Source organism: Lotus japonicus, chromosome 6 (genome assembly GCF_012489685.1).
Source record: "Lotus japonicus ecotype B-129 chromosome 6, LjGifu_v1.2".
Lineage (NCBI taxonomy): Eukaryota > Viridiplantae > Streptophyta > Magnoliopsida > Fabales > Fabaceae > Lotus > Lotus japonicus.
Genome location: NC_080046.1, coordinates 15,023,658 through 15,095,746, shown reverse-complemented (window position 1 = coordinate 15,095,746; position 72,089 = coordinate 15,023,658). Strand labels below are relative to the sequence as shown.

The following is a 72,089-nucleotide window of genomic DNA, read 5'->3' as shown; positions in this document are numbered from 1 at the left end:
AGATTTTTTTTTATATGCAAATGTTAGTTGTTAATAATGTTAGTAAATTAGTCCTCCTTATGGTTCAAACCCTGGATCCTTCAACATTCATCTCACCCAACCCTTATGTCCCTAACTCTTACCACTAAATTTGTATGAGATAACTTCAAATTAGTTCATCAACAAATTTTAGGTCACTCCCTCCATCCTATAAGCCATGTTTATACCTATATAGCACAACACCAAAATGTGCTATTTAGCGGCGGTTGAAGTTGTCAATAGCGGCGGTTTGAACCGCTGCAAAAAAACTTCCCGTCAGTTGTCTAACCGCCACTGTTTCTTGCGCCGCGAGTCATCCTAACGTCGGTTTAAAGCAACCGCCGCAATATCCTAGCGGTGGTTTGGACCGCCGCGAAGTGACAATTAAAACTCAACGTCGGTTGCAACCGCCGCGAACGCCCTGAAGAAATTCACTGCACTTCTAGCGGTGGTTTAAACCGCCGCAATTGGTTCGTATGATTTGTGCTTCAATTTAGCCTGCCCTGATGCTCTCTATTAGAGAAAGATGTTTGCAAGACAAGCTAAGGAAGAACACTCCTAGATGAAAATATAAAGAAGAGTATCAGTACTACAACAAAAGATGCAATTATGTTGGAAGTTTAAACACCATGAAGATGACAATTCCAATCAAGCTACTCTAAAGCGACTATCCAATTCCAAGATCAGTGGCAAACATAATACAAAGTAACACGATGGAATTACTAACCTTGGATGAGCCAAAGAAATCAGGTTTTTCCCACAAATAAAAGTAAGCCAAAAGGAGACCAAAATTCATACTTGTAACAACAAAAGAGTGAAGGAAATAGACCTGAACAGTTTGATCACATAACAATCACAGTGAATGTACCATGATGAATACACAACACTATAAACCTCTTAAGAAATAATGATAAGTAAAAAAATACTAACTATAACAGAGAAGAAAAGTTATAAGGACAATTGAAGTACCTTGCAAATAAGTTCTCCTTGAAAACCCCCAGCAATCAACAATCTATCCCGCGCAGCCAATGTACTAATCTGTGTCTGAGTGAATCCTTCCAAAAGGCTTCCAGGATGTTTCTATTAGCAACAGGCATTCAAAAGCTTAGATGCTTTTTCAAAGTGTTCCTTTTGACAACAAAGCAGTAACAAAAAAGATTACCTCACATGGAGCTACATGCCCTGAAACATTCAAGATTTCCGATCTCTTGGAATTTAAAGAAGACCAGTGGATAATTGAGTAATTTGAAACAAGAAATGCATCATGCTTTGACGTTGACCAAACCAAGTTCCTCAACTGCATATGACAGATTAGAGGCTGACATTATTGTTAGGTATTGATAATCACATATTTTGAATTTCCAGAAGGACATAGTAAGTCAACTTATTTCTATACGATGTATGTGCAGGAAAATACAATTTTAGAGACAATATAACACATTCTGAGATGAGATAAATATTATCTCTCTGAAATCTTGCAGTATTGTTGATTTCACAGATCTAGTACTTAGCCAGAAATCATAATACCCTCCTCCTTTATCTGTTGGTTTGCATTCCTGTAGACAATGAATATAGTGGAAGGTCAAATCATCCCCTTGAAATCATTACCCAAATGCTACAAGACTCAAAGTCAAACATATTCCAAGTAGCAAAAATTGATTGTCACTAAAGCATCATATCCCCTTTGTATTACATTTATTTATTAATTTTACTAATGCAAACAATATTTAAAACTTATAATTGTCATTAATAGAAACAAGGAAGTGAATCTATATTACGTAGTTGATTGTGTTAGATAATATTGCCTTATTTAATTATTTATGTTTTATAGGTAGTATAGTCTTTTACTCTTGACCTATTTATACGACTTTGCTTTGTCTCCTATTGTAATACTCTTAGACAATTGTTTGCCTCCAATGAGACCCTAGCACATCTTTCTATTATGCTCTATCTTCATCTTTTCTATTTCTCTTAACATGATATCAAGAGCTTGGTTGGTAGATCCAAGTACTATGCTATTGCACCTTTGATTTTGCATATGCTCCAAGAAGAGTTTGTTTTTGGTTGATTCCTTTGCTGCTCCACCACGTCACTTTTTGGTTGATTCCTTTGGTGTTGTACATTTGACTTTGTGAAGCATTGTTGCACCTTTGATGGCCACCACATGATTTGAATTGGCTTTTGTTGAAGAATTTGATTTGGTTGAAGACACACTCACACTTCTCTCTTTACTTGTATTTGTTCATCTCTTTTGCAATGGCTGGTGAGAAAGATGATTCCCTTCAAGCTATTAGTGTGAAATTGAATGGTAAAAATTATCCATATTGGAGCTATGTACTGAAGAATTTTTTGAAAGGCAAAAGAATGTGGGATTATGTTTCTGGAACTTCTCAAACACCAAAAGACAAGAAAGATGGAAAACATGAAACAGAGCTCGAATCTTGGGAAGCAAATTATTCAAAGATTATTACTTGGATTAATAATTATGTTATGCAGTCTATTCGCTTTTAGTTAGCAAAATTTGAAACAGCGAAGGAGGTTTGGGATCATTTGAAAAAGTTGTATGCGCAGTCCAATTTTGCCAAGCAATATCAGCTGGAAATTGACATTCGAGCTCTTCAACAAGATAACATGAGCATTCAAGAGATCTATTCTGCTATGTCCGACCTCTGGGATCAGTTGGCCCTCACTAAATTTGCAGAACTGAGTGCTTTTGCACCGTACACTAAACGTATAGAGGAACAATGTCTAGTTCAATTTTTAATGGCTCTTCGAAATGATTTTAAGGGGATACGTGGGTCGATTCTGCATCGTAATCCTCTTCCATCTGTTGATTCAGTTGTTAGTGAATTGATAGCTGAAGAAGTGTCCAAATCTGATAAAGGAAAGGTTGACAGAGGAATTCTCCAAAGTCCAAATTCTTTTGTTCTTGCTCCCGCTCCTTTTAAAGGAAAATCTCATGGAAAAGTTGGTCTTGATGAATGTAGCTTTTGTAAGAAAAAGGGGCATTGGAAAGCCCAATGCCCAAAATTGGGGAACAAGGCACAACAAACACAGCAATCCTCTCAATGGAAGCCTCCGAGTTAGTTCAACCAAAGCAACTTTAAGAACTTCAGGCCTCCGGCACCTAAATACTAATGTAGTTACGCATGTGTTTGATGAGAGCAAATCTGTTTCTGGTCCTTCCTTAGATGATCTTGCTGCACAATTCAACAAATTTCTTGTTGCACAATCGTCAGCCATGCATGTACCGTCTTCCACACACTCATATTCGATGTCTGTTATGTCTGCTGCACAATCTTCTGCCGAGTCCAACATAGGTTTGTCCTCCACCAGTCCCTCAGGTATTTTTCCATCGTTGTGGATCCTTGACTCTGGAGCATGTCATCACATGTCAACTGATCTCAAATCATTTGTGTCCATACACCCTGTTTCAATTGTACCTATTGTAACCGCTGATGGCACACCTTTATCTGTAGCAGGAATTGGTTCTGTTTCCACATCTCATTTATCTATTCTAGATGTCTATTACATTCCTAAATTATGTGTAGGTCTTATTTCTATAAGTCAGTTCTGTGATTCTGGTTGCTTACATTCCTTTTCTTCCACCTATTGTTATGTGCAGGATTTGCGGTCTCAGAGGCTGATTGGGACAGGCCGTAGATATGGGGGACTTTATGTTTTGGAAGAGCTACGAAGTCCAGATGTTGCAGCTACTAGTGCAGACTTGTCGTCCTTTCGTTTGACTCCGTCCTCTTCTAAGTTTTATTTATGGCATTCTCGTCTTGGTCATGTTTCTTTCTCTCGTTTGAAATACTTAGTTTCTACAGGAGCTTTAGGAAAGTTGCAAGCTAATAATATTTCTGCTAAGTTTTCTGCTTTGCCCTTTAGTAAAAGTGTCTCAATTTCTGTTGCACTTTTTGACTTAATTCATTCTGATGTATGGGGTCCATCCCCAATTGCTACTAAAGGTGGTTCTAGATATTATGTATCTTTCATTGATGATTGCACTCGTTACTGTTGGGTTTATCTTATGAAATATCGTTCTGATTTTATAACTGTCTATCATATGTTTCGTGGTATGGTTAAAACTCAACATAATGCTGTTATTAAGTGCTTTCGATGTGATTTAGGCGGTGAGTATACTTCTAACAAGTTTACTGAACTCCTTGCATCTGATGGTACTTCTCATCAAACTTCTTGTACTGATACTCCTGAACAGAATGGAGTTGCTGAAAGAAAACATCGTCATATTGTTGAAACTGCTCGTTCTCTTCTCCTGTCTGCTTCTGTTCCTAGTGAGTTTTGGGGGGAAGCTGTCCTTACTTCTGTTCATGTCATTAACAGAATCCCTACCTCTCTCACTTCAGGTTTGTCCCATTTTGAAAAATTATATGGTTATGCTCCTGATTATTCTACATTGCGAGTCTTTGGTTCTACTTGCTTTGTTCTTCGTCCGCATGTAGAACGCAGTAAGTTGTCATCTCGTTCATCAATTTGTGTCTTTCTTGGTTATGGTGATGGTCAAAAAGGTTATCGTTGTTATGAACCTACAAGTAAAAAATTGTATGTCTCTCGCCATGTCGTGTTTCTTGAACATATTCCTTTTTACACTGTTCCTTCTAGTACACATGATCTTACCAAATCTGATCTCATTCGCATTGATCCCTTTTCTACAGATTCGGCCATCACAGATGCTCACCTTGTTCCCCAAAGTCAAACTAACTCTCATGTTGAGCTTTGCAGGGTCGACACTAGTAGTCCTGCTACTCCTGAAGCTTCATCTGCCCCCATGCCTCCCCAAGCAGCTTCTGAGATTGTAGATCCCCAACCTCATCGTCCTCAACGTGACCGTAAGTCCACTCAAAAGCTTGATTTTGTTCAATCTCTCTATTCCACTTCATTTGCTTCATTTTTAACCTCCATTCATAGCTTGTCTGAGCCCTTCTCCTATAAAGAGGCAATTCTTGATCCTTGTTGGCAACAAGTTATGGAAGAAGAACTCTCTGCTCTACATAAGACAAATACTTGGGAACTTGTCTCTCTTCCACCAGGAAAAACTGCAATTGGTTCTCGTTGGGTTTATAAGATCAAAACCAAGTCTGATGGGTCAATTGAGAGATACAAAGCTCGTTTAGTTGCTAAGGGGTTTTCTCAGCAGTATGGTATGGATTATGAAGAAACCTTTGCTCCTGTTGCTAAAATGACCACTATTCGGACCCTCATTGCAGTTGCGTCTGTTTGTCAGTGGCATATTTCCCAACTAGATGTTAAAAATGCCTTCTTGAATGGTGATCTACAGGAAGAGGTTTATATGGTTCCTCCACCAGGTGTTTCTCATAATCCAAGTGAAGTTTGCAAATTGAAGAAGGCTCTCTACGGGCTTAAACAAGCCCCTCGTGCTTGGTTTGAGAAGTTTTCCATTGTGATTGAATCCCTTGGTTTCACCTCCAACCCCCATGACTCTGCATTGTTTGTCAAATGCTCTCCTCATAGTTGTATTTTGCTCTCTTTATGTTGATGATAGATGATATGATTATTACTGGGGATGATGTTGTTGGGATTACGAATTTGAAACTTCAATTGGCTAAACAATTTGGGATGAAGGATTTGGGTACTCTTCATTACTTTCTGGGAATTGAAAATGACTATTCCCCTCGAGGTTATCTCCTCTCTCAATCCAAGTACATTTCCACCATTCTTGCACAAGCTCGTCTCTCTGATACTCGAACAATTGACACTCCTCTTGAACTGAATACTCGATATAACTCCTCTAATGGTGTCCCTTTGGAAGATCCTACTTTGTATCGCACTCTTGTTGGCAGCTTGGTGTATCTTACCATTACTAGACCCGACATTGCCTATGCAGTGCATGTTGTTAGTCAGTTTGTTTCCTCCCCTACTACAGTTCATTGGGCAGCTGTTCTTCGCATTCTTCGTTATCTTCAGGGTACTCAGTTTCAAAGCCTCTTATTCCTTTCCTCTTCCTCATTGGAGTTGCGTGCTTACTTTGATGCTGATTGGGCTGGTTCACCCTCTGATAGGAAATCTACCACTGGTTTTTGCATTTTCCTTGGAGATTCTCTTATTTCTTGGAAAAGTAAGAAGCAAGCTGTTGTCTCTCGATCTTCTATTGAAGTTGAATATCGTGCCATGACATCCACTACTGCATAAATTGTTTGGTTGCGATGGCTACTTGAATCCATGGGTGTTTCTCTCAATGCACCTACTCCTATGTATTGTGATAATATGAGTGCCATCCAGATCACTCGCAACTCAGTCTTTCATGAACGCACCAAACACATTGAGATTGATTGTCATTTCACTAGTCATCATTTTCAGCAGGGGACTATCACATTGCCCTTTGTGTCCTCCTCCATGCAGCTTTCTGACCTGTTTACTAAGTCTCATTCTGCTAGGCGTTTTTGTTTCTTGATTGGCAAACTCTCGATGCTTCCTGTTCCTGTTGATGCATCGTGAGTTTGAGGGGGGATGTTAGATAATATTGCCTTATTTAATTATTTATGTTTTATGGGTAGTATAGTCTTTTACTCTTGACCTATTTATACTTTGCTTTGTTTCTTATTGTAATACTCTTAGACAATTGTTTGCCTCCAATGAAACGGGCACATCTTTCTGTTATGCTCTATCTTCATCTTTTCTATTTCTCTTAACAGATTGAACACCATTTAAAGAGGAATATAAATTACATTTTAAAGATCTATGTATGTATGAGTCTTCTGAAAATTTGAAACACTAGATATAGATTGAAGCAGTGTATGTATGCATGTTTGTAATAGAGTAAATTCCTCCAAGTAAGATTTATTTCACAAAGTAAGCTAAAATATCATTCACAGTTACAGCAACAACCACATGGTTGAGTTGGAACAATTACTACTAACCCAGACCTTCAAATACTAAAACCCCAAAAGAAAATAATAAGAAATTATAGGTGCAAAAAGGATGAAAATTCAGCATTAGGCCAATGCTACAAACATAAAAGCACACACATCTAAAATTGGCAGAGAAACATAGATATAGAATACAATAGAACAAGTCAAAAGAGGGATATCCCCAATTATAAGAATTAAATATAGATATAGAATGTCCCAGATTGCAAACTTCTTTTCTTTACCTTTTAGTTTTCAAATCAATAGTCCTAACCTATCTATAGCATGCTCAATTGCTTATCCACTTTAAGATTATAGGATTGTAATACAAAATTGTAAATCTTTTACTATCTATGTTGGGCTTTCTATGACAGATTGTGACCAAAACTTTGAATCTACCACTAAACTCAATTGTTCAGATGACCAGCATAAATAATATATTAATAATCAATATACATTGTGATAACTCTGCATTGACAAGTTGCCAATGTTTTCATCTTTAGCAGTTATAACATACCTTTTCAGTGAGCTTTAGAATCATTGTTTCAACAACAGTTGCATCTGCAGTGTCCATGTTTATAGAAGAAAAATCCTCATTGTTATCCTATTGTGATGAAGATGCTACCATCGTAAAAAAGTATAATCTGTAATGTTAACAATGCAAGGAGCACATCAATCCAGTAGAAACAATTACCTGCCAATTCTTACACATTACAATTATCCTATTAATATTGCAGCACACTCATCTTCAATCTTGCAGCACACTCACATTCCACCGCAATTGAGCTAGATTTTTCGAGGAAGCACTTGAACCTTCTGTGGCAGTGTTGCCGAAGAAACCTCAATTGTTGGTGTAGAATCGCTGGGCCTTGTATCAGTGTTCTTCTGCCATGAAAATATTAATATTCCATTATTTCTAAATGATATATAGTAGCCATGAAAATAAAAGAAGAGATTAATGGATATGCACTGTCAGTGTAAAGAAGTTTTACACTGACGTCCAATCACATTATGCCACATAAGACTAAGTAGTTACAAATCTTTTTAATTTTAATTTGTAAATTAATAAATTGCTGATGTGGCGGAAATAAATTGGGTGCATGTGTAAAACAAGTTTACACTGTCAGTGCATTTATTATTTTCTCATAAAAGAAAATTTGGAAAGCAGGGAAAATTATTCCATGGTTGAATTATAAATATAAGAGTTAACATGGAAAAAATGTTTAATACTTTATACACGTTGTAGCGTAACTCATATTTTGGGATAAAAAACACGAGATGAAAGGAGTATACATACAGTATAGCATGTTTGAAGTTCGTTTTTTTTTTTTTTCAAGAATCAATTCTAACATGTTTATAGAAGCTTCACCTTAAAATTATTTGGTGAATTCTGTGGTACCCAAACGTTTTTTTTAGGTGTGGTACCTCATGTGATATTTTAAATTATAATTTTATAAATGATTTATTATTGTAATTTTTAAAAATTAAAATTCATTGACTAAATCAATTAATAATATATTGTAATTAAATTTGTTTATGTTATTCGATGTACGATTTTAAAATTAGGGTTTTAAGCTCAACTTGGGAGATCATCTAAGTTTCTTTCTTGATATGATCTTTTTTTTTTCCTGAACCACCCATATTAAACCTCCAAATCTTCCTCTAAGTTCAAAAAATTATATGTTTTCTAATGATCTATATCATTTTAGGTACCACATCTTAATCTGATTTAAGTTACAATAGCAACCACATTATTTTTACTTTTGCCATAGAATAACATGATCAGTCCTGTATATTGGTCCAATATTAACTTGAGATATTTTCTAGTTAAATAACCCTATACAAGTTTGGGTTAATCACCTGCGGTCCAAAATAAATCAATTACAATTAATTAACGTGACATCGGATAATATTTGATAAAATATTTTACAATAATTTTGAAATGGAATGAGTTTTAGCTACATCTAGAACTTCAACCCCTCGGAAGATGAGACCATACATAGAAGCTGAGACTGTAAAATGTCGGACGATAAAATATGAGTGAAAGAACAGACATTTCACCACGTTAGAAGCAAAAACATGCATGAGGCCTCCAACGCGGACATTAAATGAGCATCGTGATTATCAAGATTCATTTTCGAGATGCATGTTCTTTTCTAAATGATATACCTATGTTGAATGGTTTCTTATAGTTTAAGCAGCTTCTTATTTAAAGTTTATCCTCAACGTTGGTAACCTAACAAACAATCAAATAGTAAGCCCATTCCATTTGTTAAGTGGTTCATTGGTTTTTTATCTATTTAACTTCAACTTTGATACATTCACATAAATTTCCCCTTAATTATTTTTTTCTTCTTCTCACTACATCATCAATCATAACTCTCATTTTTCACTCATTTCTTCCTTTCATACTTTAAATATGGGTGGAAATTGGGTATTAAGATAATAACATAAGTGATTTCGGTTAATAGCATGTGAATTTAGAAAAAGTGTTATAATTTATTACTTTTATAATTATAACTTTGGTTAATTGTTAGATTAGTCTATAATTTTATATGCGCGAGTTTGAAATTAGTCTATTAGCGAAAACTTGACGTTTAGTGATAGTCATTTTTATAATTAATATTATTGCTTATTTTATACCGCCACTAAATGACAACTTTCCGCCGAACAACTAAAGTCAAACTTACTTACAAAGTTTGAGACTTCTTAAACTTTGATCAATTTTTGGACTTCTAAATGGTGAAATCATATATTTTGCTTAAAAAATAATAGAAAGGAAATTGTGCATATAATCCTACTAGACTAGGGCCAGTGCTATGCATGAAGTTTTGTTTTGATTTTGAAAAGCAAAAGAAATACTTGCATATATGATATCACGAGGGGTGCTATAATCCAATTATAAGTAAGTAAAAAAGTGTTAGATTCATCTAGTAACATTTTGTGGGTTGCAATTACTTTTATTTTGTTTGTGAAAAATTAGTTAATTCATAATTTTGATAGGGTGCATTGGCTTCCTTTATTAATTAAGTAATCTCTTTTGTTTGGGGCGCCTGAGTATATGTAATCTAATTGGTGTGGATTAAAGTGTGGGCCGCAACCCTTGTCCATGATAGGTAGGGATTAAGGTTATAAGAAGTTTGGCTAGATTCCCCCTTAATCACACCATCAGGATATTGTCTGCTTCACAACTTGCATCATTGAGAGTTGTGAAATGAAGTGTAAAATATACAGAGGAAGATCTAGTCATTAAACAATGTAGGTGAACTTTATCAAGGATAGCAAAATTCTTCTTCTCCAAAATCATGTCTTCAACAAGTAAGTGTTGTTATTCAAATTTCATATAATTACATTATGAAATTTTCCGCTTACATAAGCCACAAGGTATCAAAGCCTTAATTAGAACCCGATTCTTGACTGATTTTGTGATTTTCAATCGATGAACTTTTTGTGAAATTAGAATCCCAAACATGCGTTTTTCATTCCCAAATTTTCTTTCTTAAACATATGTTTATATTTTATCATGTACTGTAAATTCTTTGTTCTCTAACAAGTCTGTATATATTTATATTGGATTTAAACGTTGCAATGGGTCTAGGAGAGTGGTTAGTAGGTGTTGGAAGAGAAGCTCAATCCAAAAACTTTAAGGAAATTGGAATTAGGCCCAGTTTGGAAGAGCTTATTTGAGCTTATCTGACAGCATAAGCTCTTATGCCAGTGTTTGGGAGAGCTTATGCAAACAGCTTATGGTCTGCCATAAGCTATTTTCAGCTTATTTTCATAAGCTACTCAGGATAGCTTATGAAAAACAGCTTATGCTTATACACAGCTTATTTTTAATTTATTTTAATAAATTTTTAAAAATAGCTTATGAATAAGCGCTTATGTCATAAGCGCTTATGACCATAAGCTCTTAATTAAGCTGTTTATCCAAACGGGGCCTTACTACTCTCCAACTTATAAAGCATTCAATTTGTCATCAACTTAGCAATGCGAGACTTTTTTATTAAATTTCCATCACTCCCCCTCAAGTCTAACTTGGGTATTGAGTGAAGTAGAACGAAGTGGCTCCGTCCTCTCAATTCTCAGAACACTTTGGGGAGGTTCAGCTTTGGAGCATATTTCAGAGGTATGGAAGAGTATTGGAAGTGTTTATTCCTGCCAGAAGGAACAAGCAAGGGCATCGTTTTGGGTTTGTGAGGTTCCTAAATGTTCAGGAGCCGTAGAGATTAGAGCGTCAACTGGACAATATTATCATCGAGTGTACGAAATGCATGTCAATGCGCCTCGCTTTGGAAGGGAGAAGGGAAAACGAGAGCTGACAACACATAATGTACCGAGAAGAAGCCTCAATGAAGGTGTACCTGATGGTGGAAGGGCTACAGTAGTGAAAAAGGATTTCAAGACTAGAGAGAAAGGGGCTTCATATGCTCAGGTGGTACGTAAAGGGATGCAGAAATTTGGTACGTGGGTTCCGAAGATAAGCTTGAACCCAGTTTTGGAAAAAGGTCCTAAGGAGGGAAAGGAGGATGAATGGTACGGTGAAAAGTTGGTCATTGAGACTGAGAATAAGGAGTGGCTGGCCAAGTGTTGTGTTGGGAGATTACATGATGTAAGGAAGTTGGCTACTCTTCATGAAACATTCCAATTAGAAGCTTTCTTTACCATAAAAATTAGGCACATGGGGGATAATGCGGTGCTGCTGTCAGATGTTGAAGGGGACGATGAGGCGGAGCTACTAAAGGGATTTGAAGAATGGCTAAGCCAAATTTTTGAGTCAGTGGAGAGGTGGTCGCCGACGGACACACCAGGTCATAGGTTGGTTTGGGTGCGGTGCTACGGAGTTCCTCTTGATGTTTGGCGAGAAGACGGTTTCAAATCACGGGTGGGGCCGTTGGGCTCGCTGGTGGCTTTGGACGAGCGTACAAGGCTTTTCACCAAGCTGGATTATGCGAGAATGATGGTAAGAACGTCTAGCTTCGAGCCTATTGCATGTGCGAGGAAGATTGAAATCAATGGTAAGGTGACTGTGGTGAGGGTAAATGAAGAAATGGGTGGAGAATGGATTTACTCTTGTAAGTGCAGCATGAATGACAAGGTGTGCTCATACTCATATGATCCTTCTGAGTCTGAGGAAGATGGTTTTTTCTTTGATGAAGAAGGGGGGATGGATGATGAGGAGGTGAGTGGCGATCATGTGGAGTCCGGCAAGGCACCGCCGTTGGGAGGAGTAGACGAAGCGGTAGTAGACAGAAATGAGTGGTTGGAAGGCTCGAGGTGTAATTATGGTGAAGGGGAACAAAAAAGAATGGGATTTAATGTGGAGGTGGGGCCAGGTAATTATGAGTTGGCGGCAGTAGAGAAGCCAAGAGAAGAAAGGGAAATTTGGCAGAGTGGCCAACATCTAAGTGTGTTGGAGCTTTTAGGCTTTAATGGGCTTGAGGATAATGGGCTCAATGAATATGTGAAGCAAGCTGGGCCTGTAAGATCAAGTTTTGATCGAGTAGTACAACTCTATGTTTTGATGATTACAAGTTAACATTTGAGTATGAACAATTATGATACTCTAACGTGTTTTTCTGAGTGTGCTATTTACAGGCTCTGACCTCAACTCAATCTCACACAAATCAGAAGCACTGTGCATAAAGAGTGACCCAAGCAACGCTTTCGCAACATCTATGTTCACTATGAACAGTAGACATGCTTCAGAAGATCTGAAGTTATACAAGCTCTGATGTGGACTCAGTCACTAGAAGTTCTGAAGATCCAGAAGTTCTGACAACCAAGAAACACTGAAGTTTCAGATGTTCTGATGGTGTAGAAGACTCTGAAGATCCAGAAGCTGATTAGTGGAAACTCTGATGTCCAGAAGCAAGAAACTCTGAAGACCATGTACCTCCCTCTGAGTTCAGAATCAGAAGATACAACGGTCAGAGGATCTGTGCTTTCCCTCTGACTCTGATCAACCGGCTTCACAAGTTCCAACATGAAGCATTCCCCTGATCAGAAGTCTCCTATGTTTAAAGGTCAAGTCACTATCCAAGTACAAAAGCATATGTACTTTCCTGATGACCTACCTAACGTTCTCAGCCACAGCAGAAGCTGGAATTTCCAGAATTGCCCTCCAACGGTAGCATTTTCATGCAGCGTTCAAACCCTAATCCTTGGAGTATAAATAGAGGCTGAAGTTTGAAAGATGCGGTTGGAAGAATTACACATGCGCAAGCTATATTCAAAAACCTTCAAGCATTCTTTCATCTGAATTCATTGTGTTTACTATTAGCTTTTCAGAAGCAAATCTCTTGTAAACATTCTTTGTTAAACAGTTTGTTTAGTTACCTTTAGGAGATCATGGTTGATCGGATCCTAGAGAAGACTAAGAGAGTGAATCTTAGTGTGAGCTAAGTCAGTGTAATTGTTAGTCACTTGTAGGTTTCAAGTGCAGTTGTAACACTTTACCTGATTAGTGGATTGCCTTCATTCTAAGAAGGAAGAAATCACCTTGACGGGTGGACTGGATTAGCTTGAGGGATTTATCAAGTGAACCAGGATAAAAATCCTTGTGTGCTTTTCTATCTCTTATCTTTAGCACTTAAGTCTCGAAAGATTTGTTAAAATCTTTAAGGTGGAAGTTTTTATTTGAAAACGTTATTCAAACCCCCACTTCTACCGTTTTTCATACCTTCAATTGGTATCAGAGCACAAGTTCTGATTACCACACCTAACAGTGTTCAGTGATCCGGGCCGGTGTGAAAAACAATGGCTACCACCAGTGAAACTCAAAGAGATGGTTACAATGCAAAGTCTCCCATGTTCGACGGTCAAAGATTCGAATATTGAAAAGATAGACTTGAAAGTTTCTTTCTGGGTTTTGATGCAGATCTCTGGGATATTATTGTGGATGGCTATGAGCGTCCAACTGATGAAGAAGGCAAGAAGATCCCAAGGTCAGAGATGACTGCAGATCAAAAGAAGCTTTACTCACAACATCACAAAGCTAGAGCAATTCTTCTAAGTGTTATTTCCTATGAAGAGTATCAGAAGATTACAGATCGTGAGTATGCAAAAGGCATTTTCGAATCCCTGAAGATGTCTCATAAAGGAAACAAGAAAGTCAAAGAATCAAAGGCATTGTCCTTGATCCAAAAGTATGAATCCTTCGTCATGGAGCCAAACGAGTCCATTGAAGAAATGTTCTCCAGATTTCAGTTGCTTGTAGCTGGAATACGACCTCTCAACAAGAGCTACACAACAAAAGATCATGTCATAAGGGTCATCAGATGTCTTCCTGAAAGCTGGATGCCCTTGGTGACTTCAATAGAGCTCACAAGAGATGTTGAGCGTATAAGTTTAGAAGAACTCATCAGCATACTGAAGTGCCATGAGCTGAAGCGCTCAGAGATGCAAGATCTGAGGAAGAAGTCAATAGCCTTAAAATCCAAATCTGAGAAGGCTAAAGCAGAGAAGTCAAAATCTCTTCAAGCTGAAGAAGAAGAATCTGAAGAAGCATCAGAAGATTCTGATGAAGATGAGCTGACTCTGATCTCTAAAAGACTCAACCGAATCTGGAAGCACAGGCAGAGCAAGTACAAAGGCTCTGGAAAGGCCAAAGGAAAGTCTGAATCCTCAGGTCAGAAGAAATCCTCACTAAAGGAAGTCACATGCTTTGAGTGCAAAGAATCTGGGTACTACAAAAGTGACTGTCCAAAACTGAAGAAGGACAAGAAGCCAAAGAAGCACTTCAAGACCAAGAAAAGTCTGATGGTGACTTTTGATGAATCAGAGTCAGAGGATGTTGACTCTGATGGTGAAGTCCAAGGACTCATGGCTATTGTCAAAGACAAAGGAGCAGAGTCAAAGGAAGCTGTTGACTCTGACTCAGAATCAGAAGGAGATCCTAATTCAGACGATGAAAATGAGGTATTCGCTTCTTTCTCTACCTCTGAACTGAAACATGCTTTGTCTGATATTATGGATAAGTATAACTCTTTGTTGTCTAAGCATAACAAGCTGAAAAAGAACTTATTTGTTGTTTCTAAAACTCCTTCTGAACATGAGAAAATCATTTCTGATTTGAAAAATGATAACCATGCTTTAGTTAATTCTAACTCTGTGCTTAAGAATCAAATTGCTAAGTTAGAAGAAGTTATTGCCGGCGATGCCTCTGATAGTAAGCATGAATCTAAGTATGAAAAATCTTTTCAAAGATTCCTGGCTAAAAGCGTAGATAGAAGCTTGATGGCTTCATTGATCTATGGCGTGAGCAGAAATGGAATGCGTGGCATTGGGTATTCTAAACCAATTAGAAATGAGCCCTCTGTGCCTAAAGCTAAATCTTTGTATGAATGCTTTGTTCCCTTTGGTACCATATTGCCTGATCCTTTACCTGCTGAAGTTGCTAAACCTCCTCTTAAAAAGGGATCTTTCTCTATGTCTAAATATCATGCAAGAATTCCTTTACATTATCATGTTGAGAAACCCAAGGTGATCAGAACCTCTGGGGTAACTAACAAGAGAGGACCCAGAAAGTGCGTCACATGACGGGAGAAAGGCGTATGTTCCAGAGCTAAAACTTAAGCCTGGAGGTGAAGTTGGCTTTGGTGGCAACGAAAAGGGTAAAATTGTTGGTACTGGTACTATTTGTGTAGATAGTAGTCCATGCATTTATAATGTTTTATTGGTAGACGGCTTAACTCATAACTTATTGTCTATAAGTCAATTAGCTGACAAGGGTTATGATGTTATCTTTAATCAAAAGTCCTGCCGGGCTGTAAGTCAGATCGATGGCTCTGTTCTGTTTAACAGCAAGAGGAAGAACAACATATATAAGATCAGATTATCTGAGTTGGAGGCTCGGAATGTGAAGTGCCTTCTGTCTGTTAATGAAGAGCAATGGGTATGGCATAGACGGTTAGGGCATGCCAGTATGAGAAAGATTTCTCAGCTGAGCAAGCTAAACCTTGTCAGGGGCTTGCCCACTCTGAAGTTCGCTTCAGACGCTCTTTGTGAAGCATGTCATGAGGCAAATTCACAAAAGTCCCTTTCAAGGAAAAGAATGTTGTCTCAATCTCAAGGCCGTTGGAACTTCTGCATATCGACCTTTTTGGACCAGTGAAAACTGAGTCTATAGGTGGCAAGAGATATGGGATGGTCATCGTTGACGACTATAGCCGCTGGACATGGGTAAAGTTTCTAACCCGCAAGGATGAGTCTCATGCTGTGTTCTCTACCTTCATAGCCCAAGTGCAAAACGAGAAGGCTTGTAGGATTGTGCGTGTCAGAAGTGACCATGGTGGAGAGTTTGAGAATGACAAGTTTGAGAGTCTGTTTGATTCCTATGGAATTGCACATGATTTCTCTTGTCCCAGAACTCCTCAACAGAATGGTGTTGTTGAGAGGAAGAACAGAACTCTTCAGGAGATGGCTAGAACCATGCTCCAAGAAACTGGCATGGCTAAGCACTTTTGAGCAGAGGCAGTAAACACAGCGTGTTACATTCAGAACAGAATCTCTGTGAGACCAATTCTGAATAAGACTCCCTATGAATTGTGGAAGAACATAAAACCCAACATTTCCTACTTTCATCCTTTTGGTTGTGTTTGTTATGTTCTTAATACTAAGGATAGATTGCATAAATTTGATGCTAAGTCTTCTAAATGTCTATTACTTGGTTATTCTGAGAGATCTAAAGGCTTTAGATTTTATAATACTGATGCTAAGACTATTGAAGAATCTATTCATGTTAGATTTGACGATAAGCTTGACTCTGACCAGTCAAAGCTAGTTGAGAAATTTGCAGATTTAAGTATAAATGTTTCTGACAAAGGCAAAGCTCCAGAGGAAGCTGAGCCAGAGGAAGATGAACCAGAAGAAGAAGCTGGTCCCTCTGATTCACAAACTCTGAAGAAGAGCAGAATCACTGCAGCTCATCCTAAGGAATTGATTCTGGGCAACAAAGACGAACCAGTCAGAACCAGATCAGCCTTCAGACCCTCTGAAGAGACCTTGCTTAGTCTGAAAGGATTGGTGTCCCTAATTGAACCCAAGTCAATTGATGAAGCTCTTCAGGACAAGGACTGGATTCTGGCGATGGAAGAAGAATTGAATCAATTTTCCAAGAACGATGTTTGGAGCTTAGTGAAGAAGCCTGAGAGTATCCATGTAATTGGAACAAAATGGGTGTTCAGAAGCAAGTTGAATGAGAAAGGAGAAGTAGTCAGAAACAATGCAAGGCTAGTTGCTCAAGGCTACAGCCAGCAGGAAGGAATAGACTACACAGAAACATTTACTCCTGTAGCAAGACTAGAAGCAATCAGACTGTTGATCTCTTTCTCAGTGAATCACAACATAATCCTACATCAGATGGATGTTAAGAGTGCCTTCATAAATGGATACATATCAGAGGAAGTCTACGTTCATCAACCCCCAGGTTTTGAGGATGAAAAGAACCCAGACCATGTGTTCAATTTGAAGAAATCACTCTATGGTCTGAAGCAAGCTCCTAGAGCATGGTATGAGAGACTCAGCTCATTCCTTCTGGAGAATAAGTTTGTAAGTGGTAAAGTAGATACAACTCTCTTTTGCAAAACTTACAAAGATGATATCTTAATTGTGCAAATTTATGTTGATGATATTATATTTGGTTCTGCTAATCAATCTCTATGCAAAGAATTTTCTGAGATGATGCAGGCTGAATTTGAGATGAGTATGATGAGAGAACTCAAGTACTTTCTGGGAATACAAGTTGATCAAACACCAGAAGGAACATATATCCATCAGAGCAAGTACACTAAAGAACTTCTGAAGAAGTTCAATATGCTGGATTCTACAGTGGCCAAGACTCCAATGCATCCTACATGCATTCTGGAGAAAGAAGATGAAAGTGGTAAAGTTTGTCAGAAGCTCTATCGTGGTATGATAGGTTCACTTCTATACTTAACCGCATCTAGGCCAGATATACTGTTTAGTGTTCACTTATGTGCTCGTTTCCAATCAGATCCAAGGGAAACCCACTTAACTGCTGTTAAGAGGATCCTAAGGTATCTGAAAGGTACCACTAACCTTGGCTTGATGTACAAGAAAACATCAGAGTATAAGCTTTCAGGTTATTGTGATGCTGATTATGCTGGAGATAGAACAGAGAGAAAAAGCACTTCTGGAAATTGTCAATTTCTGGGAAGCAACTTAGTCTCATGGGCAAGCAAGAGGCAATCAACCATTGCACTATCTACTGCAGAGGCTGAATATAACTCAGCAGCAATTTGCAGCACTCAGATGCTCTGGATGAAACATCAGCTGGAGGATTATCAAATCCTTGAGAGCAACATCCCAATTTATTGTGATAACACTGTTGCAATCTCACTGAGTAAGAATCCTATCTTACACTCAAGGGCAAAACACATTGAGGTAAAGTATCATTTTATTAGAGATTATGTTCAGAAGGGCGTACTTCTTCTGAAGTTTGTTGATACTGACCATCAATGGGCAGATATCTTTACAAAGCCCTTAGCAGAGGATAGATTTAATTCCATTCTGAAAAATCTGAATATGGACTTTTGTCCAGCATGAAGATGGATCAGAACCTCTGACTATGATGTTTCTTTATCAGAAGATGTCTAGTTCAGAAGGTAACTCCATCAGAGGATAAGTACCCATTGGTGCTCACTCTGAAGCTGAGACAGTAAACGTGTGTCAGTAACTATGATACCTCGTTCCTTGTGCCCGTGCTGACAGTCTGTCGTAATGAGTGTTGATGTGCTTCTCTCCATCGTGTGATATGTGTATTAACTGTTGCTATGATGTCTTTAATTTTTAACCGTTGATTTTACTTTGTTTTTTAATCAACAACGGTTATTTTCAAAAACCCACTATACACACACGTTCTCTATCACTTACTGCTTTACTCTCTCTCTCTCTCTTCGGTTTGGAAAACCCTTAATCCCCACGATTTCTCTCTCTCTTTATTCATCCTCTCTCTTCTACCCAAACCTTCAACCGCTTCAGAGATGGTGAAATATAACAGAGGTGAAACTGCGGACGGAAGAAGATTTCCACTCATGGTAGTAGGTCAAATTACTGGTCAATCGGGCTCTGCAACTCAAAGAAATCAACCAGAAGCTCAAGCTACAGAGCAGATGATTCCTCTCGCTCAAAGAGGTTGTGCCGTTACGTGTGTCTACTCTCCTGATGAACTCCAGGTTCTTGCTGAATGGAGATTCGACCTTGACAACATTGCTGCAAATGGGTATGATCTTCGTCCTGAAGTTCGAGCTCAAGGCTGGGAAGAATACTTCAACAGGCTTCGTGGTCCAGTCTACATCAAGTTGGTAAAGGAATTCTGGAAACATGCCGACTGTGATGACAATTAAGTAGTCTCCTACATTGCTGGCAGAAGAATCATCATCACTGAGAAATCGATTGTTGATCTTCTGGGTGAGAACACTGGCACAGGCTACAGATTCCACCTGACGGAATCAAAGGTGAAGCCCAAGACCAAAGAAGAAACCAACAAAGATCTCTACACAAACTATAAGCCAGGCAAAAGTGACTACAAAGTAGTAGAACTTCATCCTAAGCTGAGGATTTGGCACAAGATTCTGCTTCATTGCATCAATCAAAGGCCAAAGGGAAGCTCTCCAGACTACATCAATTTCTGTCAGAAAGTGATACTCTTCTTCATTCAAGACCACAAGAAGATCTGTCTTCCCTTCTTCCTGTTCTCTTACCTCAAAGAATGTATCAGGAAGTCCAGAACAACTGCTTCTCTAAAGTCTGCTATCAGATACATTCCCTTTGGAAGATTGCTCTCAGACCTCTTCATTGAGAGCAAGTTGATAGAAGATCTGACTAAAGCAGACTGCACAGAGGATCTGACAACTGTTGTTGGTGATATCTTCACCTCCACATCCATGAAGAAGATGGGATTGATCAACACAAAGGTTGCACCTTCTCATGAAGACACCTCTGATGAAATCAGACAGAGACGAGTCCCTCTGATCAATTACCCTCTGTGGTCCCAAGATGATGATCCACTTGCTATTTTACACTATCTAGATGACTTGAGGCAACTAGTTTATGAAATAGATGTGGACGAGTTCTTCAGAACCCTGCCGCCAGCTCCAGAGTTTGATTCTCCTCCCAAGAAGAAGAAGAAGAGAAAAATAATTCTAGAGGAATCCTCTGAATTGTCTGATCCTTCTGATGGTGTTGATCAGAAGAAGAAGAAGAAGAATGACAAGCCTAAAAGGAAGCATGAGGAACCCACCAAGCCAAATGCTCCATCTGATGGTGATGATGATGATGCTCCTCCTCCACCAAAGAAGTCAAAGAAGCAAGTGAGGATTGTGGAGAAGCTAACTCGTGTGGAACCAGCTGCTGAAGTAACAAGAACTGAGGCTCCTGCCAGGGTTACTCGGTCGGCAGTGCGATCATCAAGTAAGTCTGCTGATACATTTATTGATGATGATTTAAACGTATTTGATGCACTCCCTATTTCTGCACTTCTTAACCGAACCGCTACCCCACTCTCTCCTATTCAAGAGTCTCAACCAGCTGAACAAAACACTTCTTCACCCACTTCACCTAGATCTTCATTTTTTCAACCTTCTCATGAAGAAGCTCCTCTTTGGAACATGCTTCAGACTCCAAGACCCTCTGAACCTACCTCACCCATAACCATTCAATACAACCCACAAGCCTCTGAACCCATCATTTCAGATCCATCTCAACCTGAACCCAGAACATCTGATCACTCTGTCCTCAGAGCATCAGATCATTCGATTCGCAAAACAACCGATACAGAAATCATAACTCCTTGTCCCTCTGTATCTTTTCCTACCAATGTTGCTGACTCCTCACCCTCCAATAACTCTGAATCCATTCGCAAATTTGATCAAATTGCGAAAGAAAAGGAGTCTGCCATTCCTGAGTACTACCATACTGTACCTAGCCCAAGGAGATATCCTGGACCTAGACCATAACTTCTAGTTGACCCAGATCATCCTATTCATGTAGTCCCTTTGAATGCAGCATCCCCTTCATCTCAACCCATCCAACCAGAACTTCCATTACAACCAGATCTTGTTCAACCAAACCCTGATCAACCAGAAAACTCAGTCTCTAACCATTCTTCGGTTAGATCTCCAAACCCTGAGGTTGAAACCTCTCAGCCTAACCTTGAGATCAACAATTCAAATGCTCAAACTCTAGATGTTGGTTCTCCTCAAGGTGTCTCTGAGGCCAATAGCAGTAACCACCCCACTTCTCCTGAAACCAATCTTTCCATTGTTCCCTATACTTATCTCAGACCAAACTCCTTTCTTGAGTGCATCAGTGTGTTTAATCATGAAGCATCATTAATGATTCACAATGTGCAAGGTCACACTGACCTTCATGAGAATCCTAACTCTGTTGCTGAAGAATGGGATCATCTGTGTGATTGGATGATTGCTCAAGTTCCTATCATGATGCATCATCTCACAGCTGAAAGGGATAAGAGGATTGAAGCTGCTAGGCAGCGTTTCAACAGAAGGTTGGCTATTCATGAACAACAGCTAAGGGTTGAGTTACTTGAAGCTATTGAGGAAGCAAGAAAGAAGAAAGAACAAGCAGAAGAAGCTGCACGCCTAGAAGCTGAACAAATTGAAAATGCTAAGTTAGAAGCTCTAAAAGAGGCTGAAAGGCTACAGGCTGAAGCTGAAGCTCTCAGAGGTCAAATTCTTGCACCAGTGCCTTTCACAAGTGCTGCTTCACAGTCAACTCCGGCTCCTCACTCTGCTCAGGATGTTCCATCTACTTCTACTCAGCCAAGTTCTTCCAGACTTGATATTTTGGAACAACGTCTCAACACTCATGAGACTCTCCTGTTCAACATGAATGAAGCCCTTCAAGAACTTCTGCGTCGCTTTGAAAAGCCCTAGTTTTTTAGGATTTCCCTCGTTTTTCTTCTTTAATTGATAACTTTTAGTTTTTTTTCTTTTCATAACTTTAAGATATTTGCTTCTATGCGTTATATCTACTTATTTCCTTAAGTGTTTGTTTATTTCATTTTTTTTTTTTTTTGCATTTTCTTTCATAACATATGTTTGAAAATTTTTTTCTTTCATATATATATAATTATTACATATTACATCATACATTTACATAACTCTAGAATGGAGGATCCTTCCTCATTCTCCTACTTTCTTGGCGCTGCTCTACCCTTTCCCTCTCCAGACGATCGAGTGCATATTCTATGTTGCCGAGCCTGTTGCTCAGCTCATCCTTCTCCAGACTCTCTTCCATCGTCTTCAGTTTCTTCTCCACTGCTTCCTTCTCTTCCAGCAGATTCAGCTCCAGCTGGCACAGCTCCTGAATCTCCTCCACAAAGCAGAGGAATTCCTTCAGATCTTTCTCCAACTCTGGACTAAGATCCTCTTCTAGCAGCGTTGTGGTAAGCTCATGTATGGTTCTTGAACCATTTGGATGCCTAACATTCAAGAACAAATCTTCTTCAAAGGCCTTCTTCCTGAGCTCCTCTAATGCAACCATGTATGATGCCATTTTTTTTGAATTGATCTTGTTGTGAAGCTTCCTTAGTTCCTACTCGCTTTATATAAGCATCATTCTTCTCTCCGGAAGTTATTGCTCCTGCAGCTTCTCGAGGATAAGTCCTTGGTAACTGAAGCTTCTCTTTACTCCCGTGGCCGGTGGTAAACGTTCTACACTCGCATTAATTCCTTTCTTTAATCCGCTAATCTCTTTTTCATTCATCATTTTATCTCTCCATCTTTTTGAAACTTAGGCCTTCTTTAAGGGGGAGTACCTTGTACTTCAAGCTAAGTTTTTCACACCCCAAGCTTTTTGCTTATGACAAAAAGGGGGAGTATAACCCAGTTTTTGATGTGTAAGCTGTGTTAGTGTGATTTCTTTTTACCTTTTGGAGAATTTAAGAGTCCCACCTTTATGACCATAGATGTGTCACTAGGAAAATACAAGGAATACATTTCACTTCTTCTGAAGTTATTTTTGTTGACTTTGATACCCTACTCGTGACTCTGAATACTTATGCACTCTGATTATTTCAATTCATCTATGTCATGCGTTTTCACTCTGAACTCTTATGTAAGATCAAGATTTGGTCATGTGGTACAACTCTATGTTTTGATGATAACAAGTATTTATTTGTGGATGAACAACTATGATACTCTAATGTTTGTCTTGAGTGTTTTGACAAACAGGTTCTGATTCTGACACCAGAAGATATATTCGTCAGAAGTTCTGAAGATCAGAGGATCTGAGGATCAGAGGATCAGAGGATCAGAAGATCAGAGGATCAGAAGATCTGAAGATCAGAGGATCTGAAGATCAGAGGATCTGAGGATCAGAGGATCAGAGGATCAGAAGATCTGAAGACCAGAAGCTCTGAGGGACCAGAGGCTCTGAAGGTTCAGAAGCTCTGAAGGTCCAGAAGCAGAAGTTACGAAGGTCAGAGGATCCAAGCATCCCTCTGACTCTGATCACCAAGCTTCACAAGTTCCAACACGAAGCATAACTCTGATCAGAAGTCAATGGTTAAAGGCAAATGTCTCTATCGAGAAGTACAAGAGCAGTGTACTATTCTGAAAAGCCTACCTACCAAGGTTCAGCCACAGCAGGTTCTGGAAGTTCCAGAAATGCCCTCCAACGGTCATATTCTCTCAACAGAAATATCCTTTGCACCTTGGACTATAAAAGGCTGAAGAAAAGAAGAAAGCTAAGAGAGAGAGAAAACAAAGAGCTGCAATACAAGAAAAGATTCAAGCCTCTACTTTCTTCATCTGTTCTTATTTAGTTTACACTCAGCTTATTTAGAAGCAAACCTTTGTAAACACCAACCTCAAACAGTTGTTTGATTTTCCTTAAGGGACCGGGTAGGTCAGTATCCTTAAGAAGACTAAGAGAGTGAATCTTAGTGGTGATTCCTTTAGGAGATCAAGGTTGATCGGATCCTAGAGAAGACTAAGAGAGTGAATCTTAGTGATAGCTAAGTCAGTGTATTGTTAGTCACTTGTAGGTTTCAAGTGCAGTTGTAACAATTATCTGATTAGTGGATTGCCTTCATTCTAAGAAGGAAGAAATCACCTTAACGGGTGGACTGGATTAGCTTGAGGGATTTATCAAGTGAACCAGGATAAAATACTTGTGTGCTTCTCTCTTCTCTCTATCTTTATCCGCTGCACCATCTATCTTAGAGAAACCGAAAAGATTTACTTTAAATCTTAAGGGGAAAGTTTTTATATTGAAAACGCTATTCAACCCCCCCCTTCTAGTCGTTTTTCACACCTTCAATTGGTATCAGAGCGCAAGTTCTGATTACCACACTTAACAGTGTTCAGTAGATCCGGGCCAGTGTGAAAAACTCATGGATTCCACCACTACTACAAGCAAATATCAATATAGTGCAAGACCACCTATCTTTGATGGTCAGAGATTTGATTTTTGGAAAGATAGAATCAAAAGCTTCTTTCTTGGCTTTGATCCTGATCTCTGGGATTTTGTTGTTGATGGCTACACCCCTCCTGTCGATAAACATGGTGTAAAGATCCCAAGGGAGAAGATGAGTGAAGATCAAAAGAAGGAATTCAGAGATCATCACCGATCAAGAGCTATTCTGCAAAGTGCCATTTCATATGAAGAATATGAGAAAATTACTGATCGTGATTCCGCCAAGGGCATCTTTGAATCCTTGAAGATGTCTCATGAAGGAAACAAGAAAGTGAAAGAATCAAAGGCACTGTCTTTGATCCAGAAATATGAATCCTTCCAAATGGAACCTGACGAATCCATTGAGGATATGTTTTCCAGATTCCAGTTGATTATTGCTGGAATAAGACCCCTCAGCAATAGCTACACCACTGCGGATCATGTCATGAGGATCCTTAGAGGTCTTCCTGAAAGCTGGATGCCTTTGATAACTTCCTTGGAGCTAACTAGAGATGTTGAGCAGATGAGTTTGGAAGAACTCATAAGCATACTGAAGTGTCATGAACTAAAGCGTGCTGAACATCAGGATCAGAAGAAGAAGTCTATAGCCTTGAAATCCAAATCTGAAAAGGCTAAGGCTCTCCAAGCAGAAGCAGAAGAATCTGAAGAAGCCTCTGAAGATTCTGATGAAGATGAGCTGACTCTTATATCCAGAAAGCTCAACTGCATCTGGAAGCACAGGCAGAGCAAATACAAAGGTTCATCAAAGGACGAAAAGTCAAAGAAGCATTTCAAACCAAAGAAAAGTCTGATGGTGACTTTTGACGAATCAGAGTCAGAGGATGTTGACTCTGATGGTGAAGTCCAAGGACTCATGGCTATTGTCAAAGACAAAGGAGCAGAGTCAAAGGAAGCTGTTGACTCTGACTCAGAATCAGAAGGAGATCCAGACTCTGACGATGAAAATGAGGTATTTGATTCTTTCTCAACTTCTGAACTTAAAGATGCTTTGTCTGAAATTATGGATAAATATAACTCTCTCTTGACTAAGCATAAAAGGTTGAAAAAGAATTTCTCTGCTGCCTCTGAAACTTCTGTTGAACATGAGAAAATTATTTCTGATTTGAAAAATGATAATCATGCTTTAGTTAATTCTAACTCTGTGCTTAAGAATCAGATTGCTAAGTTAGAAGATATAGTTGCTTGTGATGCCTCTGATTGTAGAAATGAATCTAAGTATGAAAAATCTTTTCAAAGATTCCTGGTTAAAAGCGTAGATAGAAGCTTGATGGCTTCATTGATCTATGGCGTGAGCAGAAATGGAATGCGTGGCATTGGGTATTCTAAACCAATTAGAAATGAGCCCTCTGTGCCTAAAGCTAAATCTTTGTATGAATGCTTTGTTCCCTCTGGTACCATATTGCCTGACCCTGTACCTGCTGAAGCTGCTAAACCTCCTCTTATAAAGAAATCTTTCTTCATGTCTAAATATCATGCAAAAATTCCTGTATATTATCCTGTTGAAAGACCCAAAGTTGTCAGAACTTCTGGGCTAACTAACAAGAAAGGACCCAGAAAGTGGGTACCTAGGGATAAGATTATATATGTTGCAGATATCTTCAATAGGTCCATCGAAACTCCAACCATGGAACTTGGACAGTGGATGCAAGCAACACATGACGGGAGAAAGGCATATGTCCCAAGATCCAAAACTTGAATCTGAAGGTGAAGTTAATCTTGGAGGCATCAGTAGAGTAAGATTTGGTCCAGTCAAAGCTAGCTGAAAAAGCTTGCAGAGATGAGCATGACTGTTTCAGATAGAAACAAAGACTCAGAACTTGACGAACCAGAAGCAACAACATCAGAAGATGCTACTACAACTTCTGACTTGCGTCATCAGAAGAAGAGTAGGTTCCTAGCTTCTCATTCTGAAGTATCTGAAGATGAAATTTTTGTCCAGAACGGAGATGTCACCAGAACCACACTTCTGCTCTCATCAGAAGATACACTAATCAGAAGCCAAGTATCCCTTGGTATTACTTCTGAGGGGGAGTATTTCGTCTTTTGCTCTTACTATTTTTTCCACCTTCATTCTTTTTGCTTATGACAAAAAGGGGGAGAACTTATAGTATCTTGACAACTCCTATTTTATTTAGCTCAGAATCTAGATATTACTAACGTTGATATTAAGTATTAGATTCAGGGGGAGCTTAGCTCAGAATCAAGCACGAGTCTTGGATTCAGAAGGAGCAAGATAAACTATACACATCAGGATAAGTTTTAACTCTGATACCTTATACTCTGAGTGTATTCAGTTTATTTGTTTAGAGTTGTTCATCAAAATACATGGTTTTGTCATCATCAAAAAGGGGGAGATTGTAAGATCAAGATTTGGTCATGTGGTACAACTCTATGTTTTGATGATAACAAGTATTTATTTGTGGATGAACAACTATGATACTCTAATGTTTGTCTTGAGTGTTTTGACAAACAGGTTCTGATTCTGACACCAGAAGATATATTCGTCAGAAGTTCTGAAGATCAGAGGATCTGAGGATCAGAGGATCAGAGGATCAGAAGATCAGAGGATCAGAGGATCTGAAGATCAGAGGATCTGAAGATCAGAGGATCTGAGGATCAGAGGATCAGAGGATCAGAAGATCTGAGGATCAGAAGATCTGAAGACCAGAAGCTCTGAGGGACCAGAGGCTCTGAAGGTTCAGAAGCTCTGAAGGTCCAGAAGCAGAAGTTACGAAGGTCAGAGGATCCAAGCATCCCTCTGACTCTGATCACCAAGCTTCACAAGTTCCAACACGAAGCATAACTCTGATCAGAAGTCAATGGTTAAAGGCAAATGTCTCTATCGAGAAGTACAAGAGCAGTGTACTATTCTGAAAAGCCTACCTACCAAGGTTCAGCCACAGCAGGTTCTGGAAGTTCCAGAAATGCCCTCCAACGGTCATATTCTCTCAACAGAAATATCCTTTGCACCTTGGACTATAAAAGGCTGAAGAAAAGAAGAAAGCTAAGAGAGAGAGAAAACAAAGAGCTGCAATACAAGAAAAGATTCAAGCCTCTACTTTCTTCATCTGTTCTTATTTAGTTTACACTCAGCTTATTTAGAAGCAAACCTTTGTAAACACCAACCTCAAACAGTTGTTTGATTTTCCTTAAGGGACCGGGTAGGTCAGTATCCTTAAGAAGACTAAGAGAGTGAATCTTAGTGGTGATTCCTTTAGGAGATCAAGGTTGATCGGATCCTAGAGAAGACTAAGAGAGTGAATCTTAGTGATAGCTAAGTCAGTGTATTGTTAGTCACTTGTAGGTTTCAAGTGCAGTTGTAACAATTATCTGATTAGTGGATTGCCTTCATTCTAAGAAGGAAGAAATCACCTTAACGGGTGGACTGGATTAGCTTGAGGGATTTATCAAGTGAACCAGGATAAAATACTTGTGTGCTTCTCTCTTCTCTCTATCTTTATCCGCTGCACCATCTATCTTAGAGAAACCGAAAAGATTTACTTTAAATCTTAAGGGGAAAGTTTTTATATTGAAAACGCTATTCAACCCCCCCCCCCCTTCTAGTCGTTTTTCACACCTTCATCTTATACTATTTAGCTATGAATCTAGATATTACTAACGTTTTCATTAAGTCTTAGATTCAGGGGGAGCTAAGCTCAGAATCAAGCTGTGACTTGGATTCAGAATGAGCAGAATAAACCACTCACATCAGGATAAGACTATTTCTAATTCTCTAAACTCTGAGTGAATTCAGTTTATTGTTTAAGAATTGTTCATCAAAATACTTGGTTTTGTCATCATCAAAAAGGGGGAGATTGTAAGATCAAGTTTTGATCGAGTAGTACAACTCTATTTTTGATGATTACAAGTTAACATTTTAGTATGAACAATTGTGGTGCTCTAACGTGTTTTCTGAGTGTGTTCTTAACAGGCTCTGACCTTATCTTAATCTCACACAAGAGTGACCCAAGCAACGCTTTCGCAATCTCTATGTTCAATCTGAACAGTAGAAAAGCTTCAGAAGATCTGAAGTTAATCAAGCTCTGACGTGGACTCAACTCACTTGAAGTTCTGAAGATCCAGACGTTCTGACAACCCAGACACTCTGAAGGTTCATATGTTCTGATGGTGTAGAAGACTCTGAAGATCCTGAAGCTGAAAAGTGGAGACTCTGAAGTCTAGAAGCAAAATGGCTCTGAAGACCAAGTACTTCTCCTCTGAGTTCAGAATCAGAAGGTACAACGGTCAGAGGATCCATGCTTCCCTCTGACTCTGATCAACAAGCTTCACAAGTTCCAACACGAAGCATTCCTCTGATCAGAAGTCTACAAGGTTAAATGTCAAGTCATTATCCAAAGTACAAAAGCAGATGTATTATCCTGACGACCTAACCTAACATTCTCAGCCACAGCAGAAGCTGGAAATCTCAGTTCTGCCCTCCAACGATAGCATTCCCATGCAGAGTTCAAACCCTAATCCTTGGAGTATATATAGAGGCTGAAGATTGAAAGATGCGGTTGGAAGAGTCACACACGCGCAAGATATATTCAAATCTTCTAAGCATTCTTTCTTCATTGAATTCATTGTGTTTACTACAAGCTTTTAAGAAGCAATTTCCTTGTAAACAATATTTCCTAAACAGTTGTTTAGTTTACCTTTAGGAGATCAAGGTTGATCGGATCCTAGAGAAGACTAAGAGAGTAAATCTTAGTGTGAGCTAAGTTAGTGTATTGTTAGTCACTTGTAGGTTTCAAGTGCAGTTGTAACAATTATCTGATTAGTGGATTGCCTTCATTCTAAGAAGGAAGAAATCACCTTAACGGGTGGACTGGACTAGCTTGAGTGATTCATCAAGTGAACCAGGATAAAATCCTTGTGTGCTTTTCTATCTCTTATCTTTAGCACTTTACTTGTGTCTCGAAAGATTTGTCAAAATCTTTAAGGTGGAAGTTTTATTCTGAAAACTCTATTCAAACCCCCCCTTTCTACCGTTTTTCATACCTTCAAGAAGTTGTGCATGGAAGTTACGAACCTAGAACAAGGAAACACAATCATCAACCCAAGCCCTACTAGAAGCAATCAATCTAATAACACTAATCGAAATCAGAAAGAAAGCTTTAAAGCTTCGGAGTTCCTATTTAGGCACGAATCGACAACAGAACTTCGTTCGCTAAAACGCGCATAACTCGAGCTATAGAACTCGGAATGACACGAAACCACAGCCAAAATTTCGACAACGGAAAGGGCTTCGCTATGGCTCAGGCCATACTAACCCAAAAATTATTTTTGGACACGGTACAGCTCCAAAAAAATTCGGCCACTTTAGAAATAGGGTTTCCGAACTTTTTCTTCGATCTAATTTAATTCCTAGGTATTCGTAGGTGATATCTAGGCCAAGGAAACTCTCAAAAATATTTAACGACTGAAAATACAACTTAGGGGTATTTTGGTCAAGAATTAATGACCAAAAACTCAAAATTGAAATTCTGAAAAACAAAATTGATGGGGTTGTTCACAACGACGTTTATAGCACTTAATCTCAAGGGTACTAAGCTTGGTTGCGACTTTCTGATAATAAAGTAAGCACATGTGAAGAAAAATGGGTTTTTAGTCAGATTTTCAGATCTACGGCGACTCGGTGAAAATCCGAACGATCTGACAGTGATTATAGCATGTTGGGTTGTAGTAGAAGATAGTTGGAAAGAAAAATCGAGGTAATCGGACATTTTTACAAAAAAACTCAAAACTTTGAGCACAGAAATAGATAGAATAAGCCGACAGAAAGCAGAAATAGAAGTAAGATTAAGCATCCTTACCTCTGTGTCTACGCGTAGCTTCCGAAATCAGGACGATCGGGCAAGGATTGAAGAAAAATCTCACTCTCTCTTTCTCTCTTGAAGCTCTCGGCCACTTTTGGGAAGAAATGAGAAATGAGAAATTTCTCATTTTTCCCTTTTTATAGGTGAGGCAAAAATCCGGAAAATCGATATTGGAGGTTCATTTAATTGAGGAAAACGTCTCAAAGACGGTGTGGGTCGATTTATGCCGAAAAACTACTTTTTGCAGTCGACGTCGGATGAAGAAACTTCCTTCAGGAAAAAGATCATAAACGTCGAAAGAAATGAGGCAACGCGGATGGAAACTTCGTTAGAAGCTCCGAATAGAAAAACTCTTCATTCAATGTCTTAGTTAAAGTTCCCGAGAAGTTAAAGTCTAGCTTCGGCGGACTTCCGGGAAGCGAAACCTAACAAGCGTACAGTCCAGGGTTTCGTATCGGAAAGCTGGTCATGGGAAAAATACTCAGAGGTTCTTATTCTCTCTTTAATTCTAAAATTCTCTTAAACAATGCTCTAGGAGCGGATATAGCCTTTTTCGGACACTCTCGACCTTAGTCGGGTGCGAATATGGCTCGTGCTATCACTCAAAATGACTATAGTGTCATCCTTAAACACACTGCGAACTTTCATCTTCACATTACTTGTCAAAAAGTCAAACACAAGTCAAGTTCCACTCACGCTTACACGGAATCCTATGCGTGAGCTGGAAATTAATTAATTATAAAATCCTAGGTCTTACAATTTAATTGTCACTTTTTATGATATTTTTGTATTGTAGAGAATTTAATTGTTTGACTTTTATATTTTTTTATCATATGAAATTTATAAAGAATCAAATTTCCACTTTTTCAAGTTGATAGCAATATGATTCAAGAACATGAATTTAAGCCCAAATGCAACATTTTTTCCGTTACAACATTTTGTGGCAGATATAGTGGCGATTTTAAACCGCGAGAAATTATGTGGCATGTAAAACTAGATGACAGGTAAAAACCGCCACAAATACATTTGTGGCATCCGGGAAGGCGGCAGACTTATGACTGCCATGTAAACAATTAATGACCACCACGAATTGTAAAAACAATCGCCACTAAAAAAATATACTTTTTTAAGTGAAAAAAGACAAACAATATGCAAAATAAAAAAACTAAGCAAAATTGTCATATTCTTAAAACATGTGTCTTTTATTTTACATGTTAAGCTTTTAGACTCTCTAATATAATCCATATGTGATTTTGGTCTTTCACAAACTAACTCTTTAACATATCCTATACCATATACTATTTTCAAAACCAAAAAGTGGCTACCCCAACAAGTGTCACTCCCTCATGCCTTGCCTTTCTTGAGTAGCTTTCTCTCTCATACTGTTATTAGTAGGCAAATGACGTCATATTAGTATTTTCTGATTTTTCAATAATTTAAACACTCAATAACTCAATATTTTTAAAAATAACTACAGTATTAATATGACATTTAATGATTATTAATGATATTGGAATAATTAACAAAAGTCAATTGTGACTTTTTTACCATTAAATGTATTTTATTAAATCTATATTTATTGTTTGAGTTTAAATATAAAAAAGTTACATCTATGTTCTCTTGTTTGTCTTGAGGTGTTGGCGCCCTTTTTATGTTCTGTTTCTCAACTAGGGTAAGCCTTGCACCCAAGCTTCTCTTATCAAATAATATTGATTTTAATTTTCTAAAAAAAATATAGAAAGTTACAATTTTTTTATAGCTATGAATATTCGATAAAGTTACAATCAAGATCATTATCTATATTTTAGAATGATCATAAAGTTAGGAATATGATGTCATATATCCCTTTCAAATATAATTACAAATAAAATTTATACAACTATGTCATGCAGAAATTAATAAAATTTAATTCAAATTAAAAAAAATATTGATCATTACAGTCACAGTTATATACATTTGCTTATTTAAATCAATCATAATTTATTAGATTTTGTGGAAAATAATTTGATTACATTCATACATTTTCTAATTTATTCACCACAAAAAATACATTTCATAGATTAAATTAATTTTAATTGAATCGAATTGAATTAAATATTTAAACGCAATTACATATAATATTATACTAAAATTTAGGTTTCTAAAATAATTACTACAAATTTAAAATCGTTTACTATCGTAGTTTAAAATTTGAAAATTGGTATCAACTTATGTAGCAAAATAAGTTATTTATATTTAATTCCTTTTTTAATTTAAATTAATTGTTTTAAAAATATTTTATACCGTTGGAGCTGCTTTTAATGCGAGAGCATGAGCAATTGCATGCATCACTTGCGAGAGTTACAAAAAGAAAAAAGAAAATGTGTAATCAACAACAATGAATGTGGTTTATAAGAAATGTTTACCAATAATTGATTAACACTCTTGCTAATTTACTGACTTATATTTAAGTTTAACTTATGATTTTATTCATTTATTCATACTCTTATTTCATCCGTGCACGACGCGATATTAATACTATGGAGAAAGTCCACGAAGGGATTGTTGGAGCTCATCAGGCCCGGGTAAAAATGAGATGGCTCCATAGAGAAGCATCACTGGCAGCTAAGATCAACTAGAGGAGATGAGAAGAGATGCACAACATTGGAAGAGAGGACTAGGGGAACCGTTTATAATCAATGAACAGAGGATAGGAAAGTGTGCAAGCAACAATAAGGGAAGACATAACTTTTTTCTCAAATTTTCCTGATGAATATGGAGAAATGGACCTATGGAGGATTTTTTAAAGATGGGGACAGTCTTGGGAAATATATATACCGCGAAGAAGAAATAAACCAGGGATTCAATTTGGTTTTGTACGAGATATCAATGTGTAAGAGCCAAAATTGTTGGAGAGACAAATAGATTAGGTATAGATAGATACGAAGATGCTCATGAACAATATTCTTAAGTATGGAAAAGTGTAGGGAAATATGAAGAGTCCAAATTTAGAATAAAATAAAATAAAAGCATTTGAGGTCTTGAACAGAGATAAAAAAAAATGGATGACAAAGGATGGAGATATTTAGAACAAATTATATGCTTACGTGGTGGCTAAAGGCATTGTGATAAGAAATATGTGAATTGAAAAAACAGAAAAAAAAAGTATAAATTAATCAAGAAATTTGAAAGAAATAATTTGGATGAGTACTGGAGAAGTCAAGAGATCCAATTGGATAGCAACAATATGGAGGGTTGTCTTAAAAAAAGACTTGTGGAAAGATTTCATTATCCTGAGGAAGTTTTGTTTTCTGTATGATATGTTTATATTGGAAGGCTTTAAATTAGTGATAATATGGTACTGGTCACTGGTAGAGGGGCAGAGGAAAGCGTTATTTGTACCGGCTATTGATTCCAGTTGTGTGATTTTGTTGGGTTATGCTTTAATTAGAGGGTTGTGATATTTTGGTTTAGGGCTGTTTTTCACAAAGAAGAAAAATGTGTTTGTGTTTTCTTTTCCTATTCCTAGATGTTGTCTGTAGTATCCATGAATTGATTAAGGGTTTGTCATCTTTGAACAGGGAGGATCGGATTTGTCAATGTTGTTTGGGGTTTAATTGATGGATGAAGCACAAAATAGTTTAATTTCCTTGCTAGCTTCATGGCAAATAATTATGATACGGTGGATGTTCTTCGTCAAGTACTATAACTTTTCAAAGTAGAAGAAAGGTTGAAGAAGAAGATGACATGTCAAATAATTTTAAAAGAATAATAATATTTAATGCCACGTAAACAATTTCCGTTAAAAAATGAAGGTAGGATAATAGAAGGACCCAATTTTCACAAATTATAAATTTAGGGATTAAAATCGTTCCTTTTAAACATTAGGAAGTCAAATCACACAATCGTGAAAGAACAGGGACAAAAGTGCAATTAAGCCTTTATAATAATGAGGAATGTAGTATCAATATTACCCCGCTCTTAGAGTTTAGAGACTGCCCTTTTCAATTTAAAGGCATGTTTTGGGGAAGTTTGATCATCAACAAAATCAGGAGTTTGCTTAACAAAGACTTTTTCATCAATTATTTCATTTAGAAACACACTTTTTACATCCATTTGGAATCATTCATTTAGTAGAAAAGTAGAGTTTGGATTTGAATAGCTTCTAACATTTCTACTTGATCAGAAGTTTCAGTTTAATCAATGTATTTACAAGATTGTGTCCTTGTGCTACAATTCTAAATTCGTTTCAAGCAACTTTATGGTCTTCATAATGTTTGTTTATGAAAATTCATTTTGCGATGATTGATCCATGTTGTGACTCGAGTTATAGAGTTCATATATCATTTCTTGTGAACTGATTGAGCCTTTATTATGAACTGAGTGAGTTCTTCTTGCATTGTCATTACACTTTCTCCTGAATTCTTCATCTACATCCTTGGGTTCCAATTTTTTACATTAATGCAACGTTTGGATATTCCTTGGACATTGATCTAGCTTTAACTCGTTTAGACGGTTCTTCTGTGATACTTGTAGATGGTGAACCTTAACCTCCTCTACCGCTTCAATCCGCATATAAATAGATTTCTATAAAAAAAGGCAAAGTGTAAAAGATCCTTAAATCTAACAAACTTGATTTATATTTTGAAAAGGAGATGAACAACAATATGTAAAAGAAAAGCTTTCATACTTTTGAAAAAAGTCATGGCTAATTTCTAATTTTAATAAGCTTCAAAACACCAATGACATCATAAAACCCTAGTTTAAAGTTAATTTTTTAGAAAAATTAACAAACCCAACTTCCATTTTTAAAATTATTTAATCTCACATATATAATAAACCCCTAAATATCTTAGTGATATAAAATAAAGAATTGAGAGCCTTAGATAAAAGAAATTTCATGAACGACTTGATTAAAGCATTAATCTTTATTTTGTCTATTGTGAGATTAATCCATCGTCCTACAATCAGTGTACAAAACGGTATGGAGCTGGCTGGCCAAGGAACTTTTTTCAGTTAGGACTCGAAAAATTGATTAAGGGATTTTTTTCAGTTAGGAATCGAAAAATTGTATACTAACAATATTGAAAGGAATAAAAATATAATTCATTCAAGGTTCTACAAAATAATGGCTTTGTAGGCACTAGTTTACTCAATACAACAATACCTATTATCCTAAAAAAATAAAATAAAAGAATATCTTTGCTCAAACAACACATACAGAGCAGTTGTGGTTAAAACAAAAAAAATATTTATCCTCAACGGATTGTCTGCCAAAAAAAGTATCCTCCCTATACTTGATTTGTAGTTTTGTTTGATTCTATATCTATATTAGGATTAGAATAAAGAAAATTATAAGCAATCCTACACTGAAGCAGAGGATATGATGAGCAACCCTATTCATTATTCAGTTTCTATGGCCTTGGACGCCAGAAACTCTTCCTACCAACAAGGAACTGATTTTGATACAACGTTACTGACCAATGAAGTGAACGCAAGATTGGACCAAGCTTTCTATTAGTTTCCATAGAGTCCTGAACGAGGAGATACCCATCTGGTCTCAATATGCGATCGATCTCGACAACCACATCAACCATGTCACACCTGAGAAAGATTATTTCAAACTATGAGAATCACAATTCAACATAGAGAAATGGCATAATTATATGCCTATATAGGTATAAGGTATTATTTTTCTCCATAAGCATACCTTTTCTCAAGATTTTTGAAGAGGAAGCTAGCATGAAGAAGATCATATGTGCGAGGGTAGGTGTTAAAGGACTCACACCAATCATGGTACATTCCTATTAACCCTCTGTCAAATATAATAGAAAGAGAATCTGGCATATCAATAGGTACTACATTCATCACCCAAACTGGTAGATCAACGAGTGCTGCGGCAAATCTGAAAATTAATGTACTTGCTATCAGTTCAATATCAAAGAACAGTTGCATTGATGCTGTTTAAAATATAAAATATACCATTCATGCTCATTTGTCAGAGATGTGAAGATATATAATATAAACATATGTCAGAGAGCGAACAATATATATTTTACCCTGCATAACCAGCATTCATGTCCATGATATTTCGAAAACTCGACCAATTTACAGAAAGACCATTTATATAAACGTCTGAAACTAGTTCAGACCAGAGTTTGTTGTCCTTGTTGAATATCTCGCTGGCATATGATTCAGTAGACAAGCTAGGAGGTATACTTGTAAGCCTCTGAGGCCAAGACATGGGCCAGCTCTGCAGATTACCCGCGCCATCAATTGGAAGAGGAATAATGCAACCACTGAGTCTGGTATACCTAAACATAATCATGTAAAGAAATTCATCAGAAAGAGAAATTGATGATATGTTAAGTATTGCTTGCAGGGGTGCGTTCACATTTTCTATGGTTTCATTTTGATTTGAGTTATATATGCCATGAAAACTGATGTAAAATGTTTAGTCCATCTCATGCTTTATAGTTTATAAGTTTATATACATATCAAATAACAAAACATCAACAAAGTCCACTAAATTTCTTTCCTTCCATTCATATTGGCATTGCAAAAGAAACTAAAATTTGGTGGAAATATAAATGTGATAGAAAAACGAAAAACTGTAGCATATACCATGAGCTATTTTTCCTTTCGTGATTTTCACATAAAGGAGGATTCTTCTGTTTGCGTTTTTCATAGCACACGGATGATGTAGGCTTCTGGTATATAACAAGACCAATTCCAGATGAATCAAGAGTCTTAGCCACAATAGTCCAGCACATTGCTTTTGTTATAGTCACCATGGCTGCATAAAACAAGGAAAACAATATTCATCATTAGAATATTTTGCATGTTACCCGAACATTCATCAAGAAATCATTACTCTCATGTTTGAGAAAAGTACAACAACTTTTTTTCTTAAACATTACTTTAAATCTCCCAAGTAATAATTGCATGAAGGTGGGGGGAGTAAGATACAAACCCTTCCATACTTTCTGATCTCTTTCATCATCACGATAAACTGGTGTTGCAGACCATGCAAAGAAACCGCCAGGTCTAAGAATCCTGTTGAGCTCAAATAACGGTTTCCCACCTAAAGTCACGAACAGATTTGTGAACAAACACTCAGTGCAAAAGATTATATTATAGAAGGTTGTCCTCAAATGGGCATAATTCAGAACTCAGAAGACAAGAAGTACCGTCTCCATCCCAATGCACCCTGCATCGTGCGCAATGGATCAAATCAAATCCGTTGTCAGGATATACCAACTTTTGGGTTCCAATGACAGAAAGAGTTGCTGGAATCCCTCGCTCCAAAGCAAACTGTATTTGAGCTTCATGCTCATCCTTGGGTGCAAATGACATGGTAATAACATTTCTATCAAGAAGACTTCCACCAAAGCTAGCTACTCCACAACCAACGTCAAGAATAACCCTGATATTTTTTCCCCATTGGATTGCGGGCAGTGTCTGGCATAAAACAAAAGACATTCAGAAAACCATAAAACATAATAAGCATTTAAGAACTATATCAAAATTTTGTTATATCAACAGAACATGACTAAGATGACAGTTAAGTCGTACATAGATAAAAAAAGAGCATTCATTGGAAGAAAACAATAAAACAAAAGGGAACAAGTTTTATCAATATTTATTTATAGCTCTTTTGTTAGTGCCCAGTATGGTCAATTCTAAGCTGAGAGTTTTATTCCTTGTTGAGAAAATATGAATCTGTAGGCAGAGCAGGATAAATTTGTCCATATTTTATTGTGGCCTACATTCAAATCTCTTGGTTCTTAGACTAACAATCACTATGATAAGAAGCTCACCCTCAAAAGAAATTGTCTTGTGGTAAAAACAAAAGCATAAAAAGGTTTCACGTTGTTCCTTCCAATATCTCTTTTTTTAGTCCGTTTTCAAGAATTCACTTTAGTTTCTTACTTCTTTCTATAAACAAATTAACGAACATCATAATTAAGGAAAATTATTACTTGTTCGAAGCCAAATGATAGTATACCTTTTCTATGAACTTAATATAATGGTCAACTCCTTCTTTAAACTGAGTACCACCTCCAGGAAAGACAAGATGTTCGCCTGACTTCACCACCCAGTGTTGCTCCTTCTTGTATTCAAGTAGCTTTGTATGAGGGACATTATCATACCAAATCTGAAAAACCAGAACCAAAAGTAAATTTCACAAGGGACGTTATGAAATATAAACCTGAAAGCACAAAGTGACGCCAGAAACAGCAAGTAATGAAGTTTCTTCCAATAGCATATGAGTTGATAAAATGCAAACAAGATATCAAGAATTCAAGATCAGAATTTATAAGAACTAAAGGCAACCATCTTTGACCAATATCAAGAGTTTCTTCCAATAGCATGTCAATTGATAAAATGCAAACAAATTATCATCACCACAATTTTCTAAGAACAAAAGACAATCATTTTTAACAATATCAAGTGATTGAAACAGCTTAATTAAGCACTTATGGTCATAAGAGCTTATGACATAAGTGCTTATTTATAAGCTATTTAAAAAAAATTATTGAAATAAATTGAAAATAAGCTATATCTAAGCATAAGCTCTTTTTCATAAGCTATCATGAGTAACTTATGAAAATAAGCTCAAAACAGCTTATGGTAGGCCGTAAGTTGTTTGCATAAGCTCTCCCAAACAGTGGCATAAGAGTTTATGCTATCAGATAAGCTCAAATAAGCTCTTCCAAACTGGGCCTTAACACACAATCAAAGCATCAAGCAATTTTCTAAATAGAAGAAAATCACAAGCATCCAACAACCAAAAACCAGAAATTTTCTTACCAAAATACCAATCTCACCATGTCCCTGCTCTTAGGCCACGACACCGGAAACTTATACCCTTTGGGAAGAGGCACCAAACACCGGGTTCTACTTCTAGGATTAGGACAATGCCTTTCCCTATGCTCCATATGCCTCCTTGTCCTCAAAGCCTTAATCACCTTCAAGTTATCCAAACAGGGTATATAATCCACCGCTGCCACACCCTTACAAACCTTCCAATCCACATTCAAATCATCAGAAACACCGCCGAAAACATCCTCCCACTGGCGCAACAACCCTTGATCTTTTGGGGCAGAGATCCTGGTCAAGTTACGAGGTGATTCTTCGTGATCTTTCGGAAATGGGGAAGAATCTGTGGTTGCAGGGGAATTGGGTTCAAGTGGTTGCGCTTTGACATCAGGGTAGAAGCTATTTGGATCGAAGGTGAAGGTGGTGTTGGCAAAAAGGAGGATCGTGAAGCAGATTAGCAAGACCATGAGGGTGAAAATGAATGGGTATTTCCTCTCTTTGAAGAAGGTTTCAACTGAAATCGCCATTGATGCTGTTAGCTGATGATACAGTGTTGTGACTTGTGATTGTGGCTCAGTTTTCAAAGGCACAGTTTTCAAAGGCACAAACAATGCATGAAAACACCAAGATCTTAACAAGTAATCGCATAACTAATACTATTTGTCACATTTGACATATTCCATTGAACTATTTTTAGAGACACACAGGGTCTGCATATATTTAATGAGATTAATGGATATGTTTTACACTGACGTCCAATCACATTATGTCACATAAGACTAAGTACTCCCTCCGGTCCTATTTATAAGCATGAAAGAGAAGAAAAATCTTGGTCCTTTTTATAAGAACCAAATAAAAGTTTGAGCTATATTAATTATTTTTTTCCAATGATGCCCTTATTAATTCTAACTTGTAAAATGTGTCTCATTAATTATTCTCTCTCTTTCCCATTTTCCAATACTAATAATAAAGGGTAATTTTGGAAGTTTATTTTAATTTAAGACAAATTTAATGTATTTTATCTAGTTTAACTACATTTCTTAAACTATGTGAATTTTTTTTTATTGCTTATAAATAGGACCAGAGGGAGTAGTTACAAATCTTTTTAATTTTAATTAGTAAATTAATAAATTGCTGATGTGGCGGAAATCAATTGGGTGCATGTGTAAAACAAGTTTACACTGTCAGTGCATCTCCTATTTTCTCATATTTAATTATCTAATAGTTTGATGCAAATATATATGGATAGTTTGTTTGTCATTATGGCAGATGGATATTGCCCCGTCCAGTCATAAAAAAAAATGGCAGATGGATATTGTAATTAATTTGATAATTTAGACACCCAATTGGAGGTCCAAATAAGAAGAGTGAGAAAAGTGAAAAAGGGAAAGAACAAAAACAAAAAAAAAAACCTGAGAAAGGTGGAGTTAACATATGCCTCCTTGTCACAACCATAATGGCAACTCTGCGTGCGGTGGCTTAATCAGAGAGGATGGAAAGCTGCTAAAGGGCTTCACCTTGAGAATTTCCCCTGGAAACCCCCTAATTGCAGAGCTTAAAGGGGTTATTACAGGGCTGGAAATTGCCTTCACAATGAAACCAGGAAACATTGAAGTCGACATTGACTCCAAAGAAGCGTTTGATCTGATCACGCTCAGATGCCCCGCGGACCACCCAAATGTGGAACTAGTGAGACAGATTTTCAGCTTAGTTTCTCAGAATTGGAATGTCTCTTTCAATCTAATTATGAGGGAATCTAATTGTTGCGCAGATGCCCTTGCTAAGCGTAGTCATAGTATGCCAGACTTAGTTTTTGATAGCGAGATTGTTCCTAACTTTCTAGTTCAATTCCTTAAGAATGATGTAATGGGGATCACTACCCCAAGGCTGGTGTAGTTTTTCTTTTCTGGGCTTTTGCCCTCCAAATTATCAACAAAAAAACAAACAAACAAACAAAAAAAAAGCAATGATGATGTTCAAGAATCATGCGTAACCAAAACCAGGGGTAATGTGGTCATTTTGACATGGCCAAGAAAATTCCCTCCCAAAGTAGGACCAAAGTGACAGAGGTTGCAAATGACCTCTAAGTGTTATGTTTTTCTCTATTTATTTCTGTATTTGTTAACTCCACCTCAACAAATTTGGTAAACTGAAGTAATATTCTACTCTAGAACAGTTTTCATGTCATTCGTGTGTAATTTCCCTCAGGCCTCAAGAGTGGCTAGAGTGGAATGGGTCCTTAGATTTGGACACACTACTAGGATGAGGGTAGGAATTGTAGACTAGGAGTTAGACTAGATACACAAGTGAAATGATTGGGTACAATGTAATCAATGATTTTTTTTTAGATAAAGTAGCAAATTCAGTTTTATAAATTGATTTTTAAGAGACTAATGGATAAGGTACCCAAACCATTGGTCCACATAATTAATTGAGATATGGTGACTTATCTAGTTAGGATAACTGACCATTTCACTCGCTTATCTAGTCTAGCTTATGAATTCTAATCCATAATTCTATTGTTAGCACTGTATAATGTGTCCAAATAAGGAATCCACTCTAACCATCCTACAGGACTCACATTACTCATGTAGACTTGCATGAAATTTGTTTCTAGAACATTGTTTCCATGATCTACCAAGATATGTTGATGTCGAGTTAACAAAGGGCAAAAGGTCAAAATCACAACAAGTGCCTTATTTAAGGGAGTCAAGTACTCAGCTTCTCCACCTTTGGTTACATCCCATCAGTTCTTATTTTTTATTTTTCCAATTAACATTACATGGCTCCCTCATCTCATAAACACTTCCTCCAATGCTTCCACAACATTTCATGCCTAAGCCAAACTATCTTCCATAAGATCTTTTTGCATAACTACTCCATACCTAGAAGTTTTCTTCAATTCATTGAAGTTGTCCATATCAATAAATATAAGTCCAAACATCATACAATACCTTCTTCAGTCCCTCCAAATAGCAACTGGTAATCTATTCCAAAAGGCTTAATCCAGTTTTTGGTCCCCAACGTTTGTCATAAATATGGCTTTAGTCCCTCGCCGGAGCAAAGGTGGGGATTGGTCCCCAGTTTTTTGTAAAATAGTTGGCTTTGGTCCTTCCGGCCGGTTAGGTCAACGCCGGAGCTCCGGGAAGCCCATGTGGCATTACCACGTCATTTAAAGAGTCCATTTGGATTTTCTTTTCTTTTTCATTTAAATTCTAAAAAAAAACAAATTCATCTCCTTCATCAAACTATTCCAGATCCACCATTCCCAAATCCATTTTCTCATTCTCCTTGCTCAAACCCAGAAATTTCTATTAAAAGCTTCCAGAATCAACATAGATACTGCTACTATCAACACCAGAATCATTCAAGCTCCCAAAATTTGAACAAGAATTCCCATCTATCAAACCATAAGTTTTTTTTTAAACTAAAATAAATATACAAATGAAAAAACACCGTTTTGACAAGCTTGTTAAAATGTCAAGATTACTGCTACTGAAAATGATAGCAACATCACGTGAAATCGCTTCCAGAATTCAAAAACGTGCTTCTATAGAAAAATAAAGCACTCCATGGAAACATGAGGATTCTCAAGGGACTCCCCCTTGGGGAACAACGTCGTTTTTCTCTCCAACCTTCTCATTCTCATTCTCACTCTTCTCCTTCTCCACCGCAATCGTTGTTGCCGGCGGCACTACTTTCTGACCAGCTCCGACATCCGATTTACGCGTAGCACTGGCGCCCAACCTTCCTAGCACATGACGGCGACCTCGACCTCCGACCAAAACCCTCGTCGACATCACGGCGGACACGGACGGGACTCGCATTGAGCTTCCAATACGCCAAGGGTTACAAATCTCGTTGCCTATCTCCCTCTCATGGAACCCATTTTTCAATACTTATTGAATCCCTCATTCACCAGCAACTTCCATCAAACCCTCAACCACAAGGAGAAATCGCATCACCTCTGCGACGCTCTGGAAACCCAGATCTGATCCCACTTTGACAAAAAACACCGACCTCGAACAATCCCAGATCTAACAGAGCGTGGATTGAAGGAGAGCCAGAGTTTTGGGTTTGGTTTCTGGGTTTCCTGGCTTCTTTCATTCAATGGTTTTTGGGTTCAATTGCTTTGATTGCTAGGGAGAGATGTTATGTGTTGAAGTCATGAGAATCTCTGTTTTTGGGTTCAGTTGCTGATTTCTGGGTTCAGTTGTTTCTGGGATCTCTGTTTTGTGGGAGGGGTTGGACACAGTGTCGTACCATGGGTTGAAGTCATAAGGATCTCTGTTTTTCTTATATGATGTTGAAGCATCTAATTTATTACAGCATCTATTTTTCTTCCTGTTTTTTAATCTCGGTCGATGATGAAATGATGATGATGAAGATCATTTTAATTTAATTAGGGCAAGTTTCAGATTGGGTTTCTGGGTTTCTAAAAAGAAACAAAAGATGAAGTTGAGGATGATGATGATGATTGAATGATGGTGATTAATTTGGATTTTTTTAAATAAAAAATAAATAAAAATTCCACCTAAGCTCATTAAATGACGTGGCAATGCCACATGGGCTTCCCGGAGCTCCGGCGTTGACCTAACCGGCCGGAAGGACCAAAGCCAACTATTTTGCAAAAAACTGGGGACCAATCCCCACCTTTGCTCCGGCGAGGGACTAAAGCCATATTTATGACAAATGTTAGGGACCAAAAACTGGATTAAGCCATTCCAAAATGCTGGACACCCAAACATCACTGGGAAACAAAGAGGTGCGGTCCAAGACTGCATAGAACTCCACCAATACAACTCCAGGAATCTAGTTAAGCAAGAGCCAACCTCAGTGCAGCCCTCACCAACAAGAACACATGTCTAGAAGGCCTAGATTCTGCTTCTGATACCCTTAAGCAAGTTTTGGGGGATTCTGTGATTGACACTTCCAAGCATGTAAGTAACTCGCTTTTTTGCTTTTGCTCTACTATATCAGGCCACAAGGTAGTATGCACAACAGATTCTAAACTTTCAAAATCAAAATCAAAATCATCAATGAAGTACTAAGGGGTCAAATCTTGATTTGGTTATGCCTTGTAGTGCTCAGAATTTTGTGCAGTTACTTTGTTATCATAGCTTCTGAAGACACAAAAACATTGGATCTTCATCATTTTGGATAGGCATTTGCTCACCGAGTCTGAAATATGCTTGTTTTAACAACATTTTCTTAATATTTTACATAAAGGTATCTAAAATGGCAGTTGCATGATTATTCAAAAGCTACCTTTGGAGGCCATGAAGGAACTGTTCACGCACTGATAAATTTAATCTAAATGGCTAATTACACAACTTATCTGATAAATTCATAGACGCTCCCAGCATTCAATGTTATGTGATCTCAATTATCATATTAAAGATGCAGCTGTGCCCTTTAATGTTACGTAGCTCCACTTATGCTTGATTCACATGAAGCAAAAAAAAAAAACACTAGAAGAGCTATAGCCCATCAAGATGTGAGAAAGTTCTCAAGTCACACATAATTACTTCTATTGATATAAAACTTGAAAAATATAGAGCTCAAAATCTGATTTTAATAAATGACCACTTGTGGAAAATATCATTGAGGCTATTTTCATATACAAAGAATTTCAAGTCTAAACTAAAATCAAGAATTGATTTGTCACTATCAAATTTATCAGCTTCAGGAATTTATAGGCTCTACAGTGCGACAACATTGTTGTATGTGATTCATAAGCACGACTAAACTTGTTCAATTATAATATTTATCCGTAGCAAAATGAATTCTTGACAAGTCAGAGAAGTTCACCAGTTAAGTATATCCTATTCCAAAGAACAAATGAAATGAGGACATATCAAAAGCTACACCATCTGCGGAATAAGTTGTGACTACTAAGTCAAGTGTAACGCTGTTAATGAAAAGTGACATCTAGAACTCAACTTTCCATCTCTAACTTTCCATTTACATCAGCTACAAACAAGGAAGTCCCATTCCCCAAGCTCAAGCTAAAAAGGAATTCCTGTATTGGCTGCAGAATCTATGTAAAACTGGTTCTCTGCTAGAAGGAACTGGTGCTCATGTCTGAAAATCTGTTAAGAAGCGGAACCACCTAGTAAGCAGAATATAAGAATCGAGGTTCCTTTGCCAGGAAACAAACTAAAGTTCATCTTTGAGGTACTTATCACCTTTCCCCAGTGAGAAAAGCCACTGAAATATTTGAAGAAACTTGCTGCTGCCCGAGGGGTTTGGCTCTAGCTTTGCATTACAGACAGTATCATAGTCATGCTTCTGATGAGGTGCAACTATTTTTTTCTGTGGAGAAAACTCAAATAAGAATAGTAGAACGAAAAACAATATTCCATAATTAATATTACACATCGATCATCTTATGTGATAGAGTGGGGTTATACTGATACCTTGAATACTTCAAATGGACAGAAATCTGAACCATCACAACCCTGTATACAATAACATAAAGAAACTTTGTAATTGATGCACAAGCACAACAAAATGACACGACTTAACAATAAGCAGTGAGATTTTTCAACCCTTAAAGGCTTAAATCATTTTCAGCTATTCGCATCTAAAATATTGAGAGAGAAATCTTATAATCGTCATATGGATGGCAAAAGCTTACCGGCATTGGAATGGGTTGTTCATTGTGCAACACTTGCACGAAGTGCTTGCTTCTAGATTCATCTGAAGCAGGACAACTATACAAGACCAGCATGTTGTTACCGGCAAAAGGGGCCACAGTACTACCCCGCCATTTTCTTTTCTGCGGAGGCTTTGGAGGGTGCTGCAAAGTTTGCTCCTTCTGAATTTTTTCAAACTCTAAAAAAAGAACATCCATGAATACACTGTCACTACTGAAAAGTCAAGAGCAGTAAAACACACAAAAGAATTGTAAGTTTGTTCACATTATTCAAGCAAAGACTATAAAGCTCTCACCAGTTCCTTCAAGAAATAAACCGAGCAGACATGAGAATGGAACTACAGTTTCAGCATGTGCAAACCGAAGTCTTGCCTTTTCAAAGCTTCCAGGAGCATGGTTTTCTACAGAAGCAACGAATAAAGTGGAAATGAGCCAAAGGTTGACATGTTCAAGAGACAGCCTCCAAAAGGAGAAATAATGATTTTTCAGGTAATGATAATTCTCCTTGATAATTTTGCATTAACTATAATTTCAACCAAAAAAACAATGACAAAGGTTATACATATAATCAGCATGAAGATTAGAGTTCAATTTAGTTAAAATGAACACAAATTATAATATGTTGGAATTTTAAGAACCTGTAGCATTACCAAGCAGACTGGCCAACAAAAAATTCATCAAATTTGAACATCATTAAAAAATTTAAGCTGAAAAGTAATCTGATGTTATAAAAGGAAAAGTTATAGACTTCAGCCAATTTTATGAACATGCTGATGGAGAAATAAAGTAGTTCAATCAGCATATCAAACATCAAAGCACAGTTTTGGTGAATGTCCACAAGGAGATTAGTGTCGAATGAATATGGCCTATTTTTTTATACCAGGAAACTCTTCGAAGTTGTTCCAGAAATATGAGATGCATTTTTTACAGTACTAAATAAAAAATTACTCTCAGCTAACTATAATGCAATAAACTTCTCAACTCAAAAGATAATTTTTAATCAAGCTAGAAAAAGCAGGTAAAAGTTAAAGTCCGACAGATGATATAGAATATAAATATATGCTAGATAGAGCTCACTTTGACACTTAAAAGGTTAATCCATTCATAAATAATGTATCTGTCAATAAAAGGATGTGGGGCATGCAAGACACTTAAAAGTAATTAAAACTTAAAAGTAGAAAATCTAAACTACCTTCTTTAGCCTGAATAGCTTGTTCCATGGATTGAACAACATCTTCAAGTAATGGTATTCCCATTCTATAGTTTATTGAATTACCATAACCCTTCAGAATATACACCTCCAAGTCATCTGTCCACTCCAACAATGTAATCTATATACAGAGAATTAGAACTTCGGTAAGCAAGCAGCAGACAATTGAATTGCAAAAAATGCATTCCTAGGCTAACATGGATCGTGGTTTAAAGTGGGAAAGCTAAACTTATTTTTTGTTTTAGCTCAACAATAGTAAATTTTTAAGTGTGTCCCGCTTTCTACTTGTTTCTTTGCAGCCCAGTTAACAGCGACACTAAATAGAATTATCATTTTCATTATAAGATCAATAACATATTATAAAAACATAATATCAAAGACTCAATTTTGGCTTTATTACATTGTTAAATCAAAATTGAATTTACTGACATATTAATAAATTTTCTTTCTGAATTTAAATATTTAGACAAGTAAACAGGAAAATGTTGACCATTAGATAACAAATTGCATCACAACCACAAAACTACCTCAAAAGGGAATGCTTGATTATTATCACTAGATAACAAATTGCATCACAACTAAACCATAAGAGTACCTCAGAAGGGCTGAAAAGACTACATGCTTGATTAGTTATATCCAACAATGATGCTTCCTGTCAAAATAATGACAAATTGAGAAATAGAAAAGAGGGGGAGGGGGAGGGGGGGGGGGGGGGAGAAAATAATCAATCTCTATAACATTAGCAAGTGATTACATGTAAACTCAAAAAAGGACATAGCGTAAAACAGAAGGAGCTGAGGATAAAGAAATGTAATTACCTGTTTACACAAAAACCAGAGAGAGGATGTATCCTGCCTTGTGAAATTCAGCCCATATCGCCCAACTAATGCAGATGTAATCTCCTCAAGCACAGGTTCCTTAAGTTTATCGACTGCAGGTTCCTGCCTTTTCCTGATATCCTGCTCCCATAACTCAATAAAGTAAATAACCAGACAAAAAAAAAGGCAGTGAAAACAAAGCAGAAATGATACCGAACACTGAATATCACAAGATGTCTAAGTAACCATACAGTCATTCTCAAGTGTTTAATAAGTAGTGAAGTATAGCCTCTTTAAAACACATAATAGCTTTCATATTTAAGCTATGGTGGTTTTAACATGATTTGAATACCGTAATTTCAATTCATTTAAAAAAAAGTTGAGTTCCATCAGATGGTACATCAGGACAGAATGGTAAACAAAAAGTACTTTCCAGCTAAACACAAACAAATTTATCACTGAAAAGAGCAAAGAAACATGGTCCAATGGTCTTCAATTTTTGCCAGGCAGAAAAGGTGACACATGCAACTTGGGTGATTTATCTAATCTAATAATGTATTAGAAGCAAATTTCCAAATAGACAATTAAATGTATGAAATTGGCTAGCCATGAAGTCCGTGATTATTTGTAATTGTTTCAGATACACATGTAAACATTGCATTAGAAGTCTTCCAGCAAAATCAATGATGTCTACAACGTACCTTGTAGTTATGACAACAATCATGAAATCTCAGTTGGATGTCACTAGCACGGCTTTCACTGGTAACAGCAAAAGCTCGATGACGCCCAGGTCCAAGACTTCCATTGCCACTGAAAAGCCCCATTCCAAATGCCACAGCACTAGCTGATGCTCGCGGAACCTGTTTGCCACAGAAGAGAGATGTGTAAGTTATATATGTTTGTAGCTTTTAAATTCGAATCTGTGAACGAAGTGGAATCCTTTCTATAGCAGATCGACTCCAAAGAATGACGGGGAGTTGGATAAGATTGACAGAGTTCGAAAAGGTCAAATCCTTGATGCAGCAAAAGCTATTACACAACTAGCCTTCAAGCCTGTTTTGTCATACATGATGACAGAAACAGTAAGCGTGCAGTAAGCCAAGATTCCATCTCTTATATAGAAGTTAAAGTGGTAGTCCACAATCATCATCATGTCTTAGCATTCACCCATCATGTCCAAAACAACAGGCACAATTTTTTTTTTGATGGGACTGGAATCCATATTTCCTGACTAGCCCTAAAACTATAGATGTCTATCGAGGAAATGAAAGATTTTAAAACAACAAAAACTACCTATACAAAGAAAAGAAAATTAAAGATAGACTCACTTGGGTTGCCTTTATAGGATATATGACTGGATGGTATTCTTCATCAAACAAATTAGGAAACTTTTCTCTAACCCTGATTCCAAGATCATATAGTTCATCCTCTCCTTTGCTAACTAACTCACCACCCTTAAGCCTTCCTTGCCAAGGAGATTTCCACCCATTTATCCAGGAGGGAAGTCTCTCCAAAGGCAATTTTCGTTCTTCTGCATCCCTTAAAAGAACCTCCAGACGAGCTGACAAATTATCCATCGCTCCTATCCTTTTCTTCGTCGGGGAACGAGTTCCATGCCTCGCCTGGAAACATAAAGAAGCATTATCAAGAAGCATTCCACAGACAGTGTAGAAGTTAGAATTACTAATAATACCAAGCTGGACATTCTAGAAAAGATAAAGACTTCCATAGAACACCATTCTTGATTTCTTGTGCAAACAGCATTTCAACATAAGAATATAAGAATCGTTGTCAAACTCAATGATAATTAATGAAATCAATATCCTCAAAAGTTTTGAGAAAATTACCACAAGATTTAAATGTATTGGAACACATCCTTCGGGAATATTAGAAGGTACAAAGTTGTTGTCAGCAATGTCTTTCACAGCACCATATCTGCAGATACAAATACGAAGGAAAATCAGATCAACCTCAGCCTGTTAAAAAAAAGCATACCATAACAAGCTGAGCGAATTGTTTTATAACTAACCAAAATACAAAAAGAATCAAACAAAAATGAGGCCAAAAATCGGAAACGTTGCAAATAAACTGCAGCAATGGTAAATGTAAACAAAAGGGGGGAAAAGAGCAATTTCAATTGTGATAGGGGAAAGAGAAACCTGGAGACAGTGGAGAGATGTTTGCGAACATCGAAAGCTTCTTCAGCATTTGAGTAATGTACAACTGAAAGAAATATTAACAGAACAAAAGCCATGGCTTTCTTCATTATCTCTGCGGTTGAACAGTGCAATCTGCAAAACCCGCTTATTCAGCTTCCAAATCGATTTTCAAAACTAGTGATTCTATATATGTGAGGGGAAAGGGAGAACATATAACAGTAGATATACATAAGAGGTTAAGCGGGACAATTTATCTCCTGTTACTATATACCCACCCTCTTCAAAAATAATGTAAGTAAAAATGTAAAATAAAAGAGTCAAGCTTAAAGTTTATCTTTTATGAACCTGGTTTATTCGCATATACTTTCTCTTTATATAATGTGCATATATAGAAAAAACACTCAAAAATCAAAATATTACACCACAAACATACTCCAGAACTTAAATTGGATCCATTAGTTTGATACACATGCAGCTAGCTGTGCAATGGGCATTTAGTGAAAGATTGGAAAGCTAAGGTGGCTGTGGACGTAGCCCAATGAAAAAACAAACAAATCAAGCAAAGATAGTTCTTCCACTGAAAAGAAGCCAACCGCTACAAATTAAAGGGATCAAAAGCTTGATAGAATTTATAAATTAGAACTTTTTAATAGAACCAGATTAAGAAGCTTGATAGAATACTCAAATGATCAAAAGCATGTAAAGTAACCCCCTAAAGTCATTTTTATACGTTTAACCCGCTGAAAGTTTGCATATTTTGCAACTACCTTTGGTGCATGATTGGATTATGACCCAACAGAGATAAAATAATCCAATAATGCATTGTAGTATGCAGGTACGGTTAAATATAAATACTAAGCTCTCTCACTCCTAGAGATGGATGATCTCTCAGCAAGGTACTATAATACGTTACCTAGCACCAGTGGCGGATCCAGGACCCCGGGGTCAGGGGGTTCAAATTTTTCAAATCAACACATCGATAAAAATATAATTGAAAACAACTTTAATCACATCAACACACATTTCACTCAAATGTAGCACATATTTGGTATTTCAAGTCAGTGCATAAACTGTCAAGTTTCCATAGTACTATAATGTGGTATTTCAAGTCATTAACCAAATGCAATATTTCAACAGCAATTTTTTTTTGATAAACCAAAGTGTTATTAATAATAGAAAGTAGAGTACAATGGGTATTCCAACCCTTGGTACAAATGTAAAATGAAAAGAGAATATAATCTAAGGCCCTACACTAACAGAGTATAGGCCTTTAGGAAAACAGAACAAAACAATTCAGATTCTAACCCATTAGCCAGGGCATATAATCACGGGCAACCAGTGAAGGAGACCTCCCACCATGTCCCTCCTTTTAAACCACCAAGCAAGGGACCCAAGGCCAAAAACAGAAGGAAAACTCGCACCAATCTACTGAACTCTATCTAGTAGAATTTTCCAAGCCAGTGATAGCACATTTGAGGGTGCTTTGAGTGACCATAATTTATGATAAAGTCTATGTGGTGGTTCCCTCACCTCTCCTTGTAAAACTGTGTAAGCTGAGCTCACTGTAAACATTCCCGCTTCCTCCTTTGTCCAGACCCATGAGTCTCTTATGCCTTATGTGGGACTGAAATTTGACAATTGGGTTCTTAGAGCCTCCACTGCTTTTGTTATAAACTTATAATTCTTTACTTCTTTTTTCCCTATATTTTCATGTAGATCAAGAAGGCAGCCACGAGATAATCACTTCAACTAACTAAAGTTCACTCTAATAAAAAAACCAATAATCACTTCAACTAACTAAAGCTAAGTGATTGTATATTTTATTCATTTTCTATAGAGCGAAATAAACAGAAAACTACTAGTTCAGGGGGTAATTGGGAGAAAAGAATCTAACCACCCAACTCAGTGAGAAAACTGATCTGCGTACATATGATGGAATTTAATGAATAAGAATGGTCTTCTATTGCATTCAACTTGCATCACATTTATCAATTCACTTGAAACATGTAAAAGCTGGTCCTGGACCTTTGGTTATGGCTATAGGCTGAACTGATGCATTTTGCTCTCAAAAAAACTAAAGCTAAACTAACTCAATCAGTTTTTCATCCCCCTCAACTCATGACAGCCCCACTAAAATAGAGAAACCAAAACAAGAATGCAGAGAGCATTTTCTAGCAACCCATCACTAACACATATATTCCCACCCTGCAAATCTGCAATCATCTAATTGACAGCACATCAGAGAGAGTTTGAGACAAAACCAAGCTGAGAGTTTGCATCATTTGAATGATTTGAGGAAATCAAGCTTGAGAAAGGAGAAGAGAAAGAAAGGAAATCAATTTTGGGAAATCAAGCTTGAGAAAGGAGAAGAGAAAGGAAATCAATTTTGCCATTTAGGGTTAGGAGAAGAGAAAGAGAAAGGAAATCAGTAATACCTGAAGTCTATAGAACCGCAGAGCCAGAGAGAGGGACGGCTGGACTGGTCTGGTGGTGGATCGGCGGCCGGCGTGGTGGTGGCCGGTGGTGGTGCGCGTTGATGAGGTCTGGTGAGAGTGATTGTGGTGTATCGTGTATTCGTGTGAGAGAAATCAGAAAAGAGAGTGAAGGGCGTGAGAGATCTGACTGTGTGAGAGAGAGAGGAGTTGGGGTCTAGGGTGCAAATCTAAATTCTCAGGGATTCAAACAAAAATATTATAGATTTTTTTTTTCAGGGTCCGCCCCTGCCTAGCACCGTATCACAATGCATGTTAAATTGAGCAGTATCAACTGGGCATTAGTTTTAACACCCCCTTATTAATCTCACACCCTCTTTTATTTTCTAAATTCCCTTAATACCCTCTCTTATAAAGAGATAGTCAAAGTGTGATAGTATTTTCACACATACTAAATGTGAAACATTTTCACACTCAATGTGTGTGAAAATATTTCACTCACTAAGTGTGAAACGCTTAAAACGAAAGGAAGAAGGTGAAGAGAGAATAAAGATACTCAATTCGCACAATTGCGTTTCACACTCAAGGGTGTGAAACACAATTCAGTTTCGCACTCAAGATCAGTAGTGTGAATGAACTTTATTTTCAATTTTAAATTTTTCGTTTCTTTAGAATTAGATTTCACACTCAAGTGTGTGAAACATTTTCAAATTTCACACTCAAGAGTGTGAGTTATTGAACTGTTAATAATTTTTTAATTTTTTTTGTTTTTTTATAATTTTCATTTCACACATTTCACACTCAAGAGTGTAAAATCTTTTCAAATTTCACACTCAAGAGTGTGAAAGAACCAAGTGTTAAGAATTTTATTTTTAATTTTAAATATTTAGTTTTTAATAATTAAATTTCACACTCAAATGTGTGAAACATTTTCAAATTTCACACTCAAGAGTGTGAGTTATTGAACTGTTAATAATTTTTTAATTTTTTTTTTGTTTTTTTATAATTTTCATTTCACACTCAAGAGTGTGAAATCTTTTCAAATTTCACACTCAAGAGTGTGAAAGAACCAAGTGATAAGAATTTTATTTTTAATTTTAAATATTTAGTTTTTAATAATTAAATTTCACACTCAAATGTGTGAAACATTTTCAAATTTCACCCTCAAGAGTGTGAGTTATTGAACTGTTAATAATTTTATTTTTTAAAAAAAAATTGATTTTTTTATATTTTCATTTCACACTCAAGAGTGTGAAATATTTTCAAATTTCACCCTCAAGAGTGTGAAGGAACCAACTGTTAAGTGTGAAATACTTAAAACGAAAGGAAGAAGGTGAAGAGAGAACGAACATACATCGGTTCACACTTACAATGTATGAAATGTTTTCACATATATTAAGTGTGAAAAGTGGCAACGAAGAAAACTATGAGATGAGAGTAAAAGTGAAGGGTGGTGTGATAAACAAAAATGATGGTAGTGATAAGATAGGAAAAGGGATATGTTTGGAATGAAATTAAATTTTAAAGGGTATTTTAGATTTTTTGGTGCATAAAGGAGGGTGGGGATTAATTGAGGGGATGTTAAAACTAATGCCCGTATCAACTCTCCAAACCACAAATGCTACCTAGACCCGTACCACAAACTCAAACAACCAAGACTTAGGTTAACAAAAATGAGGTTGAGGTGAAGCGTGTCCCTGTTGTAACCAAAATACTGAATTATCCCTCTTCTTGTTTTCAAACACAAATTCAGTAGGTAAGCAATTTACAAACCAGTGAACCCAGAGAAAGAGAAGCCCCACATAGTCAAGTGGCAGCTAAACCATTGTTACCATTTTTAACCGACATAATTTGAAGCCCCCATTTTTAACACAAGGTGAATACCGAGCAAGGATGTATGGATACGGGTATAGTACTGGTATCGTTTACAGGGATTAAGAGATATATCATTTCTAAAAAATGTATAAATTAAAATTGTATCTATCTATCTATAAAGGGAAAGTTTCTGCAGCCTTGAGGGTAAAATGGTCATTCAATAAATTAATACACATGGTTGAATTTTTTTATATGAGCTTTTATGTAATTCTGTTATTTATTGAAATAGAGAATAAATCGTGGTCGTGAATTGAGTTGATTTTGATCTTGACCGTTAAATTCTTTGATTGGAAGCCTAATAGAAAGTTAAATCCTAATTCGTGTATGGCTGAAAACGCATCCCCTCCCCTTCTGCTTTCCGTTTCATTCATTCTGTTCTTCGAATCGGTGGAGACGCGGAATAGTCTTCTTAGTGGTGTTTTCTTTTCCTGTTTTCAAGAATCCCACAGCCCAACCATGGCTTCCAGAGCTATTCCTACCCATGAACAACCTGAATATAAGGTAACCTTTTCTTTGGTTTGTTTACATCGTTATGAACGTGATTTTGTTTTCTCTGTTCGATGAAGCCTAAATCGGAGGTTTACTTCTCTCCTCCTTAATTTCTTCTCAAACGATCTTGAATTTTTTCTGTGTTCAACGCTCAATTTTGTAGGGATGGCTTGAAGATGGAGTTGGAGGAGGCGGTGGCGGAAGGATACTGCACGAGCACAGAGTTACAACCATGATTTGAAGGGCTAGGACATGGAAGGTAAATATTTTTATTCTTACAAGCTATTGACATTTGATTTGCATTATGAAATGTTTAGTGTTCATGTCTTCTCAATCCCCTGAATGTGTGATTGGTATTATCTCCTCAATTCCCTTTTTTCACTGTGGCCATTTCAGCAGAGACAGAAAGAGGAAAAATAGAGAAGAAACATAAGTAAGCAAATGCTGTCTAATTCATTTTCGATAGAGGTATCTGTTTTCTTCTTGCACTAAAATTTAATCTATCCTCTTTTTTTACAGAGGAGCTCGCTTTATTTCTCCCCCAACACACTATCGGTATATTAATCCTCTCATTCATTCATTATATTTATTCAATGATTATTCCAGAAACATGTGTAGGTTTTAATCAAGAAGCATATGTTCTACATAAAAAATAATAAGTTTTGTGCCTTTTCAAGGTGGCCTGGAACTAGAGCAAAGGTTTTTCCGTTAGCACAAACGGTCATAACAAAACTTTGTCCGCTGAACAAGAATCACAATGGATCGTGCATGCTACGAAAAATGTCACTGTTGTTCTTCTTAGTTTTTACTTCTACTTATTTTATTACCATGTTGACATTCAACTAAGGTAGCTAAGCTCGAGTCACCTGATGGGTTCTTCTTCATTAGTAGAAGAAAATGTAAGCTCTCTCCCCCTTCACTTTTAGTTTTTTAGTTAGCTCTAAATTCAGGGTATTCAACGTGTTTCAGGTCTGAATTGAGAACATCCATTGTCTATTTCTTTTAATTGATCTTACAAAATAAGTGATTCATTTAAATTGTGTCTAATCGAACTTATAAGAGAATAGCAAATCAGAACATGTCTCTCTTTTTTTTTCATTTTATTCTGTTCATGTGAAGGCTCTACTTTTTTATTTCATTTTAGTCTGTTTGATTATAAGGTGGTTTTGTCTTTGTCTCACATGGGTCATTCTTAATTTAAGTATTAATGATGTTGTATGTAAAGCTTATTCTGGAGTTGATTTCGCAGAATAAATTAGAGTAGATGGAGGTCTCACTAAATGGCTCAAGCTTTACGTTTGATGGTTTAAGTGAGTCGAAGGTTATGTCCAAGAAAAAAGAAAAGCTTCAGTGACCTAGAATCTACTGAAAAGAGCTGCATGGACTAAAGGAAACCCACTTCAGTTAAGTTTCGTGTATTGCTTTTTAGAATGTCAATATAATTTTTCCAATAAAAGAATAATTTTGCTGCTTACTTTTTCCAAGAAAAGAAAAGCTTCAATGTGTGGATATGGCAAGACGTTATCAAACTGGTACGTTATCAAGCACTTCAAATTTACAGGGTAGACACATTTGCTACTGAGGCTATGTTTTTGGAGTGGTGGAAATTTAAGACTGAAGGAAGTTCAAATAATTATTTTACCAAGAAATAGGGTTTAAAGATGAATAACTCTGCAAGTTGATTTTGCTTTTGCTAAATTGCTTGGCTTAGGAAAAAGTTATGATTCCTTTTTTTTTCTACTTCAATTTCTCCCAACTCATATTCAACTTTTTGTTTACATAAGAGGTTTGCTAGGGTTGGACTATAAATATAATGATTTGGAGGACTAATTCTGAAGAGAATCAGTCGAGAGGGAATTGGCGATTGCTATGGAAGGTGAAAGGAGAATCCTTGCTCCATCAGAGGGAACCTTCAGAAAATTAGAGCATTGTATGGGTAGTCTTCTAATTCCTCTATCTTTTCTATTTTTTTCACTACTTTCAATATGTGTTTGTTCCGTTGATCATAGAACATATGTGAGGTATTTTGTTTTATGTAACCATAAACCATTAGTTAGTTAGATAATTAGAAGAGCTGAAGATGAACAGCTATGAATGAGTCTCATCAATTGGTTGTTTATGCATTGTTGGTTGAACCAAACTATAGATGATGAAGAAACATTAAAAGTGATTAAGAAACATTAAAAGTGATTAATTTGTAACGGGTGAGAGACATTACAAGTTATTAATTTGTAACATATGAGAGATATTAAAAGTGACTAATTTGTAAATTGTGGAGAAACATTAGAACTAATTATTTTGTAACGGATGTGAGACATTACAAGTTGTTAATTTGTAATAGATGAGAGGTGAATTTAGTTTTATGTAACCATTAGTTAATTAGATAATTAGAAGAGCTGAAGATGAATAGTTATGAATGAGTCTCATAAATAATATACAGATAGTATAGTAGATAGAAGTGATTATTTTGTAATCATTGGTTGTTTATGCATTGTTGGTTTTGGTTGAACCAAACTATAGATGATGAAGAACCATTAAAAGTGATTAATTTGTAACGGGTGAGAGACATTAAAAGTTATTAATTTGTAACATATGAGGGATATTAAAAGTGACTAATTTGTAAAGTGTGGAGAAACATTAGAACTAATAATTTTGTAACGGACGTGAGACATTAAAAGTTGTTAATTTGTAACAGATGAGAGGTGAATTTAGTTTTATGTAACCATTAGTTAATTAGATAATTAGAATAGCTGAAGATGAATAGCTATGAATGAGTCTCATAAATAATATATAGATCGTAGATAGAAGGTTATGCTAACCTTCTTCAATCTTAGGTTTCCTATAGTTCCAACTTTTTTTTTATAAAAGTGCATAATTAGAACAATAATTGCTTAAAATTGAAATGATGTGGTTGTTTTATCCCTTATTTTACTGACAAGCTTGATTTTTCAAGTTATTTGACACTGCAACTCTTCCCTCCAACGAATTTTCTAGGTTCTTTGCAGATGAATTCTCTCTTCTCTCAATTTTTCGCTCACTACAACACGCCGCCGAACATGCATGCTTCCCAACAGCATCCTCAGGGCCAGCTCCCAAAATCATAAAATTCGCTACAATGAGTTTGTAACTTTAAGAGCTTAATGTGGCTTTGATGGGTGTCTTTGCGTTCAGCAATTGGGTTTGTGCCAGTATTTTGTGCTGTGAAATATATTTGCGGGGAACATCCAAAGGATTTCTTTCTTGGGACGCATACTAAAGGATTTGTATATATGATACTGGCAGAGAGACACATACGGTTTGAAGCTTGCTGATTTTTATAGGCACGATCATTTTTTGATGAGTTCAATGCAGACCTTAAAAAAATTTGGATTCTTTAACTGAATCTCATGAAGGTTGGTGCTCTGCTACGATTTACATAAATGAGCCCCGAGTCTAGCCATTGATAAAGAAAATTGTAGTTCAGATTCTAATTATTTCTCTTACTTTTTATGCTTAGACTTTTTTTGGGTACATATTCTAATTTGATTTACACTTTAGGGGGGTGGTTGTGGCTTCTCCTATCTTTACAGCCTTTGAATTCCATCCGCATAAAAAACTAACAGAATGATTTTACGGGTGCTATACCATAAATCAATATGAATTTGGTATTTAGACGCGCTTCCTCTATTCCCCTTGCTTTAGCATGCAATTTAAAATTTCAGTTTGCCATAGGCAGCAGCTTTTCACTTAATTTTGTAAAAAAGATTTTAAAATGTAGTTAATAAATGAATAATTTTTTTTGATATACCCTCCAAGTACTAATTTTCTACTAACTCTTTTTGTTCTCTACTTATCCTATTCATGTGTCTTTTTGTTTTGTTTTGAACAATGCCACACAAGTCTTTTTAAAATTTTATATGAATTCCATTAATTCTTCAATTTGTTAGTTATTAAAAGATTTTTACAAAATTTACAATATATTTTATAATTTATAAGTTATTAAATTAAATTAAGCGATAAATTATTATTTATTAGCTTATTTAAATCTAATTAAATTTCTTAGCTTTCCAATTCCCTATTTTATAATTATTTTTTCTTTTAATCCATACATTTTCTTTAAAAATAACTAAATTTAGAAAGAAAAAAACGCATAACTAAAAATGAATATCCCCGTGCATCGCACGGGTATAAATACTAGTATAAACATAACAAAATTATACAAAAACCAGACAAATAGCATTAACTAAAATATGATTCAAAAAAACATACTAGTCAACATCCTAACAAAAGAAATTAAGAAACTAGCAGATAGATTGTTCAACCATATACATGTGAATTGTGAGGGGACCATTTCCCTAACTTACACAAAACATTTTAACATTCATGCAACTAAACAAAACTAATGGAAATGGAAGAAAAAAAATGTGAATACCCCTCAACCCATTTAATAATCGTGAACAAAAGAGACATACAATAACAAAAAATAGCAACATGAGCGGAATCAACAGAGAAGAGAAAGGATTAAATGAATAAAACAAGAGAATTGTCGATACCGTGAAGATGAGCGACGAGGCAGGTGGTTGAAGGCTGGGTTGCGGCGGTCGGAGGGGTGCGAACGACGGAGCGTGGACAATGAGGAAATGGAATAGGGATCTAGGGTTGGAAACATGTGTGATTCAGATTCTGAATTGTCGATACTTATTGACGCTACTTGTTGCAAGAACACAACACTCCTTGAACATAGAGTCACAGATTTTATGGATGGATTTTTATGCTAGTGTGGTTGATTTTGATTGTATAGTTAATCTATCAGTCTCCATAAGATAGCTAATACCATCTCCAATGGTGGGATCTTATTTTAGGACTTAAATTCCTTTTTGTGGGCCTGAACCGCCACATCAAATTTAAGGCACTCATAAGGTCTCAATACACATTTCACTTCAATGGTTTGGGACTTTGGGATATTAATATACTTTTGATTGGGTCCACAATACCTAATATATTTATATTATTATTTCCACATAATATTAAATTTAATTTAATTATTAATAGAATGCAACTTAATTACTATTTAAAAAATCTATAATATAATAAATTCAACATCATACTAGTGTTTTTTACCCGCGCGTTGCACGAAAAATATGTCTATTGTATTTGATATATTAATTAATACTTTGATTATTAAAATTATATTAAACAACGAATGAAATAGAAAAGTCAGAATTGATGAGTAAGGTGGACATAAAAACTTTTCTTCTAAGCCCGATTGAGAGCAAGAGGAACTCGTTTCACATTTTTCGTAAATATGAAGACGATAACACAAATCATAGATATAAGGAATTATCAACATATTAATCTTAAAAAAAATTAGATGTGATAGTAGCACAAATCAGGATTGTGTAAGATATATCATAAAGTATAACATTATTGTGTTTATTCCAACTAAGTAGGGATGACAATGGGTAGGTACTATAGTACCATCTTCATACCCGCGTTTTTAAAAATTATATGTACCTGTCTCCATACTCACGTGGGTAGCAACTCGAAGCTCTCCACCTTTAGACAATTCAATGTCATTACAGGAAGCTATCTATCTTTGCCAAAATCTAAATCTATGGATGACAATGGGTCTCAAAATCATAGGGTACCCGCAAAAAATACTCACTATGGGTAGGGTAAAAAACCGCTAAATGGGTATGAAGTTGAATATAGATAATTACCCGCAAAAAATAGAGGGTATGGGTGCGGGTATGGGCACTATAGTACCCAACCAGCCCATATCCGCACACACATGTTATCATTATTATTATTATTATTATTATTATTATTATTATTATTATAATTATTATTAATATTATAATTATTATTTGGGAATATATTAACAAATTAGCTTAAGCTATAGCTTTCAAACTCACTCTTTTTAAAAAAAAGTTTGGGATACATTAATTAATACTCTAAAAATAAATAATAAATAAATTAAGATAAAATCAAGAAATAAACCACCTAAATCCTAATCAAATCTAAAATTTAAAAATGTATTTTTTTTACACTAAAAATAAATCAAAAATAAATTAAGATAAAATCAAGAAATAAACAACATAAATCCTAATCAAATCTAAAATTTTAAAATGTATTTTTTTATGAGAATTAATCTGAGAATGACACGTGTTATTTTTTTTTCCAATTAGTGAATATTCTGCACCCTATAAGATTTTCTTTTCCTCAATCCTTTTGCTTTTGATTAAGAAGAGAAAAACATGAATCCTTGAAGCATATGACATCTTACAATTAGTTGAAGAACAAAATCAATTCATGAAGAAGATTGAAACAGAAACACAAAATGAAGTCTTGAAGAACAAAATACCCTCCTTCACCAATTTGAAAGGACTCTGGTGAAAGAATTGTATTTAGTGTATTTGTTAATCTTGGGGTGGAACCCTTGTGAAACAAAAAATCAAAGGAACATTTCAGTCAAGAGAAACAAAAAATGGTGTATTGCCCCATATGTGCGCACCCCAGCAATATGTGAGGAAAAAACAAAGTAATTCTCCCACCCAAAATAATTGTGGTTACTTCACCAATAAACTTATACTAACAATCAATTTAAATTGAACTTAAGGAAATATATAGAGCAAAGTAAGATAAGTCACCCAATTGACATACTAAAACATGAGTATATGCAAAACTAATGAGTTTGAGGAAAACATGAACCAACCTTAAGAATGGGCTAAACATACTCATGAAGATTAAATGTGAGCTCTTCATATGATTTCTTCAATTTGACTGACCTGTGCATCATTAAAAAAAAATTAGTAAGTTGTGCATCATTCACATACAATGCAAATAGTATGCTTATACACACAGCTCAAACATGATGAATAAAAACGTGCAAAATTTGAGAAATGAATATAAATTCAAGCTATCCTAAGTTTCGTAAATTTCTATAAATTATACAAAAATCTGGTTTAGAATGGCTTCACACGCATGGATTTCTACAAACTATACTAAAATCTGGTTTAAAAAAATACAAAAGCGGAAGAAGAACAATAGAAAAAATATTACATCAGAATCAAAACATTACGTCTTCAACAATGATTCGTTAAAGGGTCTATGCAAAAATTTGTAAACTTTTGGATCAAAACACACAAAATATGTGAAATTTAAGAATCCAGGATTGAATTACGAACAAAGGATAAACTGAAATGGCACAAACCGTCAATCACAACATGATAAACTCTTCTTCACGTAACATCATCTTACGGCATACCCCTGTCCTGATCGCGACATGTGGCAGAGGTAGAAATAGCAGCTATCAAATCTTTGCGTGTCCATGGTAGCTTTGTGGACCCTCGGCACCAAATCAACTCCCTTTTCTTAGAATTAGCATTAAATAAATAATAAGATAAATTAAGATAAAATCAAGAAATAAAAAACATAAATCCTAATCAAATCTAAACTTTAAAAAGGTACTAAATAAAGATAGATAAAAACTACCAAAATCTAGCAAATCACAATAAAAAACTCTTAAAATCCTGAATTAAATAAAAATACCATAAAAATTCATTTATACTCTAAATGTAACTCAAAAATAAAATAAAATATTTCATGAAATTAAAATTAAATAAATAATAAATAAGGATAGATAAAAACTATCAAAATCTAGCAAATCACAATAAAAGCTCATAAAATCTTGCATTAATTAAAAATCCGAAAATTCAATAAAAATTAATTATTATACTCTATAAATAAATGTAAAATAAAATAAAATATTTCCTGAAAGTAAAATTAAATAAATAATAAGATAAAATTAAGAAATAAACGACCTAAATTCTAATCAAATCTAAAATTTAAAAAGGTACTAAATAAAGATAGATAAAAACTACCAAGTCTAGCAAATTACAATAAAAACTCATAAAATCCTGAATTAACTAAAAATCCGAAAATTTAAGAAAGTTTAATTAATATACTCTAAAAGTAAATATAAAATAAAATAAAGTATTTTCTGGATTTAAAATAAATAATAAGATAAATTAAAATAAAATTAAGAAATAAACAACCTAAATCCCAATCAAATCTAATATTAAAAATGGTATTAAATAAAGATAGATAAAAACTAACAAAATCTAGCAAATCACAATAAAAACTCATAAAATCCCGAATTAATAAAAAATTCGAAAATTCAATAAAAATTAATCAATATATTCTAAAAATAAATTTAAAATAAATTAAAAGACCAAATCTTATCTTTTAAAATAATATCAATTAATTATTTTAGAATATATAAAATTAAAACATATATCAATTGAAAATTATACCTTCTAAAATAATATCAATTAATTAGGTTAGAATATAAAAAATTAAAACATATATCAATTGAAAATTATATCCTCTAACTAATTGACACGTGGAATAATTTTTATGAGAATTAATCTGGTGCTGACACGTCACTAAGAATTAATCTAGTGCTGACACGTCACTATGGAAGTTCTTCTTTTCTAATATATATTGATATTGATATTGATTCTTTAAATTGATGTGTATTATGGGCTGAAAAATGAAAAATAACGGCTTAATGGGCTGAAATGCAGTGTTTGAAATCCTGAAGGTGGAAAAGACAAAAAAAAATGAAATTTTTCAAAAATATGGCCCAAACGAGCAAAAAATGATCGGCCCATCCGGTCAACCAAGGCCCAAAGGTCAGGACCGTTACCGGCTAAGCCGGTTAATGCGAATAGGAATATATTCTCCATTTGAGCTTCACCGGCCAAACTCATCATCATTTCTTCCTTCTTCTCTCTTTCTTTCCTGCACACACAAACCCTAATTTCTCCTCTTCTCATCTCTCTCAACCTGTCGCCGCCGCCACACTCCTCCACCGCACTTCTGTTCATCTTTTCTCCGGTCTTCTCTCCAGCCACCTCGCTATTCTCTCTCTTGTACTCTCCACATCACCGCACTACATCTTCACCTCCTCTCCTCTACCACACCTTCGTTCATCCACCACACCTCCGTTCTATGATCTGGACCATCTACTCTCTTTCATGGCAGATCAGTGAAGGTGCTCGATAGATCTAGGTTTTTTTTTTAGGTTTTAATTTTAGGGGTTGATTTTTCTATTTTCTGAAGTTGAATCTGAAGTGATCTAGTTGTAGTGGTTGTAATTTGTATATCATTTGTTAATGAAACCGATCTTATTTTGTTAATCATCTAATTGGTCCCTGTCTTTGTCTCGCCGTCTGAAATTAGTCCCTCCCTGGAAAATTTACAAATCTGGATCCTCTCGTTTGCAATTTGTGTGGAGCAGGTCCTCGCCGGAGCTCCGAGCTCCGGCGGGTTTGCTGAGTGGAAGATAAATGCTAATGTGTCCTTATCCACGTCATTTTTAATTAAAAAATCCTTACTTTTTAATTTCAGAAATATTAATCTCCAAATAAACAAAAAAAAATTTCATGAGTATCTTCCCTTCATGATCTCCAACCCAGAAAAAATGCTGCTTAACCAAATTTAACCCAGAAAAATATATCATCTTCCTCAACCCCAACATAACCAAGAACATTGATTTTAAGAACAAAACTAACAATAGAACAACACAACCCAACCCAGCAACACCACCCAATTTCCAGACACGACATCAACCAAAACATCATAATCAAATAACCCTACAATTTACAAAGGAAGGATCGGGCTCCAATCAAATAATCTTTTTTTTTGTAAGCCAGACTAATCTTAGAGCATCAAGATGGAAACAAGATTCAGAACTAAATATAAAGAAACAAAAATTAGTAGAAAATAAGCCTAAAGCAACATCAAGAACCCTGCGAGAGTGACCCCTGGAATTGTTGAACACCAGCACCCTTCAAAAATTACTAACAACAAAGTCACGCCTTCCCACCAATGAACCACATCGAACACGAAAAGCAAGCACCACAGCAGAACCTTTTAAGACCTCACCCACAATCCATGACACATAATAATGGATTTAACACCCATTCAGCCAAAGAAACCACCACCACTTGCATCAGTTAAGAAGAAGAAAGCATATGGAACAACCAGAAGAACCCAGAGCCACTGACGAGTGAAGAAGAACCCAGATCTACCTCGTCGTAGCCAAACTCAAATCAAGCCAGATCGAGTAAGATTGATACCAAGAGAACATGAATCGAACCAAATGAACCCAGATCAAGCCAAATCGAAACCAATCGAACTCAGATCAAGATATCCTCACCACTGACGAACCCAGGTCGAGGCCTCCACGCATTCATCTCTGTTGTTGGGTTTGCTGTTGGTGGTGGCTCTGTCGAAGTCACCACGGTCATTCAACCATGGCTTTGTTAGAGTTTTTAAGGTTGCCATGGGGGTGGATCCGACCACGATGGTGAATGTTTTGGTTTGGTCTTAGCGAGAGATGATGGGTTCAGGAAGAGGAAAAGGTTTTTGAAGGTGAGGGGAGAGGAATGGGTGGCGGCTGAAGGATTAAGGGGAGAAAATGGTTGGTGGCTATGGGAAGAAAGATAGAGGATTAGGGTTCAGGAAAGATGAAAGCAGAAGATAAAAAAAATTTGAAAGAGAAGAAGATGAATTATGTAAAGACGTTTTTGTTGTTTTTTATTAGTGAAAGATAAGTGTTATTTTTTTTTTGAAATTAAAGATAAGTGTTAATTAATTTCTTTTATTTTTGTTAATTATATTAATAAAACTTACATGTAAATGATTTTATTTTATTTTTATTTTTTCTTGCCATGTCAGCTAAGTAGTCCCAGTCGGCTAGCCAAATCACCGTTCACCGGAGCTCCAGGCTCCGGCGAGGACCTGCTCCACACAAATTGCAAACGAGAGGACCCGGATTTGCAAATTTTCCGGGGAGGGACTAATTTCAGACGGCGAGACAAAGACAGGGACCGATTAGATGATTAACCCTAAATTCAACATCATATTCTTTAAATTCATGTGTATTATGGGCTGAAAAATGAAAAATAACAGCTTAATGGGCTGAAATGCAGTTTTTGAAATCCTGAAGGTGGAAAAGACAAAAAAAAAATGAAAATTTTCAAAAATATGGCCCAAACGAGCAAAAAATGACCGGCCCATTCGGTCAACCAAGGCCCAATGGTCTGCACCGTTACCGGTTGAGCCGGTTAATGCGAATAGGGATATATTCTCCATTTGAGCTTCACCGGCCAAACCCACCATCATTTCTTCCTTCTTCTCTCTTTCTTTCCTGCACACACAAACCCTAATTTCTCCTATTCTCCTCTTCTCATCTCTCTCAACCTGTCGCCGCCGCCACACTCCTCCACCGCACTTCTGTTCATCTTTTCTCCGGTCTTCTCTCCAGCCACCTCGCTATTCTCTCTCTGGTACTCTCCAACATCACCGCACTACATCTTCACCTCCTCTCCTCTACCACACCTTCGTTCATCCACCACACCTCCTTTCTATGATCTGGACCATCTACTCTCTTTCATGGCAGATCAGTGAAGGTGCTCGGTAGATCTAGGTTTTTTTTTTAGGTTTTAATTTTAGGGGTTGATTTTTCTATTTTCTGAAGTTGAATCTGAAGTGATCTAGTTGTAATGGTTGTACTTTGTATATCATTTGTTAATGAAAGTGATTCAGTTTCTTTCCCTCCCCATTTTCACTTTGGTTCTGGTATTGAATGAGAGAGAAAAAAATTTATTTTATTTAAGATCCCAGTTTTGAGAGTACCTGAGCTAAGGCACGGATCTTAGCAAAAACTAAGATCTCATGTCATGTAGGATAACTCCAATGGTGGGATCTAAGAAGATCCGGATCTTATTTTAAGGTCCCAAAATAAGGACTCCATTGGAGATGCTCTAAGTGGTAGGAGTTGAGGGATATGTGTTGGGTATGGGAGGTCCAGGGATTGATTCCTGGCGGGTGCAATTTATCTTTACGATGTACCACAAAAAAATCTATCAAAATTGAAATTTTGAACCATTTAGTTTCTATATTGACTAACTAGTGGAATTACCCAGGCGCGCGTGACTTTTGTTATATGCCATTTTATTTTTTACTTTTGTAGCCAATGTACTTTTTTTAAGGGTTAAACCTGGAAATCGTCCTTGAACTTTAAGCGAGATTTGATTTCCGTTCCTTGCTGGAGAATCTTCCTAGCGCCACCCTCAGACTATCTTTTTTGCTTGGAAACCGTCCTTGCCGCCGATTTGCCTCCGGCCGCCGTGCCCAGTTGGCAGTTTTGGGTCTGTGTGGACATGCCACATCATCTCATTAAATGACGAGTTAATTTAAAAAAAAATATTTTTATTTGTAATTAAGCCCCCAAAATTTAAACTAACTTAATTTCTAACCCTAAAACTAACAATCAACACTAATTAGAAAATTAAAATTCAAGAACATCATCTTCATCTCCTTCTTTTATCCAGGAAGCAGGAAGAGAGGGACGCGTGTAGAATGCGCGTGCTTCACGAAAGGGCATGCCTCGCAGAAGTGGTGGGAATCGTGCCCCTTGATGACGAAAAGAAATGATTGCTTAGGGGAAAGGTGCGGAGTTTTGGAAAGAGTGAACAACGCGTTAAATAAGAAGCTACAACGGTTGGTTGGCCAATAATCTAGAGGGGTAGACTTCATCATGATTATAGGGGACGTTTCGTGGGCAGCGGTTGAGATTCTGAAGATTCGCTGACCTTTGCGATTCAACTAACACATCATGCGTGACCCCCACGTGCCACGGGCACTCGCCAATGTTGCAAGGCGAGCGGGCTTGTCTCCGTCGCCACAAGTGCACCTGTGGATTTGTGGACTTGGAAAATTTGTAAAGTAAAATTTGTATTCACCTCACGCCACGTTGGTGATCTACTCTATTTCTCAGGGCTAACTTTTATTTAATATTGGTAACTTCATTCTTAAAGACACACTTAGCTCTCATGCTTCGAGCTCGGTGTCTTGTGGACTGGGCGAGCTCCCCAGGGGGCCTCGCCCAGGGCTTCCCGCCTCGTGACGGTCACGCAAGCTCAGAGTTGGGCCTCCCCCGCAAGGCCCAACCTGCCCAATAGTAGTAGCTAAACTCGCAAGGCTCAGCCCCTAGCCTATAAATAGGGAGCGGTTATCACATGTAAAGGGCTCTTGGCTCATTTACTCAATAACAAACTCTCAATTCAGTTATTTTCTCTCTCTAAGCGGTTACACACTCTCTCTCTAGGCAGTTACACATTCGTCTCTCTAGATTTTGTAACGCCCCGATTTCTCGAGTGTCACACGGTAACCAATCACGTGTATTTTCACAAAGAATTTTCGCTGTTCATTTAATTAATCTTCAATTAATGACAAAGGTTCATTGATTTCGAAACTCTTGAACTTAACCTTTCCAAAACTCGCGGAAATAATCGAAAACGCAAAACCTTAAATAATTCAACTTAAATAAAACTTGCATTCAAAAGATGTAAATAGTTCTCACACCCATGTATGAAATAAAATAACTGAGTACTCAAAATTGTAACTCATTGCTTCTGAAACGACAAAACCATAAGTAGTCTGGCAAAACTAGGTAAAATAATAAAGTTCAACATCTCTCCCCGGAAACCCCATAAATAGCACTCCACTAGTCTTCCTCGTCACTGGATATCTCCACGACTTCAGCTTCCGACGGAACCTCACTTCTGCGACGCTTCTTCACTGGCGCCTCAGGAATTTGGTTGTCCTTTGCTTCGTCGTCTACAAACTCTGGTTCCTCCATTGGCATCTGAACTGGCACTGCCTCCGGCTCTGCTGGTGCTTGAACCTCAGCGTCGTCCTCCTCAGATGGATCCGACTCCGTCGAATCAGCTTCTGAACCATCGTCAACTGGTTGAGAAAACCGTGGTGGCGGATACGGCATGATGATTCTTCCAGTCATCGTCTGCACCTCCATTGGAACGCCATCTTTGTCTTCTACGGTGAGCCTGATGTCACCAACATATACTCGGCGAGCCCCAGACGTGTCGGTCGTCCAGGCCGAGTCCTCTTCCATATCATGGAGTTTCATCTCCAGGTCTTCGGCGTCATCGACACCCTCACGACCATCTACCCCCCCCCCCAAATAAGACAAATAACAAACAAGCAGGGTCAGGTCAACATCAAAAACAAATAATAATCAGTAATCAACCCTTATAAAGATTAATGTCTCTTATGGGATTTCATCAATAGTTAGTCAGTTAGGCTAACAGATTCCTCACTTCACACAACCCACCAAAACCCCTTGGCCAATCTCGAACATCCGCAGATGAACAATCACAAGGGGACCAACACAGTCGACCCAAGTCACATGGAGACCAACACAGTCAATCCACAAATCTCAGGGAGACCAACACAGTCAATCCCTATCTCATGACTCAATCATGGTTATCACGTGGAGACCAACACAGTCAATCCACAAATCTCCCTCGCGTGCAAGCCCATCGTTCTCATGGTCATGGACCATAGTCTACACCGACCTATGTCCGTTTAATTAAGTTTACTTGCAAGCGAGTTAAATCTCATTAAGTCTCATTCTCTTGGTTTTTATGGCTCTAATGTCAATCCTAGAGTCTTACATCTTACGTCGAATAAAAGTACGACAAAAATAATCACATTCACAAAGGGAATTACAGCTAGATGAGCGATCCTTTTTACAGAATAATCCAGCCAATAACAAAATACATCAATACAATACCAGTAAATTAGATATTCCAAATTCAGAAGAACATCCAACCCAATAACCAGTAGATTCAAGTTTTCTGAAAACAAATGTCATATTCATTTTCTAAAAAAAACAGCAGGAACAACGATCACTAAAAACGATCTCCCGAACTCAATTCTCAACCGAATATGACATACTATAGATGCCTGGAAGGCTATTTCGAAAATCTACCACTCTCTAGTATAACACTTTTTCATTTGAAACCCAGAAATATGTGATATTAGGCTCTGAAGCTCGCTGTTCGGTACAGGGAAAACAGCAGGTGTATGAGTCACTAAAACCGATCTCCAGACCTCATTAATTAACCAAAAATTTTATTCTTTATACGCCTAGAAAGCTAATTCGAAAATATACAACTTCCTAGTTTACCATGTTTTCATATGAAGACCAAAAATAGGTGATATTGGGCCATGAAGTCCGCTGTCCAGTACAGAAAACTGGAAGGGTCACTTCTGCCCTAAATTAAAATTTCGAAGATGCAAGAGCAAGGTTTCAAAGCCATTTTCTAGCAACAAAACGTCATATATTCATGTGGAATCACCCTAAGAAAAGATTTCAGAACCTAACACATCTCAATCATCACGTTGGACAAATAAATTTCATGCCAAACTTAGCAAGTATTGCATGGGATCTTCACAAAGCATCAAGGTCTATGGCAAGTATAGCAAATAGTGAAACAATAACACATGGTATCTCATGGCACAATCCAGTAAGCATCATGATCATAAAAGTCCAGCAAGCTATCCCACAACCAAACCCTCATGCAAACCCTTAAGATCAAATTCTCTTCACAACAATTCATGGCAACAAGTCCCTAATATTCTACCCAAATCCTAAGACCAGCCCTTACCTTAAGTTTGGTGATTGAGAAGGAAGGTGATGAAGGTGAATGGTCTTTGAAGAGAATGAATCTTCCTTTCCCCTCCTTGCTGAAGCTCTCTCCTTCTCCCTTGTTCTTACACGTTCTCCTCTCCTTCTTCTTCTCCTTCTTCTTCTTCTCAAATCCGACCCCTCTCTCTCTCTCTCACTTCTTTCTTGTCTCTTTTTGCAAAGAAAATGAAGAATGATGAGGAAGTGTGAGAGTAGGCTACTAACTTAGCTTATGGTCTATGGTAAGAGAAGAAAATCTGCCCCCCTTTACCCTAATAAACTTGCGGCCAACACCCTCCCTCAAAGAATTCACAAAAAACTTGAAATTCAAATGGAGACAAAGCTTTCAATGCTCATTATTAGCTCTTAATCCTCTCCATGAAAACTGATTTCTATTAATCAAGGGAACATAACCCCCATTATCCCCTTGATTCTAGCATTACAAGTCAACCAAAGGTCTCCCTTCCTTCAGTCCTCATCAAACTCAGCTATGGCACAAAGCTTGGCCTCCAAGCAACTTGAAGCCCTTCAATTTAAGGTCATAACCCTTCAAAACTAATTATCTTCTATCAATCAAATATTATTATTTCAACAATAATAATATTATACACTTCAATATACCAAGAACATTCACCAATCACTAACAAGTCACACCTAATTATTTATTCAAGATAAATAATTTTATTAATCAAAATAGGGCCTTACAGATTTTCTCTCTTGTGCAATCCTCTCACTCTAGGTACTATACCTTATCTCTATGTTCTTGGCTGGAACAATCTTCACCTCCTTCCTCATCACCAGGAAAGAAAAACCATAAACAAAGACAGGAATGCCAGAACCAGCAAACCCAGAAAAAAAAAAAAAGAGAACGCTCCCCTCAACCTTCCTCATCTCTTCCCTCTCCACCATTGAAAACCCAAAACCACACAATAATTCCAGAATCCAGAAACACAACCCCAACCCACCTCACCACCTCCAAACCCACGCACCACCACCATCTACCCCACCCCAAATTTCATCTTCTTTAGCAACAAAACCGAAACCCATGGTTTATGGGCCCTTCAATCCCCGTCGTCGCGTCTCCATGGCAATCCAACGGTCTCGATCATCCCCAGTCTCATCTTCATCATCATCTTCCTACATGGTCACACACTCCCCCTTCCCCTTACCCGCCAAACTTCTTCGGGTTGCCCCATAACCTGTTCCCCCTCCTCGTGCCCCCGAAAATCACTACCCCGCCGCCGCCCAACTCCACTACAATAGCGTCGCTGCCCTCAATGACGATTTGCGCAGGTATGGGTTTCCGATTGAAGGAAACGACAACAGTAGCAGTGTCAACGCTTTCGTTCAACAACAAGAACTAAAGTTAAAGTTCGGGTCATTACCCTTTGTTTCGTATGCTTCTTCCCTTGAAGTTTCGTCTAATGGCGATTCCTTGCCCAATTTGAAGTTCGATAATGGAGAGAGAAGAAGAAAAGGGAGAGAGCGGAAGCGTGAGGCACTGATGGAAAGATAAGTTTTTTTTAAGGTTTTGTTTTATTATTTTTAAATTAGTAATTGGATTAGGAATTTAAAATTTTATTAAATTATTTATCCAAGTGGAGTGCTGATATGGACTGCCACGTCAATTAATGAGTCCACATCAGCGAGTTCCGTTAGCTTTTTTACGGCAGATTGACGAAAGGACTACTATTGCTCACGTTAAAAACAAGTAGGATCAAAATTGCTCATTTTAAACATGGGGGAGAGATTTCGCACAATGATGAAAGATGAGGGAGCAAATGTGCAATTAAGCCTAAAATTATGTTACAAAATAGTGCATACAGAAATAGCTTCATTTTCCCTTGACTTTCAATTACCTCTATTCAAATGTCTTCTTGAAACTTCTAATCATGATTAACTTATCTTTTTC

General features: G+C 36.8%; 3 protein-coding genes across 5 annotated transcripts; 1 reads left to right on the top strand and 2 right to left on the bottom strand.

Moving 5' to 3' along the window:
* Positions 1 to 35,251: 35,251 nt before the first annotated feature.
* LOC130725616 (probable methyltransferase PMT23) lies at positions 35,252 to 39,927 on the bottom strand. Its single transcript, XM_057576829.1, has 8 exons — positions 39,001 to 39,927; positions 38,178 to 38,327; positions 37,360 to 37,630; positions 37,143 to 37,253; positions 36,794 to 36,965; positions 36,229 to 36,483; positions 35,880 to 36,074; positions 35,252 to 35,773 (listed from the first exon to the last, which is right to left on the bottom strand). The coding sequence occupies exons 1-8, from the start codon at positions 39,517 to 39,519 to the stop codon at positions 35,584 to 35,586; spliced, it is 1,863 nt and encodes a 620-aa protein (XP_057432812.1). The 5' UTR covers positions 39,520 to 39,927; the 3' UTR covers positions 35,252 to 35,583.
* A 499-nt stretch (positions 39,928 to 40,426) lies between these two features.
* Positions 40,427 to 40,888, top strand: LOC130724975 (uncharacterized). The gene has a single exon (XM_057576238.1). It carries the CDS (start codon positions 40,427 to 40,429, stop codon positions 40,886 to 40,888), a length of 462 nt encoding a protein of 153 aa, XP_057432221.1.
* Positions 40,889 to 44,710: 3,822 nt separating this feature from the next.
* On the bottom strand, positions 44,711 to 52,523 carry LOC130722911 (uncharacterized). 3 transcript variants are annotated; one of them, XM_057573795.1, is made up of 13 exons: positions 52,273 to 52,523; positions 49,838 to 49,969; positions 49,526 to 49,613; positions 49,007 to 49,300; positions 48,380 to 48,538; positions 47,679 to 47,819; positions 47,456 to 47,512; positions 46,843 to 46,981; positions 45,947 to 46,051; positions 45,633 to 45,829; positions 45,412 to 45,453; positions 45,181 to 45,307; positions 44,711 to 45,104 (listed from the first exon to the last, which is right to left on the bottom strand). In XM_057573795.1, exons 2-13 carry the CDS (start codon positions 49,942 to 49,944, stop codon positions 45,088 to 45,090), a joined length of 1,473 nt encoding a protein of 490 aa, XP_057429778.1. In that variant the 5' UTR covers positions 49,945 to 49,969; positions 52,273 to 52,523; the 3' UTR covers positions 44,711 to 45,087. The 3 variants fall into 3 exon arrangements, with proteins under 3 accessions (XP_057429778.1, XP_057429779.1, XP_057429777.1); XM_057573796.1 differs by having other exon boundaries at positions 44,711 to 45,084; XM_057573794.1 differs by having other exon boundaries at positions 44,711 to 45,307.
* Positions 52,524 to 72,089: the final 19,566 nt, after the last annotated feature.

What these genes read in the sequence shown, in the direction of transcription:
- LOC130725616 (XM_057576829.1), bottom strand. Translation starts at nt 39,519, where the DNA reads ATGGCGATTTCAGTTGAAACCTTCTTCAAAGAGAGGAAATACCCATTC. An exon ending in GGTGCATTGGGATGGAGACG is followed by an intron (nt 37,254 to 37,359) that starts GTACTTCTTGTC and finishes TCGTGACTTTAG; the next exon opens with GTGGGAAACCGTTATTTGAG. An exon ending in TTCAAAAATCTTGAGAAAAG is followed by an intron (nt 35,774 to 35,879) that starts GTATGCTTATGG and finishes AATCTTTCTCAG; the next exon opens with GTGTGACATGGTTGATGTGG.
- LOC130724975 (XM_057576238.1), top strand. Translation starts at nt 40,427, where the DNA reads ATGCCTCCTTGTCACAACCATAATGGCAACTCTGCGTGCGGTGGCTTA.
- LOC130722911 (XM_057573794.1), bottom strand. Translation starts at nt 49,944, where the DNA reads ATGAAGAAAGCCATGGCTTTTGTTCTGTTAATATTTCTTTCAGTTGTA. An exon ending in CATCTCTCCACTGTCTCCAG is followed by an intron (nt 49,614 to 49,837) that starts GTTTCTCTTTCC and finishes TTGTATCTGCAG; the next exon opens with ATATGGTGCTGTGAAAGACA. An exon ending in CAATACATTTAAATCTTGTG is followed by an intron (nt 49,301 to 49,525) that starts GTAATTTTCTCA and finishes TTATGTTTCCAG; the next exon opens with GCGAGGCATGGAACTCGTTC.